This window comes from Chlorocebus sabaeus, chromosome X (genome assembly GCF_047675955.1).
Source record: "Chlorocebus sabaeus isolate Y175 chromosome X, mChlSab1.0.hap1, whole genome shotgun sequence".
In the NCBI taxonomy this organism is placed as follows: domain Eukaryota; kingdom Metazoa; phylum Chordata; class Mammalia; order Primates; family Cercopithecidae; genus Chlorocebus; species Chlorocebus sabaeus.
Genome location: NC_132933.1, coordinates 112,281,944 through 112,354,032, shown reverse-complemented (window position 1 = coordinate 112,354,032; position 72,089 = coordinate 112,281,944). Strand labels below are relative to the sequence as shown.

Here is a 72,089-nt window from a genome sequence, read left to right as displayed (position 1 = left end):
CTATCACTTCCCCACTCCCTCACTGTGCTTCCTGGATCACCTCCCAAATAATGACTTGCACTGAAATCCTTGTCTCAAGGTCTGCTTTGGGGGAAACCCAACTAAGATAGCGACAATACAGTCACACACTTCTCTGCATCTTTTTTTCAGCTGGCAGTATGGCTCACAGATCATTTCCTACCAGCACATACTGAAGGACTGTGTATTATTCCATAATCTGGGTGTGCCAGATAAACTTAGCCAGTCCTCTTCTGATGGGCATGTAGGTTGCTCTCAATTTTGTGCTCTTATGAACAAGGTGGTAATGGGCAGGCTTGTGCATGGATCTTGCTGCATATGGGCAAGTATATCAGAAGAATACCTTTCTAGAAGAATTGCTGGGTCAAAAGGTAAGGGAGGCCAGGTGCGGTGGCTCATGCCTGTAATCCTAGCACTTTAGGAGGCCAAAGCAGGAGGATTGCTTGAGCTCAGGAGCTTGAGACCAGACTGAGTAACATAGTGAGAGCCCATCTCTATTTTTTCAAAAAAGGTAAGGGAACAGTTTTGACCAGGACCAAGATGAAGGGCTCTGGAACTCAGTGTGGAGGTGACCAGAGTAGAACAGAGGACAAGCCTGGGTGAGTGGCTCAAGTCAGGAGACCCTTTTTGCAGTGAGGGGCTGGCATATCTGAAAATCCTCAGAGATTCTTTCCAGAGGTCCCTGGACATTTCTGGGGGTGTGGGGGGATATCTGTGTGCTCGGACTGACTATAGCAGAATGGCCTTCCCCCCCAGGTAGCTGTCTTCAAGAAGAGCACCTGATGGGCCCATCCACATGCTCGTATCCTATTGCTCTGTTTATGCCATAGATGGTTGTTTTTCAAGCAAAAGTCCCCAATTCTCAGATGAAAAACAACTTGTTTTGAGAGCACGCATTCCTGAGATCTTCAGGTTCTTCCTTTGGGCTGACTGTTGAGAAGAAATTAATTTTGAGGGTGGGAGGAATTGGTGAGGAGGTTGGGAACAGATCCATGGTGAGCGCAGGAGTGTTTTCTCTAATTTGGTTTCTCTACCCACTCACGAAAGCTTACAGTGTTTACCTGATCATCAGTCTGCTCAGAAAACAAATTTTAAAAGCATACTTTTTTGTTCTCAAGTTATTTTCTGCTCACTGGCTGTCTACTGGATCTTGCCTTAAGATGCACAGAAAGATGCCCCAGACCTCGCTCTGGAGAATTGAAATATCAGAGTGATGAGAAGACAAGGTCTAGAAGCAGCAATGGTGGCAACCCCCCAGAAAGTCAAGGTTATTGGCAGAGAGTAGGGAAGAGATCCTTCTTTCCCTGTCTTTCCTTTATTTTCCTCTTTCTCTTGCTTTCCCTTTTTATCTTCTTTGTTTTCCCTTGTCATTGGGGGTGGGGAGCAGAGGCAGAAACGCCACATGTGTCCTCAGTAAAACTTTCCAGAAGGAGAGGGATCTGTGAAGCTTCAAAAGAGAAGAATGAGCATTTTGTTGACTTGGTTTTCTGTGCAGGTGAGGTGTGGGTGCCACACCTACATACACATACCTCCACACACACACAAACACACACACACGCGCGCGCGTGCACACAGAGCCCCAATTTGAGATGAGCCCTGGTGGGATTCTCTGACGCCCACATCCCACCTGACTCAAACCCTAAGGTCCCCATGGGTGTTATGATTATGAGGGGTTGCTCTGGGGAGAGGACTGCCTTCCCTGTCCTAGGGGAGGCCCCAGGTCTCACCTGCCCTTGGGCTGTACGGGAACAATCCCACTCATAGAGGTGCGAGTTGTGGGATCTGGAGAGAGACTTGGGAAAAGGAGCTGGTCCTCCCAGGCACCCCAGCAGAAGCAGGAAGTTGAATTTTTCTTTCTTTTTCTTTTTTTTTTGTTTGAGTTGCTCTGTTGCCCAGGCTGGGGTGCAGTGACGCGATCTCAACTCACTGCATGAGCCACCACACCTGGCCAAAAAAGCCATTTTAAAGGAGACCAGAGTGTCTGTACCTTACTCTATAAGCGACCCTGCTCTAGGTTCAGCTGAAAACACTGCTGCTTCCAACACTATGGAAAACAGCATGGAGGATCCTCAAAACATTTAAAATAATGATCCAGCAATCCCATTTTTGGGTATATACTCTAAGGAATTGAAAGCAAGGTCTCAACAAGACATTTGCACACCCATATTCATGGCAACGGTATTCACAATAGTCAAGAGGCAGAGGCAACCAAAAGGTCCATCAGTAGATGAATAGATAAACAAAATGTGGTATATAGATAGAATGCAATCTTGTTGAGCCCTAAAAACAAAGGAAATCCGCAGTCCTGAGTGCAGTGGTGTTTACAACTAATTGATTACAACCAGTTAGTTTCCTTTGTTCCGTCTCCACTCCCACTGCTTCACTTGACTAGCTAAACATAAAAAATAAATAGAAACAAAGGAAATCCTATCATATGCAACAACATGGATGAACCCTGAGAACATTATGCTAGTGAAATAAGCCAGGCACAGAAACACAGATACTGCATGATTCCACTTATACAAGGGATCTAAAGAATTCAAATAACTCATAGAAACAGAAAGTGGAATGGTGGTTGCTAGAGGCTTGGGGGAAGGGAAATGGGTAGCTGTTGTTCAATGGGTAGACTTTCATTTTTGTAAGATGAAACAGTTCTGGAGATCTATTTCACAACAATATGAATATACTTAATACAACGTGAAGATGGCTAAGATAGACCGGGCACAGTGGCTCACGCCTGTAATCCCAGCACTTTGGGAGGCCAAGGCAGGCGGATCATGAGGTCAGGAGTAACACGGTGAAACCCTGTCTCTACTAAAAATACAAATAAAATTAGCCGGGCATGGTGGCATGCGCCTGTAGTCCCAGCTACTTGGGAAGCTGAGGCAGGAGAATCGCTTGAACCCGGGAGCCAGAGGTTGCAGTGAACCGAGATCGCGCTACTGCACTCCAGCCTGGGTGACAGAGCGAGACTCTGTCTCAAAAAGAAAGAAAGAAAGAAAGAAAGAAGAAAGAAAGAAAGAAAGAAAGAAAGAAAGAAAGAAAGAAAGAAAGAAAGAAAGAAAGAAAGAAAGAAAGAAAGAAGAAAGGAAGAAAGGAAGGAAGGAAGGAAGGAAGGAAGGAAGGAAGGAAGGAAGGAAGGAAGGAAGGAAGGAAGGAAGGAAGGAAGGAAGGAAGGAAGGAGAAAGAAAGAAAGAAGAAAGTGACTATGATAATAAATTGTATGTTTTTTATAATAATTTTAAGTTTTTAAAAATAATTTTAAAAATACTATTGCTTCTGAAATGCTCAACTTAACACGCTCTGACCTTCCATGATTTATTTGTGTGTGTGTGTTTTTTTAGACAGGGTCTCACTCTATCGCCCAGGCTGGAGTGCAGTGGCACAATCTCAGCGAACTGCAGGTGTGCACCACTATGCCCTGCTATTTTTTTATTTTTTGTATAGACAGGGTCTCACTATATTGCCCAGGCTGGTATTGAACACCTGGGCTCAAGCAATCTTCCCACTAGGGCCTTCCAAACTCCTGGTATTACAGGTGTGAGCTACCATGCCCAGCCCCATAATTATCTTGAAATTTCCCTAGTAGAACACAAGTCCTGGACCAGTGTATCTGACTCTACTGGGAAGTTGCTAAACCTTCCCGAGGCTATCTCCAAGCAAGATGTTTCTTTTTATCTTCTTTCCCCAACCATGCCTAGTTCAGAGATTTTTAAAATGCTTTTGGGTCTCCGGACCCTTTTGAGAATCTGAGAAAAGCTACCACACTCTCCCTACCTTCACACCCCAAATACACATATGCATTGACACAACTAATTTTCCTTATGAGTCAGAGGACTCCTTGATAGCACGGGGCATCTCCATGGTCCTCTGAGATCCTTACTTCCCTATGCACCACAGGGCTTCCCCTGATTGGCTCAAAGCTTTGTCAGTTACCTCTTTTCCCTCCCAGTGAAATCAAGGAAAGAGAGAACTTCGTAAAAGGCCGCATGTAGCACCTCATCAAACCCAGAATGGTGTTATATTATCTGTGTGGCAATTTACTCTAAAACATCTCTATATATGCAGAGTGGTGTGTGCGTGTGTGTGTGTGTGTGTGTGTGTGTGTGTGATTATACTTACCCTAGGGGTGGTTTGTTAGCATTTGAAAGACCCTAATAGGAATCTACACTCCAGAAGTAATTACTCAGTGCTTCAAATATCCATATCTAAATCTACACCAGAGGGTTCCTTAATTGGCATAGAGATCTTAGAAGTATTAGGATATATGGCTTAAGATTGTGGGCTCTGTGCCCTGGCAAGAATGAGGCTAGAGCCGCCACCTGGCACCTTCAGAGCAACACTTTAATCTGGAGTTCCATTTGGTCCTCTATCATCTCCCTATTTTCAGAGGACTGTGGTGCCTCATCCACCCAGAAGTTTGACTGACTGTCAAGAGAATACCATCGCATCTGCCTCAGAGTCAATCCTGCATGCAAAGTGTCTATCAGAGGGCCTGAGGACAGAGTGGGGACATTTCCTAGCCTACAGGAATACATTATATCATCATCCTTGTATCTGCTTCCTAATAATCATATGGCTGGTCAAATTCCATCTGAGGGTTGCTTTCATTCTAATTCACCACCTGGCAGTGAGTGGTAGGGAAGGACAGGTAGAGCCCCTACCTATGTTCCTGGCAATTACTGAGGTGGCAGGATTGGCTTGGGGTTGCCTATGGGTCATCCAAATCTGATGAGGCTTTGCTGTATTCAGGGAATAAACTGTTTCATCCAGACTCAGTTTCCCCCTCTCTCTCCTCCTGGGTCTGGCTCTCTTCCATTGCTGGCTTCATTATTGGACTCTCTGGTGATACTAAGAGGCAACATCTCCTCATATTTGCTCTGGTTCAAGTTTGGCATAGAAAGTAAAAAGTGTATTTTCCTGAAATCTCTTACAAAAGTCCCCAAAGCCTGACTTGGATTGTGTGACTGTCCCTGGTCCAATCACTGTTGCTGGAGAAAAGGTATTCTGATGGGTCACATGCCACTTCAGATAGGGGTGTCAGCTCCACCAAAACCACATGGCTTGAGAGTAGTTAGGGATGAGCAGTGGATTAAAGCTGGCCACAAAATCTTTGACACTAGTTCCATTGAGAGATAAGAATCCGTTTCCCTTCCCCGTTAATCAAGGCCAGCCCTGTGTCTTATTTTGGACAATAAAACATGGCAGACATGACACTGTACATTTCAAAGCTGCACCTTAAGAAATCTATGGATTTAATTTTCCCATGGTTAGAACACAGCATCATGGAACACTATGAGGAAGCCTAAGCAGCCATGTGGGGAGGCCCATGTGAGGGAGAATTCAGGTGCCCAGCCAACTTCCCCAGCTGATCTTCTAGCCAGCAGCATCCAGGATTATCTGTCAGCCATGTAGGTGGGGCCATCTTGAGCAGTCAAGAGCAACTGAACCTTCAGATGCCAGCAACACCAGCAGACACCACACGGAGCAGAAGGATCACCTAGCTGAGCCTGGTCAATTCACAGAACCGTAAGAAACAATGAATTGTGATTGTTTGAAGTCATCAAGTTGTGGGTTCATTTGTTCCATAGTTACAGATAGCTGATACAAGGTGGCTCCCTGCTATGGTTTGAATGTTTGCCTCCCCTCCAAAATTCATGTTGCACCTTAATTCCAATGCAATAGTATTAACAGGTGGGGCCTTTTAGGAGGTCATTAGTCCCTAGGGACTCTGCCCTCATGGATGGGATTAGTGCCTTATAAAAGAGCTTAAGGGGGTTCGGGCATGGTGGCTCACACCTGTAATCCCAGCACTTTGGGAGGCTGAGGTGGGTGGATCACGAGGTCAGGAGTTCAAGACCAGCCTGGCCAAGATGGTGAAACCGTGTCTCTACTACAAATACAAAAATTAGCCAGGTATGGTGGCGGGCGCCTGTAATCCCAGCTACTCAGGAGGTTGAGGCAGAGAATTGCTTGAACCCGGGAGGCGGAGGTTGCTGTGAGCCAAGATCACACCACAGTACTCCAGCCTGAGTGACAGAGCGAGACTCTGTCTCAAAAAAAAAAAAAAAAAAAAAAAGGGCTTGAGGGGGCGAGTTTGCCCCTTCTGTCCCTTCACCATGTGAGGACACAGGTGTCCCTCCCCTCCAGAGGATGCAGCAACAAGGTGCCATCCACAAAGCAGAAAGCAGCCCTCACCAGACACTGAACCTGCCGACACCTTAATCTTCAATTTCCCAGCCTCCAGAACTATGAGTAATAAATTTTTGCTATTTATAAATTATCCAGTCTGTGGTATTTTGTGATAGCAGCTCATTAAATGTGCTAGATAGGCAACAAACAAGAGTCCACCACAATCGCCTCCTCTGTGTAGTCAACTCTGCCTGGCAACTGATGGGCTCAAGAAGACATGGAATTTTCTGCAGCAGCATTCCAGTTTCCACTCATCAGTTTTGTCAGTATCCAGACAGTTGCTGTGGCAGCAGCGGCTGTACCCTGATTTGGAGCTCACAGCTCCGGCAGTGGGTTTTTAAGCACAGCTGTTTCTATTGATGGTTTCCTGGCTCCAGGCCTTCCTGCATGTAGCAAAGATAGCAGCTCCCCTAGCGGGTCAATCCTGCAGGTTCTGAGAGTCCTTGGAAACCCAGCCTAGAGTTTTCACAACAGCCCTCTGTAGTGGGTTACCATGGGGGTCTCTCCAAAGCTGTGTCCCTGTCCTAACCTCCAAAACCTGTGCATGTGGCCCTATTTGACAAAAGAGTCTTTGTAATGTAATTAAGTATCTTGAGATTAAAGCAGCTTGGATTACCCAGGTGGGTCCTAAATCCTTATAACAGGCAGAAGAGGAGAAAACACAGAAAGGAGGTTTTGTAAAGACGAGAGGCAAAAATTGAAGTGATGCTGCCACAAGGAAGGCCAATAGCCCCCAGAAGCCGAAAGAGGCAAGGAAGGATTCTCCCCTAGAGCCTCCAGATGGAGTGTGGCCTTGCTGACATTTTCATTTTGGACTGCTGGCCTCCAGAACTGTGAGGGAATCAAGTTGTTTTTAAGCCATCCAGGTAATGGTCATTTTCGGCCTCGGGGGAGTAATACACCTTCCAGTGATTCTGTAAGCAGTGACTTCCTTGTTTTAAATCCCCTTCTGCTTAAAAGTCTGGAGCAGTTTCCATTTCTCGCACTGAACCCTGAGTGGTACAACTCCCTTCCCATTCTGGAAATGCAAGACCAGGCAAGCCAGAATACATATTGTGAGTAGGAACCGGGGCCGAGGCTGAACAGACTCAGATTTGAGGCTCGTAAAGTGGTACCGTCCCTCGCTCTGCTGTCAGCCTCACAGGCAGATGCATTTCTCCCGGTTCAGCAGAAGCATTGGTCTTGATAGTCTTTTTACTGCTACTGTGGCAGCAACCGTTTATTTTCACTTTAAATCACTCTGCAGTCAGCACCCTGGCTCACTTCTGCCAAGAGTCCCACTGCCTCCTCAGTCCGAGAACACAGAGTCAGGCGGGGTCTCTATGATGCCTATCTCTCTTTTCTTTACCCCTTGGAGCCCGATAAAGAGCTGGAAAGCACCAGAACATGATTGAGTCTTTATTCCGATACCAGTGTGATCACTTCCTAGAGGGCAGTTTGTCATGGTCTTCATCCTTTTCCCAAACCAGGGCTCTATATGTTCAAGGAAATGCATGGGTATATGTGCCTGAGTGTCCATGAACTTATGTGTCCATGGGTGTCTTGAGCCCATGTGCCTGTTCCTGTGTGTGTGTGTGCCTTTCTGTGAGTTCGCCTTTGTGTCTGGTGTCTGGATGTGTGCATCTAGTGGCTGTGGAGAGAGAGTGGCGGGAGAGGAAGTGAAGTGGCTGTGGTTACTGTTAATACCATAAACTTGAGCTATTGTTTTCATAAATAGGAGGCTGGAGATCGCCTCTTGCTGCTCTTACCACTGTGCTGTTGAAATTATATTACCGTGGAAGAATCCTTTCTTCATTCTGCAAGCGTAACCGCTTAAACCAGGACGGAGAATTCTGCTCCGTGGAAACTCAGGTGGGATGGGCTTTATCCGTGGAATTTCTAAGCCAGGGCACTATAGTACCTCGTGGCCTTTGTCTTAGGGATCGAGATAGAAACCATAGAATTCTCTGCTACTAAAGTTGAGGTCACCTCAGTGCTTCCCGATAAATCCCCTGTGGTGCCCATGTTGATGGTTATGTGTTAAGGACACATTCTGCATCAGGAGCTATTCCAGGCACTGACTTTCCTGAGAGGAGCTGAGCCCCAGTTGGGACCTCCAGGGGCTCTTGATGATCTGATATGGTGCCATCAATGCAAAGAATGATATGAACCAGCATAGAGCTGGGCGACATTGAGTGCAAAGACATGAGGCCTTTATCCTAGACTTGGAGGAGGGAGTGTAATCGTGGGAAGCTTCCCGGAAGAAGTAGTGCTGATGGGATGCCTGAAGGAATAAGTAGGGATTAGCAGGAGCCCTTAGAGCTCCCCATGATCAAAGCAGGTGCCTCAGCTCAGCCCAGGATCAGGCAGCAGCCGCCTTGTATAGAGAGGAAATGGCAACTCTGCTCACTCGGGGCAGAATCATCCCATTGTGAGCCACATAGTGCCACTTGCAACATAAAAAAAGGGCTCTTGGCTGGGCGCAGTGGCTCACGCCTGTAATTCGAGCACTCTGGGAGGCCGACAGGTGGATCATCTGAGGTCAGGAGTTCGAGACTAGCCTGCCCAACATGGTGAAACCCTGTCTCTACCAAAAATACAAAAATTAGCTGCACGTGGTGGCATGCGCCTGTAATCCCAGCTACTCTACTCAGGAGGCTGAGACAGAATCATTTGAACCTGGGAGGTGGAAGTTGCAGTGAGCCGAGATCATGCCACTGCACTGTAGCCTAAGTGACAGAGCAAGACTCCATCTCAAAAAGAAAAAACAAAGAAAAGAAAGAAAGGTTCCTTCTCCCCCACTCCCTTCCCAGCCCAATCTGAAAATCACACACTGCCCTCCCAGACACTGCTGGCATAAAAAGTGACCAGGTTCTCCACCCTTACCACTCCTCCAGAGCCCACCCTGGGGTCAGCCACTGTGTCGGTGGCTCCTCTGGGCCTCTCCACATCTCTGCCCGCCATCCTCTGCAGGTTCCGCACCCCAGGAGGCTGATCTGTCCTCCAGCTTCAGGAGACCCAGGCAGAAGCCCTAAGTGCAGGAGGATTTGTCTCCCCAACCTCCTCCTGCTCAGGCCCCTGCGTTCTGCTGCTAAAGGCCACCACTCCTGTGGGGCTACCCTTCTCCTACCCTGTAATTACTCTCTCAGGATTTCAGAATCCACCCCTTCTCCTTATTCCTTCAGGGTTGGGGTGGTAGCGGCTTCCTGCCGTCGCTGGTCTCCCCTGGCTTCCCTCCCCATCCTGGGCTTTCTCCCACCGGCTCTCACCTCCGTAAATAGTCCCTTCATTAAACTCTCCTCATATCTCCTGGCTGGAAAGTGGCACCTTTGCCTGCCAGGACCCTGGCCAGCACTCTCACTTCCCAACAGAGGGCGCTGCCCTCTCCCAGGGTTTGGTCCCCTTCGATTTCCTGGAGGACAAGGTGATGGCCAAGGAGCCATGAAGCCACTAGTGGCTCAGGTCAGCTCTGGTCCCTCCCACCTTGAGCCCAGGTTGCAGGAAATGGGCTCTCACTTGGTCTTCATGACCAACACCCCCCACCCTTGGACATAGGCTCCTGAAGGGGATCCTGCTTTTGTGCTTCATTCCCTGGCTAGCTCCAAAGGGACAGGAGGGCCACCTGGATTCCCGCGTGCCTTCAGAATCCTGACTCTTAATTGCCCCCATCAGGCCTGGGGACCTGCTCCTGCTGTGGCCCACCCTCTCCCACCCTCAGTGGCACATCTCTCCAACAGCCAGGCCACATCCGGCCCCTGACACCTGCCCTGCTGATCACTCCAGTACTTGCTGCTACAGCAGCTGCTGGAAGCGGTCTGGAGCTTGGGGCCTGCCATGCTCACCTCCCCATCTGGATATCCCCCAGCCCTTATTCCAGCAGCTGCCTTGGCAGTAGGCTCATATCAAACCTCAGCCTTCCAACCCCTTCAGACTCCTGCCAGCCAGCCACAAGTGCTCCCAAAAGGGCAGTGTTAGCGGGAAGACCAGCCTCCACCATGCGGAGCATCGCCTGGGGCTGAGTGAGTGCCATGACCCTGGGCTCAGCCAGAGGACTGCACCAAAGGCAGCATTTCCAAGTGGATTCAGAGGAGAGAGGAAAGGAATAGAAGCCAAGGGGCAGGGTGGGGCTTAGGAAGGTGGGAGGAGGACAACCAGAGCACCTTCAACAACATCACCTCCTGCAGGAGAGCAGTGCACACTGTGGGCCAAGCGCTCAATACTTATTTGCATCAGGCATAATCACAACACAAATGATCCCTGCCTTTTAAGGGAGGAAACGGAGAAATGACAGCTTGAGTGGCTTGCCCACAGTGAGGAAATGCAGTCTGATTCCCAAGTGCACCCTCTAGGTCCTTGGCCTTCACGTGCTAACCAGGTCCTGCTACAGATTTCTCAGACCACTGACCAGATTTGCCATTTGCCTTGCTCCTGAGTTTCAACTAATGGACAAGCATGAACGGGTCCATCCCTCCTCCACCCTCAGCTCTGTCTCCCCTTAGTGGCACCTGCGCTCCAGCCCTGTCCTCCCTCCCTCCCTCCTTGCAGCTCAGAGCATCATGGTCACAGTCAGGGCCAGGGTCCCAGCAGCCTCTGTGCTGTCACCTCTTCCATCCATCATGGGGGTTCCCTTGCAGTGTCTGCGTTGAGAAACAAATGTTCTCCCCCTTTAGTAAATCATGGGAACCATCACACTCAGGGACAGCTGGTTAGAACACAAGCTACTACTTTCCTACAAGGTGAGGACATTGGAGGCACACAATGTATGCAGAGCTGCACACAGGCAGTGCCCAGCTTGCCAGCTCAGCGCAACCTGGCCTCCTTCCACGCGCCCCTCTGCCTCAGGCTCCAGGCCAGCTGGGCACGGTGTCTCTCTCCCCAGCCCTTGAGGAAACAAGGGCGTCTTTCTGGCTAGTTACCTGAGCAGGAAGCAGGCTTGGCAGATATAGCTCCCCCAGGCACCTCCCAATCACCTCCCAATCACCTCAGCTTGACCTCTTCTCTCGGGGTTCTCAAAATCAGAAATCTATGCCGAGCGTGGTGGCTCACACTTGTAATCTCAGCACTTTGGGAGGCCGAGGTGGGAGGATTGCTTGAGTCCAGAAGTTCGGAACCAGCCTGGCCAATACAATGGGACCCCGTCTCTTAAAAAAACCCTAAAACAATTAGCCAGACATGGTGGCACATGCCTGTAGTCCCAGCTATTTGTGAGGCTGAGGTGGGAGGATTGCTTGAACCTGGGAGGTTGAGGTTGCAGTGAGCCATGGTCACATCACTGTACTCCAGCCTGGATGACAGAGTGAGACCCTGTCTCAAAAAAAAAATCAGAATTCTCACTGACATGGCTCCTTCCTTGGAGTTGGGGACAGTAGTGGGTAAAGCAACATTGGCTGTAGACTAATCGTGTTATTGGACTTTTTTATAGACTCTGCCCTTTGAGGTGCTCTTTCTTCTCTCTGTCTTCAGGCTTCCAGATCCAGGGCCCCATCCTTCAAAGTCTGCTCTTTGGAATAAATCTCATGTCAGTCATTTACATGTCAGTATGAATTTGCAATAATTCTCTCCCCCAGGAGGATTTGCATTGAAATCTTTCTGGATGCAAATCATTCTGCAATGATAGATTTTTTTCCCCCTTAGAGGGATTTCAACTTGTAATCTCATAAGACAGAGAGGCATGGGGAGAGGTACGCTGCTCGCAGACTGTGAATCTCACAACTTCATCCACTTGTCCTGTTTCCAAATGGTCTAGCTTAGGTTGACTTCTTCTCTCTGTGTTGTCTTACTCTTTCCAGCTTTTGCTCCTGGAGTTTAGAGGGTTTGTTGACTCACCTTTCTGATTCATCTAAGAATCACAAGATTTCAGGTCTGGTGGGACTTTGGAGATCAAATAATCCAACCCCTTAGTTTCTCAGTGAAGAGACAGAAACCCAGAGAGAGAAAAGTGACGTGTCCAAGATCCCACAGCAAATTACAGCAGAGCCAAGGCCAGGCCCTGGGCTTCCTGGCTCCTAGCAATGTCCTTTGCACTTTGCCATGCGAGGACCCATAAATAACTTCCAAACAAATATGGGCAGTCTTTGCAGAGCAAAGCCCGGGCAGAATGACACAGGCCACTTTCATGTGGCTTGAGAAGATCATTCCTAGAAGCATTTGCTCTAGAAAAAAAGGCCCACAGAACCCTCCTTGTGCCTATAGGATCTGGAGAGTCCTGAACCAAGCTCACTGTTGTCACTGTCCAGGAAAACACCTCTCCTGAATTTTGCGACAGGGCCTTTAGTTTTGTTTTCCAAGCAGCCCCTCACCCTTCAAAAGCAGGACCACCCTTGACCATACGCATCAGCCAGCTTTCTTAGTGCTTCCTCACCAGACAGCACAAGGCCCCTCACCTATTTGAGATCAGCCTTGGCCTGAATTGGATCTGGACTTATCCCAGAATCACAGGCCAAAGGCAGAGGACCAGAATCAATATGTAGCTTAAAAAGGGATTAACAAGCCCTGGAATCAGACTGCCTGGGTTAAACGCTCACCTTTCCTACCTCCCAACTCCGTGTCTTTGGGCTGTTCACTTAAGTTTTCTGTGCCTCAGACCCCTCAGTTGTCAGATAGGGGTAACTGGCACCTGCCTCCAGATTGTTTTGACGTGAAATGGAGTCAATACATGGAAAGCACTTGGAACAGTACCTGCATATAGTAAGCACTCACTTAAACTTACCCATAATGGAGCCTGGCACAGTGGCTCATGCCTGTAATCCTGGTGACTCAGAAGTCTGAGGCAGGAGGATTGCTTGAGGCCAGGAGTTTGAGACCAGCCTGGGCAACACAGTGATAAGACTGCATCTCTCTCTCTTTTTTTTTTTTTGAGACAGAGTCTCACTCTGTCGCCCAGGCTCAAGTGCAGTGGTGCGATCTTGGCTCACAGCAACCTCTGCCTCCCAGGTTCAAGTGATTCTCCTGCCTCAGCCTCCCGAGTAGCTGGGATTACAGGTGCACACCATCACACCCACTAATTTTTGTATTTTTAGTAGAGATGGGGTTTCACCATGTTGACCAGGTTGATCTCAACTCCTGACCTCAGGTGATCCACCCACCTCGGCCTCCCAAAGTGCTGGGATTACAGGTGTGAGCCACCGAGCCCAGCCCAAATATCGTCTCTTAAAAAAATACAAAAATTAGCTGAGTGTGGTGGCGCAAACCTGTAGTTCCAACTACTTGGGAGGCTGAGGCAGGAGGATCACTCAAGCCCGGGAAGTTGAGGCTGTAGTGAGCCATGATGGCGCCACTGCACTTCAGCCTGGGTGAAGAGCAAGACCTTGCCTCAAAAAAAAAAAAAAAAAAAAAAAAATTACCCATGATGTCTTTGGTATCTCCCTTCAGAACCTCCCAGAAGTCTCTCCACCTCTCCCCTTGAAACTAAGTACTACAAGTCTTGGTTTAAAAAGGTTGATGTCAAGGGTGGAGGAACATTAAAAGGAATATGTGTAGAAATTTCTGAAATTTATCCAAAAAACAGATTTACTGGCTGTAGCCACTTCCCACTTCATCCTGACATCAGGTTGAACCAAATCAAGAAAACAAATAAGATAAACAATGTTGTGTGCGTGTGTGACACAGTTGTGGGAGTTTTTTCCCCCTTACTTGAAATTAGCATTATTCTAGATCAGGTTGTTATCTCATAATCTTTTATTTATTTTTGACATGTTCCTTGTTTCTCACATACAGTTTTGTTAGTGCTGAGAAATACAATAATGAGGAAAAGAAGGTAGGCTGCTCCGAGGGGGCCTATGCTACATAAATATTTTAAGTTTCAAACAAACTTGAGTTCTGTGCACGCGGCTCTCTTTAATCTCATGCTTTACACTGTGGAGCAGTAAATCTGCGCAGCTCTGAGCTGGCCACCAGCATGGCCCAGAAACATCATTCCCTCCCCTCCTGCATCATCTGGGTGTGGATTTTCAGTGGTGGTTGGGGAACCACAGTGCAGAAGCTGCTGTCCAAGCAGCTTGTAGAGCCCCAGTGGCCACAGTTTAGTGTTTATGGGTTCAGGGTAGACTGAACAGCCAGCTGTCTGCAGCAGGAAAGTCCCTTAGCCAAAAAATATATCCCCTACTGGACTGTGGTAAATGCCTGAAATTCCACCATTAGCAATGCATTCCTTTGGTTATGCCCCGCCCATTTGAGCCACAATTTTAAAGTGAAAATGCCCCTCAGGGGACTAACACGTGGAGACCCTGACACTTTCAATGAATAAGTGTTTCAGATCGGTTTCTGAGAGAGGAGGTGAGCCCTTGGCTGCCTCCCTGGTAGGAGTGTGGTTGCAGGCAGGGGGGAAGGAGTAGAGAAAGGAAGGAGTAGGGGCATGGAGGGCTGTGGGCAAACTTGGGCAGCTAAGCCATTATGACGCTTTTAAAACAAGGCCTCAATTCTCTGACACTCCTTCCAATTGGAGGTGGGGTCCATATCCTCTCTCTTGAATCTGGGTGGGCTTGTGACTGCTTCAACTAATAGAGGATGGCCGAAGTGCCTCAATGTAACCTCCAAGGCTGAATCATAAACGCCAGTGCAGCTTCCTCCTGGTTGGCTGGAGCCCTGGATTATCGTGTGAGAAGTCCAGCTACTCTGAGAATTATACGCTGCAAAGATCACTCTGGTAGATGACACTAGATTAGCCTAGCCTGCCAGCCATCCCTGCCTAGGTTCTAGATATGTAAGTTAAGCCTCCGGAACAAGCCATTCACTAGCCAAATACCACTGAGAGACCTCCCTCAATGCCTTTCGAAGCAGAAGAGTTGTGTAGTCAAACCCTGCCCAAATTCTTGACCTACAAAATTGTAAAATACAATGAAATTATTGTTATTTTTAACCACCTGGGATTAGAATAATTTGATATGCAGAAATAGTAACTGGATCAGCCGTGGCACCCAGAACTGGCTTGATAGAATCAGCTTCACAGACAACTGATATAGATGCTCCTGGGAACTGGGGATGGGGGAACTCAAGTCCCTGGGAGTAATCAAGCCCACACTTGGGGCTAACACCTTCTGGCCCACAACGGGCCATTTATCGGCTACCGCATAGAACCCTCTGGATATCCAGGGTTGGGAGTGGAAGATCTGGGAGAATTCTATTCATCTTCCTTTCCAGACAAGGGTACTGAGCTTCTGAGATGCAAGGCAATTTGCAGCCCACAGCCGCAGGACCAGGCATCTAGCTCTTGAGTTCTAGAGGGGAGATGCAAGGTTTTGTGCAAAAAGCTTAGTGTGGACTCAGAAACCAGAAAGGCCTGGGCTTAAGAGGGGGCTTCTGCTCTTGGCTTTGCTGGTTTTGATGAAGAGACTCAGTTTCTTCATCTGTGAAATAGGAACAACAGATCCCGTTCACAGGGTTAATGTGAGGGTTCCATGAGATGGCATACAGGACAGCCCTGGAACACACAGAGCCACCTTCGTCCCCATACTCTCCCTCCCATTCTGTGGCCCTTTCCACCTCACCTCACCACACAGGACTCCAGCCAGGAACCATCCTCTTGGGCTCCTTCTCACATCCTTCCTCACTTCCTGGACTTTGGTGGGGAGGCAGGATGACAATGCTTCTCTGGAACATCAAGAGTGAAGCTGAGTTGCCCCAGACCACACTCTTCTGAGCGCTCCCCTGGGCTCCAGAGCCTCCCCTTGCTCATTCCCTAGCCCACATCAGTTCTCTCAAAGTGCCCTCTTATCCAGAGAGTGCTGCGGAGTACAGGCCTCATCTTTACAGAATCAACAGTCTGTGTTTTGGGCTTAGGGCTTTCCATTCCTTCCCTGGGCAACCTCTGAAACAGAGCTGTCACGTGGGGCTAGGACAAGAAATAAAGGACAGCAAACACGAGTCCTCCAAACTGACTACAGCCAACCCCGGTGGTGGTTCCTTAAAATCCATCCTCCAGATGGCCAAGGACCACGCATAGGAGGAGGGCCCCTCTTGCATAAGGAATCTGAGGATTCCAGATCCCTGACTTGATGGAGGAGGTGGAGGGAGAAAAGAGGGGCCTGAACCATACATAGGGAAAGCTCTGTCTCTGCTGCCTGCAGGGTGCCTACCCTGTCCCAGACCCACCCCGGGGAGAGGGGAGTGTGGGGGCAGGAGGGCAGCCACACAAAGCAACCAGAGACATTTGATGGGCTGGGCTGGATTGGGTGGGGAAGAGTTGGGTGGGTCCCATCCCGAGGCCTGTCATCGGGAAATCTTTACACTCACAGATGGGCAAGTTCTGTTGCACATTGTTGCTGTTCTGGAAAAACAGAGGGTTCATTAGGGAGAGAGGGTGGAGTTGGGAGTTTAAAAAAGAAGACAGCGACCAGGCATGGTGGCTCACACCTGTAATCCCAACACTTAGGGAGGCTGAGGCAGGCAGATTACTTGAGGTCAGCAGTTCAAGACCAGCCTGGCCAACATGGTGAAACCCCATCTGTACTAAAAATACAAAAATTACCCAGGCGTGATGGTGTACGCCTGTAGTCCCAGCTACTCGGGAGGCTGAGGCAGAAGAATCACTTGAACCCGGGAGGTGGAAGTTGCAGTGAACTGAGATTGCACCATTGCACTCCAGCCTGGGGGACAGAGTGAGACCCTGTCTCTAAACAAATAAACAAATAAGCCAGAGATTTTGACGGATGCCAGCAGAACACCTTTCTTCTTCTGCGGAAGCGGAAGCGGTAGCCATGAGGCTGGTTTCCGCCCCTCCGAGTGTTTTCCATGCTTCCCTTTTCCTTGCTTCCCCAAATCCCTCCTTTCAACTCTGACCTCGTTTGGGCTCCCTCAGAAGCAGGCTCTGAGAGCTAAATTTGAGCAGAACTGGTTTATTTGGGAGGAAACGAAGTGGAGTGGAGGTGAGATGGGGAGAAGAAGGATGCCACACACGGGGCTCCTCAAGAAAGTCACTCCGCTGTGGGTCACTGGGGCTTAATCCCTCCTGGGGGCGAGGGAGTTGAGGTGACTATCTTCTAGCTCCTGTGTCATCTGTCTGGGGACTCCTCCGAGAGCGTGCAGGCCTCAAGCAAGCCCTCAGCGGTCACCCAAGCACACGTGGAAACAGTGAGCACGGGGGACATCTGTGCAGAGCCACGCCTGCGCCTGCTGCAAGTCCTCTTGCTTCGAACCTGTCTCTCGGTTCTTGATTCACACATGATCAGCTGAGCATTCACTTGGGACAACTGCAAGACCACAAACTGGGCAAAAGTAACCATAATGCCCCAGATGTCGTCTAAGCTGTGGAAAAGGAAAGGGAGCCGTCAATCTGCCTTGGAGAAGAGCGAAAACAGCCTTGGAGACAGCCAGATTGCTCCCTCCTCTGTGCAACTAACAGATAAGACTCCTCTCTCTGTTGGGTGTGGTGGCTCACACCTGTAATCCCAGCACTTTGGGAGGCTGAGGCAGGTAGATCATTTGCGGTCAGGAGTTCGAGACCAGTCTGGCCAACATGCTGAAACCCCATCTCTACTAAAAATACAAAAATTAGCTGGACGTGGTGGCGCTTGCTTGAACCTGGGAGGTGGAGGTTGCAGTGAGCCTATATTGCGCCACTGCATTCCAGCCTGGGCGACAGAGCAACACTCTATCTCAAAAAATAAAGAAAGAAATAAATATTCCTCTCTTCCCTGTGCCTGGCCTGGAGAGGAGATGGCCAGGCCACGAGCTGCCCCTTGCTGTCTTTTACTCTTCCCGCCTCCCCGCTCAGCCCCTGATTGTCTCAGGGAAGGAGAGTGGGCTTGGCTTTACCCCAGCCTTCTTTTTGGCAGGCCCCAGACCTCACCTAGCTTTGCTAAGCCTCCACATTTTGTTGAGTTGAGCCCGGCTGTCATTGTTGTGGCCAAGCCTTGCCACGAGAAGTGAGGTTTGTTTTTATTTTCCGTTGCCACGGCTCCTTCTCTCCCAGGAGCGGGAGGTGCTGGGGAAGCTGTAATTTGCTAAACAGGCATTAATCTTCGCATCAATCCCGAGAGGCGGGTAGCACTGCTCAGTCAAAACACACAGTGTGATTAGATGATGCTGACAGGATAATGTGCAGGGATTTGCACCTCTCGGGCCAAGTCCTGGCTTCCCCAGGGCAGAACTTGCTGACCTTGACCTTGCCCCTGGGCTGTGGCCCACAGAGAATGTTCTCTTTGCCGAAGGGCAGAAGAGCTGGGCAGACAGCATCGAGGGCTTCTCCACTGCTCTCCAGGCCACCTCAGTCTCTCTCCAGCCCTCCCATCTTCAACAGATCTAGAGAAAGTGGCACAGCCTGAGAGGAAGACAGACCTGGATTTGAATCTTGCTGTCACATGTTTGCATTCAACAAATATTCATGAGTGCCCTATTCTGTCCTGGTACTTTTAGGTTCTGGGGATATAGTTATAAATGTCAGGGTTTTGTGAGAGTCAATTCATAACATTACTTTCTCTCCTTCTCTGAGCAATCAAGAAATAGATGTGGAAGTCCAAAAGATGGAGCTCAAAATGAATGTCCTTTGTTGCAGAAAAGGCTATATTGGCAGATGTGGCTTGAGATCTGTCACAACAATTGTCTTGCTAACACTCACTCCAGAGTTGATCTAACTTATTCTGCTATAGGCAGGAGTGAAGACCACAGGGAGCTGAGACGTTGTGCTTTTCTGGACAGGCTTCCTCCCAAAGGGGACCTAGAAAAGGTTGAGTTTCTTGGGCCTGGATTCTTTTCCCCAACTCATCAATCAGATAAGTTACTTTCTTTGTTTGGGTCTGTCCAAAATAGCTCCTGAGAGGAGGATGTGAGTAGAAGTGGGGTGTTTGGGAGGGACCTCAGGAAACACAGGGAGAGCCTTAGGGGTAGGCAGTCAATTAAGGAAACGTATTGAGCAAGGTTCCACTGTGGGCAGCGGGAGCTCAATCCTGCAGGCACCTCTAGGAGACGCCAAGGACCTCGCACCTAGATTTATCCCATTCAAGGGGTGCAGGAGCCAGCTGGTTATCTCCCAACCCCTTTCAGCCCTTGATTGAGGACTGCTCCTGGCGGACAGTCACCCCTCCACTAGCCTAACCCAGGGAGGGCGGAGCAGGCTCCAGAGGCCAAAGAAAGCCCTCAGGCCAAGAGCCACAGAGCCTGGCATGCAATAGATGCTCAGGAAAGGATAATTCTCGCTCATTCCTCATTCTGCAGGCAGGTACAAGTGACCCCAGGATTTGCCCACCCTACCACCCTTAGGGGGTAAGGGTGGAGAGAGGTGATATTAATGTCAGTAGCGATGCTGACACTGGAGCTTCCCCAACCTCCAACCAATGGTGACAGCAAAGATGAGGACAGGAAGGAAAAAGGTGAGGTGATCGGAAGGAAAGAACCCCTGCTTGTGACTGAGGGGGAACTAGAGATACTAAATGACTCTCAGGGATGCCACACTCCAGATTTCACCTCTAGCTCCTAGGCCTTGAGGTGTCTGACCATGGCCCAAAATAGATCCTCCCTTGACATTGTAGACATCATAGATGGGCACACATGCATACACACAAGTATACACAAATGCAGACACATGAACATCCATGTTCACGCACAACACTCTCACACATGTATGCATATAAATACATCTGCACATGACACACACAAATTACCCACATCCACACATACACAGCATGCTGGCATGCATATGCACACTCACAACATCCTCACACAAACATGAACACACATGCTCTCCCACGCATGCTTTCATGCTTTCTTCTGTTGGCTCATGGGATCCAATCAGGTGCATAGTGCCTTAAAGGGCAGTCCTGGGGATGTGACCTCTTCAACAGGAATCAGGCCTTTGTTCATATGAGGGTTCATACCCTCCCTTCTACTCATGCCTCTTGCCCTCATCACCCACCCACCCCAAGCCAAGAACTAATCAGGAGATAGTCCCTCCATGATTTTGGCTATTTCTTCCACAATCATGAGCACAGCTTGGGATGTGATATGGTTTGGTTGTGTCCCCACCCGTATCTTGTCTTGATTTGTAGCTCCCATAATTCCCATGTGTTATGGAAGGGACCTGGTGGGAGATAATTGAATCATGGGAGCAGTTTCCCCCATATTGCTCTCATTGTAGTGAATAAATGTCATGAGATCTGTTGATGTTATAAGGGGTTGCCCTTTTCACTTGGCTGTCTCATTCTCTCTCTTGCCTGCCGCCATGTAAGATGTTCCTTTTGCCTTCCGCTATGATTGTGAGGCCTCACCAGCCACGTGGAACTGTGAATTTATTAAACCTTTTTTTCTTTATAAATTATCCCGTCTTGGGTATGTCTTTATTAGCAGTGTGAAAACAGACTAATACAGGATGCTTCCCAAGTGAGGGCCTGGAACATAACCTAGGGGCCCAGCAGTTGGGGCAGCCCTCTTCCCTGGCTCAGGTGCTCTCCCTGTGTGAGGGAAAGGTGAGAACAAGACTCACAGCCAGGCGTCTCCTGGGCAGGGCTGGTGCTCCAGGTTCCAGGCCAATTCTTACCAACCTGATCTACACTTCTCTTAGGAAAATAAGAGGTAAATGTGTCTGCCTGGGGCACTACCCCAAACCTGTTACTAGACGATGGTTGTGGCCTTAACACGGGCAAATGGTGTAGGGCCTCCGAACATAGCCTGCCTCATCCAATGGGCCGGTCAGCCTTGCTCAGAAAGGACCTGCAGCCCCTTGTTGCCAATTTGGCTTCAGTCAAGAAATGTGCATTCTGAGGGATGGCAATTCTGCTGACAGTCAAGGGCCAAAGGGAGAGGGACAGAACCTGGTCATAAAGAGAGAGGGAAGCAAAGGAACTGTGACTTTTAGGACCACAAATGCTGGTGTCCCATTATTTATTTATTTATTTATTTATTTATTTATTTATTTATTTATCAAGACAGAGTTTTGCTCTTTCATCCATGCTGGAGTAAAGTGGCACGATCGTGGCTCGCTGCAACCTCTGCCTCCTGGGTTCAAGCAATTCTCCTGCCTCAGCCTCCCAAGTACCTGGGATTACAGGCGCCCATCACCACGCCCAGCTAATATTTTGTATTTTTAGTAGAGACTGGGTTTCTACATGTTGGCCAGCCTAATCTCGAACTCCTGACCTCAGGTGATCCACCCACTTCGGCCTCTCCAAGTGTTAGGATTACAGGCGTGAGCCACCGTGCCCGGCCTGGTGTCCCATCTTAAATGAGTATAGAAGAGGTTGCTTTTTCCTGAATCCAACTGTTCTAGGTTTACTTCTATGGGATGGCTGCAGTGGGCAGAGAGTAGAGGTAGAATCTAGAATGTGCCAAATTGGGCACCTCCAAGATAATGTCCATCAGCTTGGCAAAAGAGGAAGGCGCCCAGCCTGTGCACTGATCCAGTGCTTGGATGCCTCCCAGGGCAGGGGGTTGCTCTAGTTGCTTGTATTAAACTCTACCCCCTGGGGACGCCTCCCTATCCATTCAAAGAAACTTACAATCTAAGGGCTGACCTCAAATTAAAAACAAGAAGATCAAAGCCCTTTAAGTTCCTTTCATTAGTCTCATCATCGAAAAACCTGTAAAGGATAGCTAAGCCTGGTGGCTCCCAGCTACTCAGGAGGCTGAGGTGGGAGGATCCTTGAGCCCAGAAGGTCAAGGCTGCAGTGAGCCATGATCATACCACTGCACTCCAGCCTAGGTGACAGAGTGAGACCCCAACTCAAAAAAAAAAAAAAAAGATACTCAAAGGCAGGGGTTCCCAACCCCAGGGCTACAGACCAGTGCTAGTCTGTGGCCTGTTAGGAATCGTGCTGCACAGCAGTAGGTGAGCGGCTGGTGAAAGAAGATTACCGCCTGAGCGGATCCTCTGAGATCAGCCTAGGCATTAGATTCTCATAGGAGGGTGAACCCTACTGTGAACCGCACATGCCAGGGATCTAGGTTGCACACTCTTCATGAGAATCTAATGCTTGATGATCTAAGGTGGAACAGTTTCACCCCGAAACTGTTCCCATACCCCCGCCCAACCCCATCTGTGGAAAAGCTGTCTTCCATGAAACTGGTCCTTGGTGCCCAAAAGGTTGGGGACCGCTGCCCAAAGGGAGTGGAAAGTGAGTTTAATTTTGCTGGTCAAATGCTAGGGTTGAAATCAAGGGCTGGCCGGGCACGGTGGCTCAAGCTTGTAATCCCAGCACTTTGGGAGGCCGAGACAGGCGGATCACGAGGTCAGGAGATCGAGACCATCCTGGCTAACACGGTGAAACCCCGTCTCTACTAAAAAGTACAAAAAACTAGCCGGGCGAGGTGGCGGGCGCCTGTAGTCCCAGCTACTCTGGAGGCTGAGGCAGGAGAATGGCGTAAACCCGGGAGGCGGAGCTTGCAGTGAGCTGAGATCCAGCCACTGCACTCCAGCCTGGGTGACAGAGCCAGACTCCGTCTCAAAAAAAAAAAAAAAAAAAAAAAAAAGAAAGAAATCAAGGGCTGAGGGAGTCGGGGGCTACCTACCTGGCTCCTGTACCCCTCAGATGGGGTAACTCTCGGTGCAAGGTGCCCACTGTCTAGTGCCGGGCAGAATCATGGACCACAGTCCACAGTGGGAGCCGGCTCAACAACATTTCCTTTGCTAACTGCCTCCCCATCCCTGGCAGACGGGCCATGGTGGGCCAGGAGGCTCTGCTTCTGCCGGTGGGAGCGAAGGGTTGACTGGGCCCTCATCCTCCAGCAGGCCAGCCTGGGCTTGTTTGCGTGGTGGCCAAAGACTCCAAAAGCAGCAAGTGGACAAACATCTATCCCTGTGTGAGCTCTTCGGAACCCTCTGCTTACCTCACATTTGCAGTTGGTCAAAGCAAGTCAACGACTAGGTCCAAGGTCAGCAGGGGAGGGCACGACCAAAGACTGGGGAAGAATTGGAGCCAATTTTGCAAACTTCACAGGCAGCGTGGGCTGGCATCACTCAACCTAGTGAGGAAGAGCTACTGACACTGTTTTCCTGGGGGAAATGCAGGCTGTAAGCCACGCCTCTAACCAGGCTGTGGGCTTATGCAGGAGGGGCCTGTGCTAGACTCATATCCCCTGCCCCAGATCAAGCATTGGGTGGGCTTGTCAAAGAGGCTTATGGAGGGTGTGGATGGATATTGAATGCGACGTGGTGTCCCAGCATGTCACTGCCGGCTGCAAGGTGAGCAGCAAAAGGACTGAAGCCCCATACTGACTCTCCAGAGCCCTCTGTGGCCTGCAGTCCTCAGTGGGTGTCCTTGTCCCAGACTGGGGACACCTAGGGCTTGTGCCGACAGATGATTACTTTCACCTCTCTCTTGAAAAATGGCCCATGTTTAAGGATTCATAAAACTCAGGGAATGCATCACTGAGCCTATAACGCCAGAAATTCCCATGTAGAGAACTACTTAAAAAGAAGATTCATCAAACTAATTACTTCTTCTCACACCCCTAGCCCCGCCCCCGCCCCTCTTTCTGCTTGACCTGCTCAGAAAAATGTACAGCCTCATCAGCTGGGCTGCTTTGAAGCCAAACTCCCCAGCCCGCTTATGGAGGATGGGCAATGAAGCACCCCAGACCTCAAGATTTCTCTGGCTTTCTGGGCAGACAAGATACTTTTCTCTGCTGATTCATCTCTTCCAGGGGCTGAGGCAAGGCCAGGGTACCTCAGGGTGGAGTGAAGGAGGGAGGGGATGGGACTATTACGATGCAGTCAGGTTCCCTGTCACCCATCTCTCTGAGGCAAACTCTACACATCCTTATGCAGTGCTCCACGCCATGTGTCCTCGGCCTGCCTCTGAGTTCACCTGCAGCAGCAGGGGACAGTTCTTGAGCTGGAGTTTGACACTCCTGGGAGCAACCCCAGCCAGTGAGGGATAGAAGCCCATGGATAAACACTTCAGCTTCACATCTGTAGTGGGTTGAATGGTGGCTTCCAAAAGATACGTCCACCTGGAAGCTGCGAACGTGATCTTATTTGGAAAAAGAGTCTTTGCAGACATAATCAAGTATCTCAAGAAGAAATCATCCTGGATTGCCCAAGGAGGTCCTAAAGCCAATAACAAGTGTCCTTCTAAGGAGAAAAGGAGGAAGGTGCAGTCGTAGATGGTGCAGAGCTGTGGTCCACCCGCTCCTGCTCCTGACTCACTGCTGTTTGTTCTTGCAGAAGGACAAGTCGGTCAGGAAGGCAAGCTGCAGTGATGGCTTATAAAGATACCGGGTCAGGCATGGTGGCTCACGCCTGTTATCCCAGCACTTTGGGAGGTCATGGATCACGTGAGGTCAGGGGTTTGAGACCAGCCTGGTCAACATGGTGAAACCCCGTCTCTACTAAAAATACAAAAATTAGCAGGGCGTGGTGGCGCAAGCCTATAATCCCAGCTACTCAGGAGGCTGAGACACAAGAATTGCTCGAACCCAGGAGACGGAAGTTGCAGTGAGCAGAGATGGCACCACTGCACTCCAACCTGGGTAACAGAGCGAGACTCTATCTCAAAAAAAAAAAATCTTAAATAAATAAATAAATAAATAAATACCAAGACGTTGAGAGTCACTACAAGAAAAACTCCTTGTGGTAAAGGTTCTAAGACATGGTGTATTAGTCCATTCTTGCACTGCTATAAAGAAATACCTGAGACTGAGTAATTTATAAAGAAAAGGGTTTTAATTGGCTTAGGTTCCTCAGGCTGTACTGGAAGCATGGCTGAGGAGGCCTCAGGAAATTTTTCTATCATGATGGAAGGCGAAGGGGAAGCAGGCACGTCTTACTTGGCCGGAGCAAGAGGAATAAAAAAAGGGGGAGGTGCCACACACTGTTAAACAGCCAGATCTCATGAGAACTCACTCGATATCATGAGGACAGCAAGGGGGTAATCTGCCCCCATGATCCACTCACCTCCCACCAGGCCCATCTTCCAACATTGCGGATTACAATTCAACATGAGATTTCGGGGGGGACACAGAGCCAAACTATATTACCTAGGGTCCCTTCCAGATGAGAATCCACAGCGACTCATTGATTTGCACAGTCTTTCGGAGATTGTTGAGCAAATTACTTCTATTAGTATTGAGCCAGGAGTTGAGGTTGAAGTCACCATTGCAGATGCTTAAGTAAACAATTTTGATAAAGTGATTGCCAGTTTTTTAAAAAAATATAAAAAAGAGGCTGGGCATGGTGGCTCACACCCGTAATCCCAGCACTTTGGGAGGCCAAGGCAGGCAGAACATCTGAGGTCAGGAATTCAAGACCAGCCTGGCCAACATGGTGAAACCCCATCTCTACTAAAATACAAAAATTAGTTGGGCATGATGGCAGGTGCCTGTAATCCCAGCTACTCGGGAGGCTGTGGCAAGAGAATCCCTTGAACCCGGGAGGAGGAGGTTGCAGTGAGCCCAGATCACACAACTGCACTCTAACCCTGGGCGACAAGAGCAAAACTCCGTCTCAAAAAAGTAAAAAATAAAAAAAGAGAGAGAGAAGAGAAGGGGAGAAGACACATAGGAGAAGGTCACGTGAAAATGGAAGCCAAGATTGGAGTGATGCATCTACCAGGAACACCAAGGATGGCTGACAATCGCCGGAAGCTGAGAGCTGGGCACGGAATGGATTCTTCCTCAGAGTCTCCGAAAGGAACCGACACTGCCGACACCTCCATGTCAGACTCCTGGACTCCAGAACTGTCCGGCAATACATTTCTGTTGTTGTAAAGTCCCCAGTCGGTGACACTTGGTTACAGCATTCCTCAGTGGGATGATTTGGAGGGATGTTAAAACAGTTCCTCAGGGGGTCCCCAATGGGATAGAGCCCCCAGTTGCCCACAGGGATAACCAGCTCGTTTACACAACCTTGATGAGCTTTTCTCCCTTCCCTGTCTCACTTCCCTACGGTCCTACTGGGGTTTCCTAAGATCACCTCAGGTATACCACCTGCAGCCAAGTTCTTGGGATTTTGTTTTGTTTTGTTTTGTTTTGAGACGGGGTCTCGCTCTGTTACCCAGGCTGGAGTGCAGTGGCACAGTCTCGGCTCTCTGCAACCTCAAACTCCTGGGCTCAAGCGATCCTCCCACCTCAGCCTCTTGAGTTGCTGGGACTACAGTTATCCACCACCATGCCCAGTTAATTTTTACTTTTTGTAGAGATGGGCATCTCCCTATGTTGCCCAGGCTGGTCTCAAACTCCTGGACTCAAGTGATTCTCCTGCCTCTTCCCCACAAAGTGTTGGGATTACACCACGCCCAGTCCCAAGTTATTGTCTGCTTTCAGGAGAACCCAAATTAAGGGCCCACTGTTCCATACCGCTTATTCCTTCATTAACCCATCCAATCACTATTTATAAAGGAGGCAGCACAGAGAGTGGCTGCGATAGTCCAAGTAATAGGCCCAAAGACATCCACATCCTAATTCTCAGAACCTGTGAGTGTTATTTTACATGGCAAGAGAGACTTTGCAGATGTAATTAAGCAAAAGATTTTGAGATGGAGAGATCCTCCTGCCTTATCCACATGGGCCCAATATTATTACAAGGATCCTTTTAAGAGGAAGGTAGGAGATCAGAGTAGCGGGAGATCACATGACCTCAGAAACAGTTTGAAGTAATGCAGCCACAAAGCAAGAAATACCAGCATATTTCTAGGAGCTGGAAGAAGTAAAGGATGAGGCCAGGCACAGTGGCTCACGCCTGTAATCCCAGCACTTTGGGAGGCCTTGGCAGGCAATCACCTGAGGTCAGGAGTTAAAGACCAGCCTGGCCAACATGGTGAAACCCATCTCTACTAAAAATACCAAAAAATTAGCCAGGCATGGTGGTGCATGCCTGTGGTCCCAGCTACTCGGGAGGCTGAGGCAGGAGGATCACTTGAGCCCAGGAGTTTGAGGCTGCAGTGACCCGTGATTGTGCCACTGCACTCCAGCCTGGACCACAGAGCAAGACCCTGTCTTCGTAAAAAAAAAAAGAAAGGAAGGAAGGAAGGAAGGAAGGAAGGAAGGAAGGAAGGAAGGAAGGGAGGGAGGGAAAGAAGGAGTTGCTATAGCAGTAGTACTGGTAATACTGCTAGTTAGTAACAATTGCTATGGTCATAACTCTGCCATCACCAGTGCCCCTGCCTTGAGCTTCCATGTGCTGGTGGATGCTTGGCCTCCCATCTCAGAAGCCCTCCTCATGGCCCCAAAGTCACTTAGAATGGCAGCCATGCTGACTGAAAAGTCTGGGCTCCCTAGAGTCCTAGAAACCCTGCCTCAGCCGTGTGTGTGGTATAGGGGGACATAGAAGGTCCAAGATGGACTTGTAAACTGCTCCCTCTCTCTTCTCCTCTCTTCTCTGGTCAGACACTCACCTCCTCCCTGCCCAAGGAGTCTCAGATGGGAAACCCTTGGAGAGTTGGGCTTGGAAACTACACAGCAATGCTTGCCTTTGGTAAACAAAATACAGTTGTAGTCTTAAGAGATATTTTGGGGCCAGGCGCAGTGGCTCATGCCTGTAATTTCAGCACGTTGGGAGGCCGAGGTGGGTGGGTCATTTGAGGTCAGGAGTTGGAGACCAACCTGGCCAACATGGCAAAATCCCCGTGTCTACTAAAAATACAAAAGATTAGCTGGGTGTGGTGACTCACGCCTATAATCCCAGCTACCTGGGAGACTGAGGCAGGAGAATCGCTTGAACCCAGGAGGTGGAGATTGCAGTGAGCAGAGATTACATCACTGCACTCCAGCCTGGGCGACAGAGCGAGACTCCGTCTCAAAAAAAAAAAAAAAAAAGATATCTTGGCCAAGAAGCAGTGTGGCAGTGTGGAGACAAAAGTGACTCCACCTTGGATGGCAATTCGCCATGTTGATTTTGACTGGCTCTAGTCCCATGAGTGCCTTTGATTCCTACTTTATTTACTGTCCCTATTGTAAGAACATGTCAACCTTGATGCTATCACACAAATTATAGGCTCTGACGCACACAGCAGTCTCGCCTGCTCTGGAGGGCTGCCTCTCATCGTTTTGCACAGAGCACTTATACCCTTTCCCTGTGGTGTACAACCTGGGTCTAGGGGGGGAACCGTGTGGAGATCTAGCTGTGTCCCCGCTGCCCGAGACCGTGCTTCTGTCTATTAGTTCCCACAGTAAAACATCCTTTACTGACAAACTGGATTTGTCTGCCTCGTTCTTTGGTTTCTTGGCTCCTTTGGTATTTGAGGGCCACTTTGTATATATGACCCTTTCACGAACAAGCAGGGATAAGACAACCACACCAATGTCTCCATAAAAGGATTCCAGAACTACAGGTGGGAGGGACTCCTTCTGTCTGGAATCAGGGAAGGCTCCGTGGAGGAAGTGGCATTCACACTGAGGGCATGCAGAGGACAGGATGGGGATTCTGGGAGGGTTTCACAGGAATGGAGGCTAAAGTGGGAATGGATTTGCAGAGCCCCAGGAGGAACTGTCCCAGGTGACCTCCAGGTGACCTTCCATGTGTCTGGTGGAATAGGGTGGGGAGGGGAGCCTTGTGAGCACTGCCCCCAATCCTGGCTCCCCACCCCCAAAGCCCTGACTATGCTTCATCATGGCAGCGAGGACCCTTCACAGGCCAGCAGCTCAACAGGCAAGTGGCAGGGCTGGGTGGCAGGAGGCAGACAGCACCCTGGAAAGGCAGCTCCTTTTCACCTGGAGCTGGTCTGGTTTGCAGGGGGCCAGCCATGGAGGTATTCAGGAAAGAGATGTACTGACTGGAGGAGGGAGAGGAGGGCTGAGAACGTGCCTGGGGCCCAGGTTCTTCTTCACTCTGGTGGAACAATCAATCTGCACAAGCTTCCTGGAGGGCAATTCAGCCATGAGTCAAAGGCTTCCAAACTGACCCCGCAATTGTAGAAAGTCATTGTAGTGAAATAACTAACACAGGTGAGTTCATCACAGTGTTGTTTGCATAACACTGAGCACCTGCCCTAAATGAACCATAGGAGGTACATTTAATAAGTTACAGTATTATAAGTTCTGTTATATATGCATACAACAGAACACTGGGCAGCCAGTCACAGATTCATGTGGATCGAATTTTATTTAGAAAAATATAAGTCATTGTTAAGTGAACGAAGCAGTTTCTGAATTAGTTCACATGGCATTCCTAATTTTGTTTAAATAAATATGTTGATATGTATATATCTGCATAGGTAAAAATCTGATCAGATGTATACCAACATGTGGCAAGGATGGTTAACTCTCAGTAGGTAGAACTTTCGATGGTTTCAGTTATCACTATGTTGCTTATCTGTGTTGTTGAGTTGGGGGTGGGTTTTTTTTTTTCCATTTAAAGAAATATAGTTGACTGGGCATAGTGGCTCACGCTGTAATCCCAGCACTTTGGGAGGCCAAGGCAGGTGAATTGTTTGAGCCCCGGAGTTCGAGATCACCTGGGCAAACATGGTGAAATCTTGTCACTACAAAAAATACAAAAAAATTAGCCAGGTGTGGTGGCACACGCCTGTGATCCCAGCTTACTCTCAAGGCTGAGGTGGGAGGATCACTTGAGCCTGGGAGGTGGAGGTTGCAGTGAGCCAAGATCACACCACTGCACTCCAGCCTGGGCAACAGAGCGAGAAAAGAAAAGAAATATAGTTAACATGTACTGCTTTTGTAATTTTAAAAGGCAAGCGTCAAGGCGGGAGGAGGAAGATCACTCAAGTCCAGGAGTTCGAGATGAGCCTGGACAACATAGGGTGACCCCATCTCTACAAAAATAAAAAATTAAAGGGTGGTGCTGTGGCGTGCACCTGTAATCCCAGCTATTTGGGAGGCTGAGCTGGGAAGATTGTTTGAGCCTGGAAGGTCGAGGCTGCAGTGAAATATGATCACATCACTGCACTCTAGCCTGGGCAATAGAGTGAGATCCTGTCTCGAAACATACGTACATACATACATACATACATTCATACATACATACACAAAAGGTGAGGTTTTCAGTGCGGTGGCTCACGTCTGTAGTCCCAGCACTTTGGGAGGCCAAGGTGGCGGATCATGAGGTCAGGAGATCGAGACCATCTTGGCTAACACGGTGAAACCCGATCTCTACTAAAAATACAAAAAATTAGCGGGCGTGGTGGCAGGCGCCTGTAGTCCCAGCTACTCGGGAGGCTGAGGCAGGAGAATGGCGTGAACCCAGGAGACGGAGCTTGCAGTGAGCAGAGATCGCGCCACTGCACTCCAGCCTGGGCGATGGAACAAGACTCCATCTCAAAAAAAAAAAAAGGCGAGGGTTTCTTTGCTCATATTTTCTCACCCATAATAGAATTTGGACTCTTTCATTTGGGCCTACATGAGGTTCCCTGGGAGAAACACTACCATATGGAATCCGGAGAGCACTGGCTTGACAGAGTGTCTGGTCAGGGCGGCCCACAGGAGCCATAAGACAGAATCCCAGTTGTAGTGAAGGAGAGTCATTGTAGTCACCATAGTCTGAGGGGCAAGGCCAGGCCAATAAACACAGAGGGAGGCCCAAGGGCAGAAGGTGGGGGCTGGAAGGAATCAAAATTGTTCAGGGAAGGGGTAGGGCAGGGTGCCTCGGGCTGTGATTGTCTTCACTGGGAGGCCAGAGGTCTCCATTATTGTGCCCAGGCGGCCTGGGGAGCTGGAACCTTAAAAGATCCACGCAGGCCTGGGCATAAAGAGATGCTCAGTGATATTTGAACTTGGCATCCTCTGTAACTCCAGAGTAAGAAAAAGAAGTTAACATCCAGAATCTTCCAGTGGATGGAAGCTGTTCAGAGCACAAACCCACGTTTGTGAAAAATGGGCTCAATTTGCTATTTGGAGAGCAATGAAATTGAAATCATTTCAGATTTTAAATGTCCAACATATTGGGACCCGCCCTCCGATAGATCCTCCACATTAGTTTGAAAGCTCCTCATGCCTCATTCCAGGAGGAGATTCGCTTCTTTGCTAAAAATATTCCTCTCCTTGGGTTGGAAAACAAGAGCCTCTGGGTTGGTAGGTGTCCCTGAGCCTGAGCCCTCGGTGTGCTACCAAGCAGCTTCTGCAGAGGGCTGGAGGTGGAGTATGTTTTTCTTCTTCTCTTAGGTAATGAATTTGATCTAATGGGACTGTCTAAATGCCCAGATACCATGATGATAGGCACCCCATAAACACAGAGATAAACAGGTAGAGAGATATATGGAGGCAAGAGTAATTTGCTTCTAAGTGCCTTTTCACTCGTATAAATAAAGCAAGAAAATAAAGTTGTTGGAGGCATTTGCAATACTAATGTAAGGAGGAAATTAAGCAGTAATTACAGCATTAAGGATGAATGAAAGGCCCACACGGTTTGTGTGCATGTGTGTGCAGCGAGCAGGGGTGGGAGGGGTGAGGGGAAAAGCACCAGGTTAATAGTCTCTCGTGGGTCCTGAGGCCAGTGTAAATGCAGCCGTCTCCCCAGACTCCACCCAGGAGGTCGGTCATCTGCAGACAGCCCCCTCATGGCCCATGACTTCTTGTGTTTCCCTTCCAGAAGGCCAAGGGCCATGCTTGGGTTGGGGAGTTGGGAGGTGGGATGGGGGACAGGCTGTTAATGTCCCAGGAGCACAGGAGCATGAGGAATTGGAGTTGGAGGATAAATAGCCCAACTTCCTGGCCGCTCAGTAGTACAATTCCAGGGTGTGTTCTACACAGTCCCTAAGAACGTCCTCAACAGGATTGCACCCCAGTTGCTCCTAAGGGTAATCCACTTATTAACAATCCTTTATTGACTTTCCCCACTTCCCTGTCTTAATTTCCCCACCCTCTCACTGGACTTCCTGGGACTGCCTTTCAAATAACAACTTGCACCTACATCCTTGTCTCAGGGCCTGTCTGTTTTGGGGACACTCAAACAAAGACGAGCAATTTTGCATCCGCTGACCAGTGACTTGGCCAGGAAGCACAGCCTGAAGCCAGCTCAAAAGGTCAGCTTCGTGGGTGTGCAGCCTGTGCAATAAATAGCACAGGCTCCCCTCTCAGAAGGGCCCTGTACTTGGCTTAATGCTCTACTGGCAACCATCTTGAAATTCTTGATAACGTTATCTTTGAACCTGTTTTTCCTCAGTAACATCTGACGGGACGATGGAGCACATGCGTGAGCAGCGCAGATACACTGGGTGGTGCGGCAGGCACAGCCGACAGCATGGCCAAGAGATTGCCCCGGGAGCCCAGGACACACATGCATGCCTTGGGGCAGTTCAGGGTGTCGGGCAGTTCATGGCCCAGATTAGCAGTGGCAATGGCTGCAGCAGAAGTGGCAGCTGTGGTACAGCAGAGAGGAGGGGCTCTGCATGGGGTGGGAAACCAGCTTGCCCCTCAATCCGTGGAGCCCATCCCTGTGGTGTCTGCACAAATATTAACTCTCCTGCCTGAGCACCAGGACAGAAATGGACAGAGCTCAGACAGTAAATTTTGTCAGTAAATTATTAAAAAATAAAAATATGCACATGGTTGTTGCATTAAAGCATATCGGAGAATTGTTAGAATTTTTCAGAGTTTAGAATCTCAGGTTTTGAAAGCCAGTACAATATTATATGAAAAATATCCAAAGGCTTAGAAATAAAAATTAAATTTAAAGATTGCCAACTTGGACAGAAAAGAACACAATTTTCCTAGGAAGCTTCAGATGAACTGATTATTAACAAAGACAACTTTGAAATTAATTTTTCCTTGTAATTGAATATGCAGTGACAGAATGCACAAACAGGCATTTTGAATTATATAGAAGTCACGAAGCCAGTTTTGATTTCTTCTGTGACCTCCACAAGTTACAGGAAATGTCAGAGAAAATATTCAAATGTCGTTATATAAATTTACATTTAAAATTAAATTCAGACTTGCACAAAGCTGATTTGTATAAAGAGTTAAATTTTTTAGAAAAATTGTTTCATGAGAATTACCAGCTCTAAATGTACTGAAATATATATTTTGAAATAAGTTACCAGAAATTTATCCCAATGTTGTCACAGACTATAAAAATTCTCTTAATGGCTCTAATAACAGTTGCATCAGCAGAAAGATCTTTTTCAAAATTAAAAATTATCAGTTATCTGCAATCTCGCATTTGCCAAGAGTGACTGATGTCGCTTTCAATTTATATCGATTGAAAATGAAGTTGCTAAAAGTATAAATTTTGATGACCTAGTAAATGAATTTTCAGAAAAGTGAGCCAGAAAAATATTATGATCAATCAAGATATCACATTAATAAAGTATTATTTATTGTATTACATAAAGTTATGACAACCAAAATATTATTGTTTCATAATTTATCAGTTTATGTTGTTATTTATGTATCACTATTACCCCTATTATGTTTTATAAGTAGTGAAACATTTTTAAAAGAAAAAGCTTTATATTTTAATGCCTGTAACAGCAGTTTTTCCTGCTTTTTAAACAAAGGTTCCCACATTTTCATTTTGCAATGAGCTCCACAAATGTAGGTGACCTTGCCTGCTATGTTTGCTCACCAAATTTTCCAGGACAAATAGGTTAGGTCTGTGGCCTTCAGGTCTGACCCTGTGACCTTCTTCTGGCTTCAATGTCCCCTCCATTCTTACTCTCATAGTTAACAATAGCAAGAAGTAAACTGTAAAGAGTGCAGAGAAAGGCATTCTTGGACCTGAGACCTTCCTTAACCTTTTTCTTCACAAACTAGGCTTTTACCCCACCTTATGGTGGATTCCCAGAAAACAGACTTTGAGATAAAGTTTGATTAGGGAGCGTCTTGGGAGATGTAGCTATAAGGGAATGAAGAAGGCAGAACTGAACCAAAGGAGAAGCTGACTTGCAGAGCGGTTGCAACTGAGACCTCAGACAATCCTATAGGGAGCTCTGGAGCTGAGATGGCTCTTCAGAGTGTACCAATTTGAGGCAGTAGGTCCTTGGCCTTTGTATTCCTGCAGCACCCAGCCAGTCATTGGCAGCAGCGAAAAAGCATGTCCTTGGGCAAGGAAGTTCACTGTAGCTGAGGACAGTTCCCGAATTGGGGACATGGCTATGAGCCCTCAGCAGCTGGGGGCTAGGTAGGTTGGCCCTGCTATCCAGTGGATGATTGGCCTCCTTGGCCCAGAAGAGGGATCTGGATAGGGCACAATAGTACCTGCTATAGTCCACCTTTGCACCACTTCAGCCACTTGCTTCTTATGATGAGTTTACCCCATTTGGGAAGAGCTTGTCCAAGATTCTGGAGGCTTGTTTTCTGGGAAACTTCAAAGAAAAGGGTTAATGGCAGAACTGTAGCCTCTCCTGCTGCTGCTGCTGTAGATTTTGAAGCCATAATAGATCCTCCTCCTCCTCCACCTTTTATAGATTCCCCTTAACTAGCACCCCTGATATCTAGTTGCCTTTCCTGGTGAGGTGATAAAGACCCGAAAGGGCTGAACTCTGGGTTACCATGGCCTTCCTGGGCTGCGACTGCTGAACTTGTCCATTTACCATTAACATCAGGCATAAGCGTACCAAGAGATCCGTCAGTGGATCATTTGGGAGCCATGTTCCTCACAGTCCCAACTGCGTGGCAGCAGCTCCGTCTCCTCCTAGTGATCAGAGATGGTGACTCCTCTCCTGGTTTGCTGGGTACTTGGCCTAAGGAGCCCGAAGAGACTAGGAAGCCACAGATTCTTAACGTTTAGTGAAAATCCTACTGTATGCCCTAATATGAGCATTCCTCTTCTGAGAACCAAGACCTGTGGATCCATTATGGGGGCCAGAAGCACAAATCTCCCAAGTGGATCAATGGGATTGATAGTAAGTGGGGCCACTCCTACTTCTACCTCTTAGTTCCTGAATCCATATATCACACCTATTGGGGCTATAGCACCATATAATCATTGTTGATGCAGAATAAGTACAATTCCCTGGAGGATAGCATCCCACCCTCAGATTCCCACAGAATCTTACCTCCACACTGGTGTATCAGCTACATCATTAACAAACCATTTCTTTTCTCTATCATGCCAACAGCTTCTGGGTGGTACAGCATGTGATAGACCAAATAGACATTGTCGTGTCTCATTTGCTGTAAAGAGGGTCCTTCTGTCTGAAGTGATATTATGTGAGATTCTAAATTAGTGGATCGAACTCTCTATAAGCCCTCACTCAGGCAGTAGAGCTAGCTGAGCCTCAGTGGGCAGGAAAGATAAACCTGTATTGCAACTATGTACTGAACACAGTCAAAATGAATCATTGCCCTTTCCAGAGTGGAGATCAACTTGCTACCAAGTGGATGATTGATGTACTTGAGGAATAGTGCCATATTTGGGGTTTAGCACTGATCTCTGTTAATGACAGGTTGGACATTCAACAGTGCCAATAGTTAGATCAGCTTCAGTGAGAGAGAGAGCCCGTGCTACTGGGTCCATGAATAACCCCTGTCACTGCCCTCATGGCTACTTCATTCATGCACCTATTATGGCATTGTGCCATCACTGAGGTGGTGAATGATAGATGATGGCTGATGTCAACTGGCAAAGTCATTTTTTCCACTTAATTGTTTAGTGCCTCTTCTAAAATAGATGCTCTCTGGTGAATATTTATGTGTGATACAAAGATGTTCACACTTTGTTTCCACCTTCATAGGTTCCCCCACATGCTTCTTCTCCAGAACTCCTTGTCTCTGATCTTCTCATCTTTCTCCTTCCAGGATCCTGACCAACCAGCCTGGTCATTTGTCACTGCCCGTGAGTCTGTGTATTTTCTTACTTCAGACCACTTCTCTTTCTGCACAAGGTATATGACCAGGTGCGTCACCCAGATCTATGCTGTATTAGTCTGTTCTCACGCTGCTAATAAAGACATACCCCACACTGGGTAATTTAGAAAGGAAAGAAATTTAATGAACTCACAGTTCCACATGACTGGGGAGGCCTCACAATCATGGCAGAAGGTGAAGGAGGAACAAAGGCACATCTTACATGGAGACAGACAAGAGAGCTTGTGCAAGGGAACTCCTCCTTTGATGGTTATAAAACCATCAGGTCTTGTGAGACTTATTCACTATCATGAGAACAGCACAGGAAAAACCCACCCTCATGATTCAATTACCTCCCACTGGCTCCCTCCCACGACACATGGGGATTATTACAATTCAAGGTGAGATTTGGGTGGGGACACAGAGCCAAATCCTATTACATGCCCACTGAGAGGATATTTCCTCACTTCTGTCTTTCAGGGCCATCATTGAGTAGAGTATAGCACAGCAGTTGTCTATTTTTGGCATGCACCAGCATACCAAGTTGACCCATCTGTGAATTAAGCTATTTTCCTTACACATCAACTGGTCATAAAGAACTTCCCAAACGTGGCTAGATGAGGTCAGCTAGGGAAAGATGCTGGTGCCACAGTGGTGGATGGCATGGGCATCTATAGTACCTGTTCGTGTAGCTTACTTGTGCCCTCTGATCCTACATGTACAAAATCCAGGAGTACCATTCTCATCATACAAGGGATTGCTGCTGGGCCTGTTTGAATTTATGATTTGGTAAGTCTTACAGTCCCAGCTCATGACGGGCAGTTCTGATCACATGGCCACTTGATATTCTATATTTAGATGCTCCATCTCTGCCAGGGCTCGGTAACATGCAGGGAGTTGCTTTCTGAAATGGCATGTTCTTATTCCAGAACCCTAGGTGTCTACATTTTGATTCTTCTATTGGAGCTTGCCATAAACTCCATCCAACACCTTTTCCCACAACACTTATCTTGAGTACCAGGCCACATAGTCCAAGCCACAGGGTTGCTTGCATTGCAGCCTGGACATGCTGCAGAGCTCTTTCCCACTTGGGGCTCCACTCAAAACTGGCAGCCTTCTGTTTCACCTAGTCAATGGGTACTCACTCCCAAGTGCAGAACATGCTGCCTAGGCTGAGTGCAGTGGCTCACACCTCCAATCCCAGCACTTTGGGAGGCTGAGGTGGAAGGATCCAGCCTAGGCAAGAAAGTGAAACCTCGTCTCTACAAAAAATCAAAAAATTAGCCAAGTGTGGTAGCATGCACCTGTGGTCCCAGCTGCCCAGAAGGCTGAAGTGGGAGGATTGCTTGAACCCAGGAGGTCAAGGCTGCAGTGAGCCATGATCACACCACTGCACTCCAGCCTGGGTGACAGAGCAAGACCCTGTCACAATAAAAATAAAATTAGAAAAAAAAATGCTGCCTTAAGACTCTGAGGAGGCTTACCAAACATGGTGCTCCTTTCTTGGTGGTGGGATGTGTGAAATGCAATAAGCTGTTGTCCTTTACTTTACATGCAGGGGATAGCCCAGCATGCCCTAGTCCACTGGGTCCCCCAAACCTTCACTGATCTGATAGGTCCCTAATTTTCATAGGATCTATCTCCCACTCTCTGGAGCTCATGTGTTTTATCAAGACTTCAAAATATTTTCCACTTCTTGCTCATCTAGTTTGATTAATGTGATGTCATCAACATAGTGCATCCATGTGGTGTTTTGCAGAATGCTTAGACAGTCCTGAGCCCTTCGGATTATACTATAAGAGAGGTTGGCAAAGATAACATAGCTCTGGAGCAAGACCATCCATGTCTACCGCTGTCCATCCCACATGAATGAAGGCCATTACAGATAGAAAACAATGCATTTGCCAGATCCATGGACATATACCAAATACCACGGACATATACCATCCATGGACACATACCATAGACATATAATGATATGCTGGAACAAAGATACCATGTCAGGCAAAGCAGCTGCAATTGGGATTACTTCTTGAGTAAGTGGTTCACTCATATCTACCTTGATCCATCCAGTTGTTTTAGGGGCCAGCTGGTGAATTAAATGAGGATATGTTGGAGACATAAACCCTGCATTCTCTTTTTTTTTTGAGACAGAGTCTCACTCTGTCGCCCAGGTTGGAGTGCAGTGGTACGATCTCGACTCATTGCAATCTCCGCCTCCCAGATTCAAGCGATTATCCTGCCTCAGCCTCCCGAGTAGGTGGGATAACAGGTGCACACCACCACGCCTGGCTAATTTTTTTGTACTTTTAGTAGAGACGGGGTTTCACCATGTTAGCCAGGATGGTCTTGATCTCCTGACCTCGTGATCTGCCCACCTCGGTCACCCAAAGTGCTGGGACTACAGGTGTGAGCCACTGCGCCTGGCCAAACTCTGCATTCTTTATGTCATTGAGTATGGCCCTAATCTCTGCTACCCTTCCAGGGTATGATATTGTTGATGATTTACTATCTTGGTTTGGTGTACAAACCAAGAGGCTGCAGTGAGCCGAGATTGTGCCACTGCACTCCAGCCTGGGCGACAGAGTGAGACCCTGTCTCACAAAAAGAAAGAAAGAAAGAAAGGAAGAAAGAAAGAAAGAAAGAAAGAAAGAAAGAAAGAAAGAAAGAAAGAAAGAAAGAAAGAAAGAAAGAAAGAAAGAAAGAAAAGAAAAGAAAAAGAAAGAAGTAACTCGCTGTTTAGGTCACCCTTTGTTGGCATCCCTCCCTGCCCTGTCACACGTCCCCAGGCAGCCACTGTGCTTCTTGGGATCTTTTCCCAAGTGAACCACTTGTACCCACACCCTCATCTCAGGGTCAGCTTCTAGGGGAGTCCACACTGAGACAACAGTGCAGTAATAAAGCGAACTGAGAAGCCATCCTATGTTTTCTTGACCTTTGGGCACTTCCAGCCTCCAGACATCCAGACAGTGGAGAGTCTAGTCTGTTTGCACATCTCTGCAGAGAAGATTCCAGCAGCCTCTGTGGGAATCCAGTCTAATGTCCAATTCTCACTGTCGGACCTTTGCTTTTTTTGTTGTTTTCCATCCTTAATCCCTCCTGCTGGAATTTAAAACCACTTCCTCACTTGATGATTTTTTCTCTCTCTCTTTTTTTCCTAGAGCTGGAGAATAGCTGGCCACCAACTTCAGGGAAAGACCCCCTTATATATTTTTATATATTTGAGTATGGGTGTTCGTGTTTACGTCTCCAGGCTGAATAATCCCCGTTCTTTTTAAGACTGCCCATCAGTGCTGTTTTCTAGGCGTTCAATCAGCTTTGCGGCTGTAAGCTGTCACCCCCAGCTGCTCATTGTAGCCCAGCCTGCGGGCTCCTGGAGACCACCAGATGCAGGTTTAACCCGGAGAAGTTCGTAGGAGGGAGGTTCCCCAGCGGTTGTAAATCACCCTCTCCCTTGCCTCCTCCCCGAAGCTGGAGAACAAGCCCCAGCTTGCTGTGAAGGCCATAAAACTTCTCTTCTTTAAAGGGGTCCTTTGTTGGGTATGTTCACTGTAGCAGGCGTGCAAGTCCACCAAGGGCCCATAAAACTTCGCCAGGCTTTGTGTGGGTGACCCCACAGGCCCGTGCAGCAGCAATCCCACCCTTATGCCCACAGTGGAACTGTTGCCGGGTTCACCCAGAAACTGACTGGCCTCAATTTGCCTTGTGATTTGTTTGTTAGCTTTACAAATGGCTTTTGAGGCCAGACAACCCCTCCTAACCCTGAATACTGCATCAGTGGGAGTTCAGGGACTGCCCGGGAACTGCTGGAGGACGGGGAAGGGGGTTGGGTCACTACGGAGATTTTAAAACAATTCACTTCGGGGAAACGCTGTCGCTGCCCTGAACGGTGAGCCAGGATTGGGATACAGCTGGGCTCTCCTTAGGGGGTTTCGTCTCTTGCCCTTGCCAGCCTCGGCCAGGGCCCTGATCCCTGAGAGGCCTCAGATGCCCTTGCCTGCTCCTGGATGCCGAATCCACTCCAGCAATTCTACCGGCCTTGGGAAAGTGAAGTCCAAGCAAAGCCAGTCAGCGAGAGGTTAATATTATACTTATTTCATACATAGCTCAGTGGTTAACAGCACAGGCTTCAAACCACCCAAATGTCCATCAACAGAATAGAGGCAGCCAGATGAACGAATCACACATACATTCTACTGAAAGAAGGAAGCCAGGCATATGAGAGTCAATACTATCCACTTCTATTTATATGAAGCTTAAAAAGAGACAACATTTAATCCATGATAGTAAAAGTCACAATAGTGGTTACCTCTGGGTGGCAAAAGGGGGATGGGTATTGACTGGAAAGGAGCATGAGAGAACTTTCTAGGGGGTGTTAGAAACGTTCCATATCTTGAATTGAGTGGTGGTCACCTAGGTTTTTTTATATATAAAAAGTAATTCAGGCCAGGTGCGGTGGCTCATGCCTGTAATCCCAGCACTTTGGGAAGCCGAGACAGGTGGATCACTTGAAATCAGGAGTTCAAGACCAGCCTGGCCAACATGGTGAAACCCTGTCACTACTAAAAATACAAAAAATTAGCCTGACATGGTGGCACACGCCTGTCGTCCCAGTTACTCAGGAGGCTAAGGTGGGAGAATTGTTTGAACCTGGGAGGCAGAGGTTGCAGTGAGCCACTGCACTCTAGCCTGGGCAACAGAGCAAGACTCCGTCTCAAAAAAAAAAAAAAAAAGAATGAATTAGTGGATTAGGAATTATGTTCTAAATAGACAGCTCTCAAAAGAAGATATACAAACAGCCAACAAACATATGAAAAAATTCACAACATCACTAATTATCAGGGAAATGCAAATTAAAACCACAATGAGATACCACCTTACTCCTGCTAGAATGGCCATAATTTTTAAAAATAAAAAAAAAAAATAGATGTTGATGTGGTTGTAATGGAAAGGGAACACTTCTACACTGCTGGTGGGAATGTAACCTAGTACAACCACTATGGAAAACAGTGTGGAGATTTCTTTTTTGTAATTATTATTTTTTTTTTGAGAAGGAGTCTCGTTCTGTTGCCCAGGCTGGAGTGCAGTGACGCGATCTTGGCTCACTGCAAACTCCACCTCCCAGGTTCAGGCCATTCTCCTGCCTCAGCCTCCCAAGTAGCTGGGACTACAGGTGCCCACCACCATGCCTGGCTAATTTTTTGTATTTTTGGTAGAGATGGGGTTTCACTGTGTTAGCCAGGATGGTCTCAATCTCCTGACCTCGTGATCCAATTGCTTCGGCCTTCCAAAGTGCTGGGATTACAGGCATGAGGCACTGCGCCTGGCTGGAGATTTCTTAAAGAACTAAAAGCAGAACTACTATTTGATCCATCTATACCAGTACTGGGTATCTACCCAAAGGAAAAGAAATCATTATGTGAAAAAGACACATGCACACGCATGTTTATGGCAGCACAGTTCGCAATTGCAAAAATATGGAACCAGCCTAAATGCCCATCAACCAGCAAATGGATAAGAAAATGTGGTATATATACACCATGGAATACTACTCAGCCATAAAAAGGAACAAAATAATGGCTTTTGCAGCGAGTTGGATGCAGCTGGAGGCCATTCTAAGTGAAGTAACACAAAAATGGAAAACCAAATATCATATGTTCTCACTTATAAGTGGGAGCTAAGCTACGAGGATGCAAAGGCATAGGATGATATAATGGACTTTGGGGATTCAGGGGGAAGGATGGGACGGGGGTGGGGATAAAAGACTACATACTAGTTACAGTGTACACTGCTCAGGTGATGGTTGCACCAGAATCTCAGAAATCACCACTAAAGAAATTATCCATGTAAACAAAAACCACCTGTACCCCCAAAAACTACTGAAACAAAACTAAATAAATTAATAAATAGTAAAATATTTTCCTAAAAAAAGAATTATGTTCTAATATTACCTAATGTTAGAAATATCTAATATTAGAAATATGTTCTAATATTATCAATGTTAGATAAAATAGACCAGGCACAGTGGCTCACACCTCTAATCCCAGCACTTTGGGAGGCCAAGGTGGGTGGATCACTTGAGGTCAGGAGTTCGAGACCAGCCTGGCCAATGTGGTGAAACCCCATGTCTACTAAAAATACAAAAATTAGCTGGGTGTGGTGGCGCGTACCTGTAGTCCCAGCTACTCGGGAGGCGGAGGCAGGAGAATCACTTGAATCAGGGAGGTGGAGGCTACAGTGAGCTGATTGTACCACTGCACTCCAGCCTGGGCGAAAGAGTGAGATTCCATCTCAAAAAAAAAAAAAAAAAAAGGTTTGGTAGAATTCAGTTTCTTGCAGTTGTAGGATTGTAGTGCCCATTTTCTTTCTGGCAGTCAGTCAGGGGTCACTCTCAGCTTCTCGAGGCCTCTTTCAGGTAGGTCCAGCACCTTCAAAGCCATTAACAGAATCTTCTTGACATCAAATATCTCTCAACTGTTGAATCCCTTGCTTTAGGAAGAGCCCAACCTCTTTTAAGGATTCGCCTGATTAAGTCAGCACCACCCAGGATAACCAACCTTTTCTTTTCTTTTCTTTTCTTTTTTCTCTTCTCTTTTCTTTTCCTTCCTTCCTTCCTTCCTTCCTTCCTTCCTTCCTTCCTTCCTTCCTTCCTTCTTTCTTTTTCTTGATGGGGTCTCACTGTTGCCCAGGCTGGAGGGCGGTGGCATGATCAGAGTTCACTGCAGCCTCTGCCTCCCAGGCTCAAGCAATCCTCCCACCTCAGCCCCCCAAGTAGCTGGGACTACGGGTGCGCACCAAAAGGCCCAGCTAATTTTTGTATTTTTTGTAGAGACAGGCTTTTGCCACATTACCCAGGCTGGTCTGGAACTCTTGGGCTCAAGCAATTTGCCCACCTCAGATTCCTAAAGTGCTGGGAGTACAGGTGTGCACCATGGAGCCTGGCCATAATCTCCCTTTCTTAAAGTCAACTTGTCCAGGTGCGGTGGCTGACACCTGTAATCACTTTGGGAGGCCGAGGTGGGAGGATCACCTGATGTCAGGAGCTCGAGACCAATGTGGCCAACATGGTAAAACCCCCATCTCTACTACTAGTAAAAAATTACCCGGTTATGGTGGCTTGTGCCTGTAATTCCAGCTACTCAGGAGGCTGAGGCAGGAGAATATCTTGAACCCAGGAAATGGGGATTGCAGTGACCCGAGATTGCACCACTGCACTCCAGCCTGGGTGACAGAAAGAGACTCTGTCTCAAAAAAAAAAAAAAAAAAAAAAAAAGTCAACCTGGTATTAGGGCATAACCTAATCACAGGAGTGATGTGCCATCATAGCCATGAGTCCCACCCATACCCAAGCGGAGGGGAATCTCTAGAGCGTGTGCTTCTGGGGGTGGGAATCTGGGGGCCATCTCAGAATTCCACCTACCACACAATGTATGCTGACCCCATGCTAGAAATGCTATTCACTGAGACTGTAGCATTCTCCCAGCTATACAAGGGCTTCCCGAACCACTCATTTTGAGAGCTTCATGCTCATTCTTGGTTATGAAAAATATGTACATTATTATATAATCTGCTTAAAGGGGTGCCTTTGGGCTGCTGCGTTGTAGCTATGTTACTGACATTGTAGAATATGCCTGTTTCAGCTCATCACAGCAAAGATTTGTCATATAAGCTGGGTCCTATCTGTTTATTGCAAATTTTGATAGCCCGATTTGTGGGGAGGTGGGGCTTTCCAGTAAAAACCGAAAAACCTGCTAGGCAAATCCTAAAAGAGCTGTAACACTAGCCTGATTCTTTTTAAAGAATCACTCACCAAAGAGAAAATAGTCACCAAAAAAACAAACACTGTATGATTCCACTTATATAAGATATGTAGAGTAGCCAAATTCATAGAAACAAAATGTAGAATGTTGTTTGTCAGGAGTTGGTTGGAGGAGTGGGGAGTTGGTGTTTAAGGGATACAGAGTTTCAGATTTGCAAGATGAAAAAGTTTAAGAGATCCCATTCCATGACAATGTAAATATACTTAACACTACTAAATTATACACTTAACAATGGTTCAGGTAGTAAATACTATGTTATGTGGGTTTTTTTCAGCACAGTTAAAAATAAAAAGGGGCTGGACATGGTGACTCACACCTATAATCTCAACACTTTGGGAGGCTGAGCAGGTGGATTGCTTGAGCCCAGGAATTTGAAACCAGCCTGGGCAACATGATGAAACCCTGTCTCTATTAAAAATACAAAAAAAGTAGCCAGGTGTGCCAGTGCACGCCTGTGGTCCCAACTACTCAGGAGGCTAAGGTGGGAGGATTGCTTGAGCCTGGGAGGCAGAAGCTGCAGTGAGCTGAGATCGAACCACTGCACCCCCGCCAGGGTGACAGAGCAAGACCCTGTCTCAAAAAAGGTGGAGGTGGGGAAGGGGGGAGGAAAAAAAAGGAAAAGAAACATTCATCAAAGCTTTATGTGATGTGAAGTATGAAAGAGCTCTTCAGAGCAGCCTCAGGATCAGGAAAAGTTAGTAGAGTTGTAGCAGATGTGGTGGGTTTGCTCTCTTGACATCCATCCCCCACCCATCTTTCTCTACACCTTCCTCTACTGCAGAACCTGGAGAGCTAAAATCTGCACTTACTCCAAGACTCTCTTGGAGCTAGGGTTCTGGTTGTGAATTCAAGTCTACCCAACTAGATGCTCTTTCAGATGATTTGGAAGGTGGGGCAAGGCGGAGGCCATGTCCCATTGACAAGTATGATTGTAGGGCCAGTGAGTTTCTGCAGTAATCTTCCAGTGTCCAACACTAGCCTAATGAGGGTCAACTGGCAGTTGCAGCAACAGCATGAGTGTCTTCCTGATCCCTGGGTCCCCGCTAAAGCAGAGTGCTCTTGAAGTCACCAGTCCCCATAGAGCCTTCTAATTCCCACCTTCCTGATTGAGGTAGAGGTAGAGTCGCTCCCCTAGCAGGCAAGTAGTCTGTGCTGTCACTCTGATAGTCATTCTTGGGGGGCCAGCTCAAAGCCTCATCTTCCCTTCTATACACCAATTTTGCAAATACTTAGTTGCAATAGACTGAATGTTTTTGTCCCCCAAAATTCTGATGTTGAAATCTTAGCCCCCAAGATGATTGTATTAGGAGGTAGGGCCTTTGAGAGGTAACTAGGTCATGAGGGTGAAACCCTCATGAATGGGATTTGTGCCCCTATAAAAGGGACCCCAGAGGGCTACTTTGCCCTTTCTGCCATGTGAGGACAAAGTGAGAAGACACCATCTATGAACCAGGAAGTGGGCTCTCACCAGACACTGATTCTGCTGGAGCCTTGATCTTGGACTTCCCAGCCTCTGGAAGTATGAGAAATCAATTTCCATTGTTTATAAGGTGTCTTGTTTATGGTGCTTTGTTATAGCAGCCTGAACAGACTAAAACATGATCACCAGAATTAAATCCCTTTCTGCTTAAAATAACTGGAGTGATTTCTTTTTCCTGTAACTGGACCCTGAGTGTTGGTCATACATGATGAGACTCTATTTGCAATTTGATCATTCAATATTGCAGGGTTTGGGGGGCATCTGATAAAGATCGGCATTGCTGACTTTTTCCAGGGCTGTGCTGCCCCCCTTAAGTGGATCTTCACCCCCTACCCCTGAGCTGGACCTTACCATCGTTGGGCAATGATCTCTTTCCCTCCTTTCTCTTCCATGACTATTTGAAAACTATTTCCCTCTGCTCAAGCTCCCTACCTCATTGCAGCAGACCCTAGGGCTGTCTGCTCAAGATATACCTCCACCTCTTTTCAGCTAACAGAACCCAATTTTGTTTGGGTATTAGGCAAAAATCTTTTAACTTCAGGTAATACTCTCTGTGATGGGATTGTGACCCAGTTCTGGCTAATAAGGGGAAGTCTCCTGGGAGTCTCCTGAAGATAATTTTTCTTCCTTTATAATAAAAAGGAAAAATAAAAAGCAGTGAGGAGAAGTTTTCTCACCACCTGACTGTCCGTGACTTCCTATCCTAAACAGGCACTTGATGCCTGGAGCTGCAGCAGCCATCTTGACACCACGAGGTGACAAGCGTAGGGAGAAATAGCTAAGGACGGCACAGCAGAGTGGCTGACAGAGCTGAGGCCTCAGTGCAACCAATGAACTGTGGACAAGCCCTGGAACTGTCTACCTCCAGACTTCTTGCTAACTAAGCAGTAGAGATTTAAGCCACTGTTAGTTGGGTGTTTGGTTACCTGAAGTCAAAATCCCTCCTAAATAATACATCTAACCCATTCCTGATAACTCTCCAGATGCCCTTGCTTTTGACTCTACAAATGGAGTCCCTTTCCTGTCCTCCACCCCACCAACACACAAGCTTTCTCCCTTCCCTCTTGTCTCATCGCAAGCCTCTGATCTGCGGTTAATCTCCTGTGCTGTGGACACCACCTCCTCCGTGATGTAGGGACCTCAGCCCAGCAGTCAGATCCTTTCTCTCCCACATCTTCCATCTCAGATTCTCCAGCAGCATTTTCTCAACTGTGGTCTTGAGTCAGCACCCCAGACTATGCGTACAGGATTGAATGAACATGTCACCTCCTCATCACCGGATAACTGCTGCTAAAGGGCCCCTTTTGAGTGCCCTGGATGAGCCTGTAGGAGATGAAAGAAGCAAGAGGCTAAGGGCTTTGAACTGTCCTCTGTCTCCAGAGTAAGCGGTTGCCGGGACCATGTGTGTTCACTATGGGTGCTCAGGCCACAATCAACGCCTGCCTTCCACTGCCAGGGTTATATCCCTTCTGCTTTTTCTCCTCATTTTTATTGAGGGCATATTTTCTTTATCTTTAAAGCTTTTATAGCTTTGTCTGTCGGCCTCATTTTAGTGCATTCTGTTGTTATGATTTATGCTGCTTTTACTGGCTCTTTACCCTCAGCACATAAACATGTTTAAGTTTTCCACATCTTAAAAAAAAAATAAAATAAAATAAAAAACCCTTCCTTGACCCTGTGTTCTCATCTAGTTTCTGCATTCTCTCCCTCTCTCCCCTGCTCTCTCTCTCTCTCTCTCTCTCTGCCCTCTTCATTGTCAGTTCTTTAGAAGTCATCTGAACTCGCAATATTTTCTTCCATCCCACTCATTCCTTAACTCTGCTGGCCAACTCGGCTCTCCAAAAGCCAGAGATTCAGCCCAGCTTTGCTTAGCACAATGGGGGGTTGTATTGGCAGGATGCTGGGAATCTCTCAGGGCTGTGGGAAGAGAAGACAGGAAGAGATGCAGCTGGGCCACCAGGATCCCCCGAGACTTTTTTCTTGTGGCCCCCACACTCTCTCTTCTCTGAGCTTCTCTGTTTGGAGTGATGGCATTCTTTCCTCCATGTGACTCCTAGCTTCTCCAGAGCGTCTATCTTGTGGCTCCCACCCCTAGGGAAGGTTCAACTTGCTCGCCTTCATTAGTCCCAGTTTGAAAATCCCAGGGAAGGGTTCTGATTGGCCCAGTGTGGGTCAGGTGTCTTCTCACGGATCAATCAGCCATGGCCACAGGAGTGAAAGTCACACAGCTGAGGCAAAACCACAGCTGACTTCCTCCCTACCAGCAGTGCTTCACTGAAACTACTCTCATCTTGGGGGCACCCCACCCACACGGCTCAGGCCTGACCTCTTCGTGTGCGCCTGTGGCTTCCGATTGCTGCTATCTGCGTGAAGCCGTGGAGCGCTACTGCTTGTGTGTACAACAGAGCAGCAAGGCCAGCTTCAACTGATGATTCTCAGGTGTATAAATACCGCAGCTTCCTCAGTCCCCAAGATGGGCTAATGTGGTGGGCACAGAGATGAGCCCCCCAGGTTCCCCTCCAAGGAGAGATTTCGTTGCCCCAGTAGAGCAGACAGCCTCCATCCAGCTGCTAAGTGCAGATGAAGTTTGCACCTCGCCCAGAGGCACTTCCTCCCCCCGGGGTAACCCACAGCCAATGACTGGTCATTTCATCCCACTCCAAGACAGCACTGGCAGGCCAGACGTACTTCAGCGTTCCCCACAATCCCCACAATCGCTCCAGGCTTCATCAGGCCAGCTTTGCAATTCAACCCTTCCCTCTGCCCAACCCCACTTCCTCCTCCTCCTTCCACAGACGTTCCTAATGACGATCTTGCCTGCCAAACTCCATTTCAGTTTCTGCCTGTTGAGAACCTAGCCTGTGACAGAACTGAGCTCTGTGTTCCACACTGTCTCTCAGAGGTCCCCCTTGGGACTGAGCGCCAGTTGCCTGCAGTGGGAACTGACTTGGTGACACTCCCTTTATTGCTGGCTTCTCTCTCCTGTCCCACATCCCCATTCCCAAACCCATATTCTCTGAATCTCCTAAAATCTAAATCTGTTTGCTCTCAAGCCTTTCTCTTGAGATCTGCTTCTGGGACAACCCAGACTGAGACACCAGTACTTTCTTGCTGTTAAATCCAGATGACCCAAACTTCATCTACACTGTGTACCACTGTGTTTTTTGAAACACTTTCTTCCCGCAACTCCCTGAGACACTTTTCTGCTTCCCCTCCGGCCATTCCTTCTTCCCCTGCCCACTCCCAGAGTTGACAGCCTGGCTTTCTCTTGCAGCCAACACAGCTGAGAGGACCTCAGTCACTCCTCTGGAGCTGACTGCCACTACACAGGAATGACCCACATTGTCCATTTCCCACCCAGATCTCTCTCTCTATCTCTGTGCTGAACTCTGGACTCATATATCCAACTGTCTCCCACCATCTCTACGTGGATGTCCCACAGACACTTCAAATCATCATGGCAGGACTGAGCTCCTCACCATTTTCCTAAGCCGCTTTTCCTGCTATACTCCTTTCTGTATTCTTCTCCTACGTTCCCCATCTCAGCAAATGGCATCACTGTCCCCAAAGTCAGCTATTCTGGGAGTCACCCAGCCTCCTACAAGTAAGTCTCCCTGCTCCCAGAATGTGCCATCCACTAGCCACGAAACCTTGAATAACTCATGAAACCTCTCTTAGCCTCAGTTTCTGCATCTGAAAAATGGGTTGTTAACAATAGTACAAGACTGGGCGCGGGGCTCATGCCTGTAACTCCAGCACTTTGAGAGGCCAAGGCGGGTGGATCACCTGAGGTTAGGAGTTCAATATCAGCCTGGCCGACATGGTGAAATCCTGTCTCTACTAAAATACAAAAATTAGCTGGGCATAGTGGCGAGCACCTGTAATCCCAGCTACTCAGGAGGCTGAGGCAGGAGAATCATTTGAACCTGAGAGGTGGAGGTTGCAGTGAGCTAAGATTGTGCCACTGCACTCTAGCTTGGGCAACAGAGCAAGACTCCTTCTCGAAAACATAAAAAATAATAGTACATACTCGGTAGAGTTGCTGTGAGGTTTAAAAGATACTAAAGGCATAAAATTCTAAGAAAATGATATGGCACACAGTGTCTTAGTCCCTTTTGTGCTGCTATAAAAGATTGTCACAGACTGGGTAATTTATAAGGAACAGACATTGATTTATTGCAGTTCTGGAGGCTGGGACATCTGAGATCAAGGTGCTGGCAGGTTCAGTCTCTGGTCCAAGATGGTGCCACGTTGCTGTGTCTTCCAGAGAGGAGGAATACTGTGTCTTCACATGGCAGAAAATGGAAAGACAAAAAAGAATGAACTCTGTGGAACTCTGTGTCCTCACGTGGCAGAAGAGCAGAAGAGAGTGAACCCACTCCCACTAACCCTTTTTATAGTGGCATTAATTCATTCACGAGGGCAGAACCCTCATGACCTAAATATTTCCCCAAAGGCCCCACCTCCCAACACTGTTGCATAGGGATTAAATTTCTAACACGTGAATTTTGGGGGACACATTCAGACCACAACAGTAAGCATTCAATGATTGGTAGTTTTTCATTATTGTTTCTGCTTTTGTTTATCTTTATCCTTTCTAAGGCTCTTCTCACTTTCTGTCTTGTACCATAGGTACTTACATGCCATCTTTAAATGCTCAATTGGTCTGCAAACTTCTTTCTTTTTCTCTTCTTTCTTTTCTTTTCTTTCTTTTTTTTTTTTTTTTTAGTTTGAGACAGGGTCTTGCTCTGCTGTTCAGGTCGGAGTGCAATGGTGTGATCACGGTTCACTGTAGCCTCGACCTCCCAGGTTCAAGCAATCCTCCTGACTCAGCCTCCTGAGTAGATGGAACCACAAAAACACACTGCCGCATCTGGCTATTTTTTTTTTTTTTAATTTTGTAATAGAGACAGGGTCTCCTTGTGTTGCCCAGGCTGGTCTTGAACTCCTGAGCTCAATTGATCGTCCTCCCTCAGCTTCCCAAAGTGCCGAGATTACAGGTGCAAGCCACCATGCCCAGCCATGTCTGCAAGATTCTTGAAGGAAGAAGGTACCTTATCTATCTATCTACCTATCTATTTATCTACCCATTCATCTATCATCTATCTATCTATCTAGATGTCTATCTATCTAAGGCCACTGTTGCCTTTGACTCCTACTTCCTGGTGGCCATACTCACCCTTAGATCAGGTTGCATTGGAGTAACTGGGGGATTTATATATATTATATATTTATCCAGCTAAGGGGAAGTTCAGTTGAGGATATATTTAAGTCGTGTTTAGTGGAATATTTTGTGTGTGCTGTTTTGTTGTTGTCGTTGTTGTTGTTGTTGTTTTGAGGTAGAGTCTAGCTCTGGCACCCAGAGTAGAGTGCAATGGCGCCATCTGGGCTCACTGCAACCTCCGACTCCTATGTTCAAGCAATTCTCCTGCCTCAGCCTCCCTAGTAGCTGGGATTACAGGCTTGTGCCACCACGCCCGGCTAATTTTTATATTGTTAGTAGAGACAGGGTTCCAACATGTTGGCCAGGCTGGTGTCGAACTCCCCACCTCAGGTGATCTGCCTGTCTCAGACTCCCAAAGTGCTGGGATTACAAGTGTGAGCTACCGTGCCTGGGATTTTGTGTGTACTTTTAAGACATTACTAGCCATCCCAGTGTCAGAATGGCTTCTAGGAAACTCTCACCACCCACTGGATTGACTCTCCAGTTGGTTCAGGCCCAGAGGTTAGATCTCAGTGTAAATCCATCTTGTGGTGTCCAGAACCAGAAGTACAGTGGAAGAGAAACAAGGTTTGAAAAGCATGGAGTCAGAAACTACTCTGTGGAAAATTCAGACATGAAAATTTGTAAGCAGAGGATTCAGTTGCCATCCAAGCCTAGACAAAACGGAAATTCTCCCCGTCTGGAATATATTCGGTGATGCAATGTACACAATTATGAACGTACCATACATTTTTCTTTTCTGATGGAATGTATGTGAAATAGAATGGATCAGAATTCCTGGTTTATAGGGCACAAACCTACATCAGTATAAAAAACAGAAAGCAGGTCTGTGTGTGAAGTCCCATGTTTTATCCAGCCCAGTGAATTGGACTGCATCTTGGAGTACCTGATGTCCCTTGTCCTGATGAAGTCTGGCAGTTCCAGATGAAACGGCAGGCCAAATTGCCACTGACACAGCAAAATGCCCTAAAAAAACATATTTATCAACGAGTCAATTTTTATCCCATAAGAGTAATTCGATTACATAATTACGTAGCCCTGCACAATGTAGAGGAAATTTAAGAAGGCATTTGAATTGCCCTTATATGCCCGAATTTCAGATTAACTATATAATATATATATAAAATGTATTAAATGTGTGTGTACATATATACATACACACACACACACACACATTTTTAGAATCATTGATCCCACCGAAAATCGATCAACCAGTATGCAGCTGAAAATGGCAAGATTAAAAACTACTATAGAGGTGTGTTAGGCAGTTAATTAATAAAAACATTCTGTTACATTGTCTGAATTCTGTGAGGTTTAGGGTACTTGTCAACTCTTCAAAATTCAGAATTTCTTGTGATTTCTTTTCATACTAAAGTGTATACCTGGAATCCTATATACTGTTACTTAAAGTGGAACCCCAAAATTGTATAAGTTTCTGGCCCCACTTTACCTGGGTCCTTGTCAAGTGTCACCCCGACATGTGTGGTACACACCACACAGCACACACATTTCCAACAGGGGTTCACGCTGGAAGGTGTATCTCTTGATGGAGGGAAGAAAGGGCCAAGGGCCTTGATGGAGGTAAAAAAGGCTATGGTTCTATCATGTAATAGAGCTGGGACTTGGAATCCACAGAGGTGAAACGGTGGGGCAAATCCAATCACTTGGCTTCCACTTTGGGGACTGAGGCACAAGAATGGCAAATAGAAAAAGAGGAGGGGGGTTAGCAGCATCCATAGACTCTTTAAAAAAAAAAAAAAGAAAAGAAAAGAAAAAGAGGAAGGGGAGAAAAAGACCCTTCTAAGTAGGTTGCAGTTCTGTATTGGGCCACAAGATGGCAGTAAAAGAGTGTGCTCTACTTTCAGTCAAAAACTCATTAACAGCTAATCAAAGCAAAGCGGGTTTTTCCTGTTTCCTGCCGGTGCCTTCTCCCCTTTTCCAAGCCTCAGTGCATTTACTATTGTTCCATTCTTTTTGGTTAAAGTCATCACAAATCTGCGTTTTTGTTTGTTAACTCAGCTGTAGCCTGCAGTTCGTCTTCTAGACAACTTTCCTTGCTTCTTACAGTTAAGGATTATGTTCTTATTAACTATTATTAGAAGAATTTTCTGACTCAGAAGTTTCAGGACTTAAAGCTATAGTCTTAGTTCAATAATTGCCTGATTATGTGCTGCTCTGCTTGGAGCTTTCATTACCCGGCTTCTATTTCGCGTGTGTTTCTCCATACCCCCTCCCTCAGAGCTCTGTACACAGCTTTATCTGAAAAACCAGCCTCCACCCTATCTGTCCGGGAGAGATATGGTTCCATCTGGTTTTGCTGGGGCCCTGCGAAGGCTGAATTACTCCTATGTTAACCATAACAAAAAAGGGCAACTTGCCTAAGAAAAACAATGACAGAAATAGAAGAGTCAGCCTTGCTGGATCCCATCCTTCATTTTCCAAGCTGGTTTTGGACACTATTGTCCCCTTCTCTCCCACCCGCCCCCGAAGATTTTGACGGCCCTGTAGTCCAACATTATTCACTCAGAACACATCTCCCAGAAAGCATGGGGCAGCCACCACAACTGATCACCTTCCTAACCTCTTTTGAGAGTGTTGCCGTCACTGAGGGCCCTTGACCTGAACATGTACTTGGCATATGAGCAGGGCCTCTTGCTGGGAAATCATGCCAAAAATGAGAGGCAAAGGACACAAGAGCAACCATGCTGCTTTGCTGAGTGTACAAGCACAGGAGCTCCTGCCTCTCCAGCAGCTGAGACGACCATGTTTGTTTTGATGAGTCGTGTTTGCCATCTTGGATTGATGACACTGCTGGCTGAGGTTAGAGAGCCATCTGCATAAGAGGACATAGCAAAGCTCACTGGCCCACACTCACAGCAGATCTTGGCTGCATCCTTAGTAAGCCTCCCATGATCCTTGACTGCTCCAGGATTGACACATCCAGTGAGACAATGGGCACTTTTGCAAAGAGGAGCAGAATTAGAAAGCTCACAGTCTGTTTCCTTTGCAAAGTGCCTTCCTGGTTCCAGATCCTGATTATTCTGGTTTGTCTTTGTATAAATGTCCTGCTCTGAACAACAGCTTGGATCCTCTGGTTGGGCAGAATGGGAGAATCAGTGCTGGACAAGGAGTTAGGGGACCCAGATTCAGATGCTAGCTGTGTCCCTTCTTTTGGAATGAAGGACTTCTTCCCTTAGCTTCAAAGAATGCCACCAGAAGACACCCTTCCCCCATCCCCATCAGGCCCTTAGCTATGGCCATGGCCACATCTTTTCCCAGGATAGCCCATGTCTGATGACTGATTGACAAGGGGGAATTAAGGCTCAGCCCTCTTATCCCATCTTGGGATGGCTCCAAGGGTCATTCAATCTTTCAACCTCCTGATGGAGCGAGCTAAGACTTCCCTAAAGACTGCATCATAGCTCAAGTTCTCCTTCTGCCCACTCTTGCTTTCTTCTCTTCCCTTCCTCAGTCATGGATCCCACAGGCGCTCCCTAATAAACCTCCCACACACTAAAGTCCACCTCAGAGTCCTGCTTCCTGGAAAGCCCAGTGTGCAACAGGGACCCTGAGAAAGTTCAGTACCTTTTCTGAACTGTCAGGAGGTTGTCCAAGAGCCACAGAGCTGTGTTTTGTGCTACCCCTCTTTGTGGTCATTTTCTCTCAGCTGCTCACTATAGATTCCACCAGCTCTTGGCAACCAGACCCACAAAGGAACCCAAAAAGACCCGGGAACCCAGTCACAAAGATGTATGCATGCCGGAAGTGGCTGCTCACCATGGCAGGCTAGCAGGTGGTGCTGGGACACGGTCTGTAGCTCTCGACTGCAATCCAAAGAGCATGGCTGTATTTGGTTTTCAAGCCCATTTGCTGCTTAATTCTAAGGAATAATTTCCTCACTCAGTTCCTTCAACCTGGAGACAGGCCTGGGAGGTTGCCCACTGGCCTGCTTTATCCCAACATTGACCTTTTCTACCTCTCTTCCTATAGAGCAGCGCTGCCCAATAGACATAGAATTCAAGCCACATATGTAATCTCCAATACTAATAGCCATATACGCAAAAATAAAAAGAAACAGGTGAAATTGACCAAAACAATATACTTTACTTAACCCAATGTGTCCAAAATAGGATCATTTCAATATGTGATCAGCATGAAAATAAAGTATTTTTAATTCTTTTTGTTCATACTGTCTTTAACATCTGGTGTGTCTGACATAGTACATCTCAGATTGAACTAGTCACATTGCACATTCTATTGGACTAATCACAATACAGTTTAGGTGACGGTATTGGACAGAGCTGGCATAGATTATACATCAAGAGAGCTGCAGAACCGGGCACATGAGAATCTAGGATTTTGTAGCAGAGTGCTTTGGTTTCTAAGGCTGATGAGTTTGAAGCCTCAACTCATACGTTTTTGCTGACCCTTGTATCTCATTTTTCCATAAATTAAGGATGGGCCAGGTGCAGTGACTCAACCCTGTAATCCCAGCCCTTTGGGAGGCCAAGGCAGGCAGGTCACTTGAGCCCAGGAGTTCGAGACCAACCTGGGCAACCTGGCAAAACTCCGTCTCTACAAAAAATTCAAATATTAGCCAAGTGTGGTGGTGCATGCCTATAGTCCCAGCTGCTAGGAAGGCTGAGGTGGGAGGATCGCTTTGAGCCCAAGAGGTTAAGGCTGCAGAGTTGCGATTGTGCTACTGCACTCCAGCCTGGGCAACAGAGCAAGACCCTATTTCAAAAAAAAAAAAAAAAAAGGATAGTATAAGGATAATATTCTACCTGCCTCATAATATAGGTGTGAAGATATACCTAAGAAGATAATGCCCCTAAAGCAACAATGACATCATAGGTTTTCCAAAAACAATGGCTTTCATACTGACTTCCCGCAACCCCAAGGCCTACCAGCAGCTAGCAACATTAGCCAGCACTGAGGCTTGTAATGTTTGAAAGCAATACCAAAGACACGTTTATTTAGAGTTGTATTTGTGTGCCTCTTGCAAAGTCGTGACCAATTTTCTAATCCCGACCAGGAAAGGAAGCGTTTGGAGCGAGGTATAATGCTACGTGTTCTTTTAGAATGTAAAACATTTAATTAGATGCCAAGAATTGAAAATCTTGATTCAGAGCCCGAAATGGCTAATAAGGTTTTATTGTTGCTATTACTTAGAGTTTTTATAGAACTTTAGGCTTGCAAAGTGCTTTTCAATCACTTGAGAGAATCTAAGTTTGTTAACAGCGAGATGAAAAAATGTTCCATTCATCAGGAGAGACAACATACATAATATTTTAAGTATTTAAGAATTACGACCCTGCTGTGAGAACAACTAAAATTACTTCTACATGGATACAAGAGATTCTAGTTATAGACATAGGACATTAATGCAGATACCAGTGTTATTACCCTGCTGAGTCTGCAAGGGCGAACTTTTGCAAGTCAGGAAATAGGAAAGTTTCTAAAACAAACATTAGCTGGCTCTAGTTACATATACAGAGCTTTTTGCCCACATGTGATTTTTGAACATTTTTCTAAAGGGGCCCTTAAGGTTTTATAGGTGATCATATTAAAAAGTCATACATAGTTCCAAAATGGCATAATTTGTGGCTCTGGGTCACTGAAATCTCCCAGGATTCTGCTGTTGGGCCTTCTGCAATGGAAGACAAATTTGTACCAGTTCCTCTTTACATATTATCAGTGGGGCAGCGTTGGCTGGAAAGCATGTGAAAAGCCAATTTCTCCTTCCCCTGCATACCCAAGGCGAATTCAGGGCCTCTAGCCTGTTGGATGTATCAATTAGCTTCTGCTATGACTCAGTTCAGAGTATACAACAGTGAGTGTTGGTGGACCTGGATGGTTGGTTAGGTGGCTCTCCTGATCTCGGCTGAACTTGCTCACATGTTTGGGCGGCAGCTGGTTGATGGCTAATCAAGCTTCAACTCAGCTTTGCCCTAAATGTTTCTCATCATCCAGCAGGCTAGCCAGGATATACTCTCATGGAGATGGAGCCGGGTATGGTGGCGCACGCCTGTAGTCCCACCTACTCCAGAGGCTGAGGCAGGAGGATCCTTGAGGCCAGGATGTTGAGGCTGCAGTGAGCTGTGATTGTGCCACTGCACTCCAGCCCTGGAAGACAGAGCAAGATCCTGTCTCTTTAAATCAATAGATAAAAAATTTAAAAATATCGTGGAGATGGCAGAGGCCTAAGAGAAAGCAAGCTCCAATGTATGAGCCACTTTGAGCCTCTGGGTCATGCCTGCTGATAGCCCATTGGCCAAAGCAAAACACGTGCCTGAGACAATGTCCAAAGCTGGGTTAGATCAACGCATCTGCTGTGGGAAGGCACTGCAGAGTCACATGACAAAGGGCACAGATGAAAGGAGGGGTGAGACTCATGGTCATCCACACATACTGCCATGGGTCGGGATAAATTAGAATCATTTTCACCAGGCACAGTGGCTCACGCCTGTAATCCCAGCATTTTGGAAGAAGAGAGTGGGTAGATTGTTTGAGTCCAGGAGTTCAAGATCAGCCTGGGCAACACAGCAAAACCCCCGTCTCTAAAAGAATTACAAAAACTAGCCAGTTATGGTGTTGCGTACCTGTAGTCCCAGCTGCTGGGGAGGCTGAAGCAGGAGGATCACTGCTCTCAGGATGTCAAGGGTGTAGTGAGCCATGATTGTGCGACTGCACTTTAGGGTGACAGAGTGAGACCCCGTCTCCAAAAATAAAAAGAATCCTTTTCTTGAAAAGGAAAGATGCATTATCGACATGTGCATCCATTTTGACTGACAGAAAAGGTTCACTGGTAACACCAAGCTAATGCCAAGCCACTACTCTCTGCCCTCACCTCTCAAAACAGTTAATAGGCCAAAGATCAAGGGAAATTTTTCCCCAGCTTTATCAAAGTATGATTGACAAATAAACCTTGTATTTATTTAAGATGTACAACATGTTTTTGTTGTTGTTGTTGTTGTTGTTTATTTTTTTTTGAGACGGAGTCTCGCTATGTCGCCCAGGCTGCAGTGCAGTAGCACGATCTCGGCTCACTGTTGTAAGCTTCACCTCCCAGGAGCACACCATTCTCCTGCCTCAGCCTCAGTCTCCCGAGTAGCTGGGACTACAGGCGCCCGCCACCATGCCCAGCTAATTTTTTGTATTTTTAGTAGAGATGGGGCTTCACCATATCAGCCAGGATGGTCTCGATCTCCTGACCTTGTGATCCACCCATCTCGGCCTCCCAAAGTGCTGGGATTACAGGCTTGAGCCACCGCACCAGGCCAACATGATGTTTTGATGTAAGTATACATTGTGAAATGATCTCCCTAATCAAGCTCTATTCATTACCTCACATATTTATCCTTTTTTGTGAAAACACTTAAAAGATCTCTATTAGTGGCCGAGCACAGTGGCTCATACTTGTAATCCCAGCACTTTGGGAGGCTGAGGCGGGCAGATCTCCTGAGGTCAGAAGTTCAAGACCATTCTGGCTAACATGGTGAAACCCTGTCTCTACTAAAAATACAAAAAATTAGCCGGGCGTGGTGGCACGTGCCTGTAATCCAAGCTACTCAGGAGGCTGAGGCAGGAGAATCGCTTGAACCTGGGAGGTGGAGGTAGCAGTGAGCCAAGATCACACCACTGCACTCAGCCTGAGCAACAGAGCAAGACTCCATCTCAAAAAACAAAACAAAACAAAACAAATTGTAGACAGGGGTCTCACTGTGTTGCCCAGGCTGGTCTCAAACTCCTGGCCTCAAACCATCCACTTGCCTCAGCCTCCCAAAGTGCTAGGATTATAGGTGTGAGCCACCATGACTAACCAAGAATGCTTTTCAAGTGAGCCCCTTCCTAAACAACACTAGCCCACAGCCACCTCCTGCCTGCCTCCTTGGAGTGGCCTCCACTTAACGCCCTAAGCACCCTGCAGAATTCAGCCTCAGAAAGCAGGAGGTCAGGAGTTGCAGGCCTCAGTAGCCACACCTTGGCTGTGTTTGGGCGGCTGCCACGCATGCTGGGGAGAGATTCTGCTCTCTGTCATTCGGCCGCGCATCAGCGGGCCCCGCAACAGGCCCGCACTCAGGCCCGTCTGTCAGGGTGGCACCTGGCCCTCTCGCAGAAGCAGATGGCTTCCATTGATCTTTCCTTGCTAGTCTTTTCTGCATTAACACTCCAAACCAGCCCAGCTTAATCCTGGAACTTAATGGAATCCTCACATGTTCTAGTTTCCTGTATGTTTTCCTGTATGTTTACAAAACAATTGTAGCCAAATTGTTTTTCTTTCTTCTTTTTTTCTAAAGTTTTTACTTTTCTGCAATAGTAGGATTATAAATGGATTTGTATATACAGAGGGAAAAATCAACAGCTTGTATTTTCGAGGACAAAATGTAACCTCACAGCAAAGCAAAGACAATTATGAAAAAATCATTTGTTTTTCCATTTCATGGGTCGTGACATACAGCTCACCTCACATCCCTAGACCAAACCGACCTTCACCTCCCTGGAGGCAGGAGGCTCGGCCTAACAAAACCTTTCAGGGTGAGAGAGAAATAGGAAGGCCTATCCTTTCCTTTGCAGTGGCCCAGAGATCAATATGGATTGAAAAGTTTTGTTTTTATAGAAAAGGCATGGGACCGGGAGCGGTGGCTCATGCCTGTAATCCCAGCACTTTGGGAGGCTAAGGTGGGAGGATCACCTGAGGTCAAGTGTTCAAGACCAGCCCCACCAACATGGAGAAACCCCGTCTCTACTAAAAATACAAAAAAATAGCCAGGCGTGGTGGCACGAGCCTGTAATACCAGCTACTCGGGAGGCTGAGACAGGAGAATCGCTTGAACCCAGGAGGCGGAGGTTTCGGTGAGCCGAGATTGCGCCATTGCACTCCAGCCTGGGCAACAAGAGTGAAACTGTCTCAAAAAGAGAAAAAGAAAAAGAAAAGGCATGATGTTACATGCCTTCAGATGTTACAGATGTTCCAAAGGCAAAACAGCACGGCCACCCTGAGGTTGCAGCTTGGGAAGAGACAAGTAGCTCTGGTGACCTGGCCCGGGGAGAGCAGGGCACCTCCCCCGGTGCCTGGGCCGGCTGATCTCTGCCTGCAACCCAGCTTCGTGCAGGTTTAGCTTTGGCTAGCGAGGCTGCCCAGCAGCACCTAGCAATGTGCAAATCACAGCCTTGGTTGGGCACTCCTTCTGCTGTGTGCCTGAGATGCCAGCGTTAGAGTAAATAAAAGGGGAGGAAGGGCTGGGCACGGTGACTCATGCCTGTAATCCCAGCACTTTGGGAGGCAGAGGGAGGCAGATCACCTGAGGTCAGGACCAGCCTGGCCAACATGGTGAAACCCCGTCTTTAATAAAAATACAAAAATTAGCTGGGTGTGGTGATGCACGCCTGTAATCCCAGCTGCTCAGGAGGCTGAGGCAGGAAAATCACTTGAACCCAGGAGGCGGAGGTTGCAGTGAGCTGAGATCGCACCACTGCACTCCAGCCTCGGGCAACAGAATGAGACTTCGTCTCAGAAAAAAAAAAGGGAGGTTGGTGGGGAAGACCTAGGAGCAAATACTTCAGTATGCACAGACTGGCTCTGGCCAATAGAAATATACTGCAAGTCACAGGTGTGATTCAAAATTTTCTAGTAGCCTTTTTTTTTTTTTTTTTTTTTTTTTTTTGGATACAGGGTCTTCCTCTGTCACCCAGGCTGGAGTGTGCAGTGATCAAGGCTCACTGCAGCCTCGACCCCCAAGCCTCAAGCAACCCTCCCACCTCAGCCTCCCAAGTAGCTGGAACTACAGGCTCATGCCACTGTGGCTGACTAGTTTTAATATTTTTTGTAGACACAGGGTTTCACTATGTTGCCCAGGCTGGTCTTGAACTCCTGGGCTCAAGTGATCCTCCTCACCTAGGCCTCCCAAAGTGTTGGAATTACAGGCGTGAGCCACCATGCCTGGCATATTTTTCTAAAGTAAAAAGGAACAGGTGAAAATAATTTTAATAACATATTTTATTTAACTCAGTACATCCAAAATATTATCATTTCAACACGTAATCCATATGAACTGTTATTAATGAAACATCTTACATTCTGGTTTTTGTACTGTCTTTGAAATTCAGTGTGTATTTTATATTTACAGTACATCTCAATTTGGAAGAGCTGAAAGCTTGATAACCACACGTGGCTAGTGGCCGCTCTATTGGATAGCACGTGCCTGGGGTTTTTCTGGAAGGGGACTCAAGAAAGTTTTAACAGGGGTTGCCTCTCAGGAAGAAAACTAAGAAACTAGGGGAGAAGAGATGACAAGGTTACTTTTAACCATAAAGGCTTTTATATCGCTTGAATTATGTGCCAAGTGTATGGGTTGCGTATCAAAAAACACACACACACCCCGATTTTTTCCGAATGATATGTTCGGTGTTGGCAAGGAATAGGAAAACAGGCATGGTCCTACACTCTTGGCAAGAATATGTGCCAATCCCATCATTCTGGAGGGGAAATTGGCACAATTCTATGTCTAGAAATGTAGTCTAAAGAAAGGAATCAGCTGGGCACAGTGGCTCACGCCTGTAATTCCAGCACTTTGGGAGGCCAATGTGAGCAGATCACTTGAGCCCAGTTTGAGATCAGCCTGGGCAATATAGCGAGACCTCGTCTCTAAAAAAGAAAAGAAAAGAGAAGAGAATGACTCGACAAGAGAGGCCAGTATGTTATGAAAAAGGATGCTCACCTCAGCATCTTAGTTCCTACTGGAACATTGAAAACATCCTAAGTGTCATAAACCGATGTGCAGTGAAACTGCACCCTCTGGAGGGGGTGCCTTCTAAAGACAGGCGATCAGAGATTGAAATCACCAATAGTCAAAACTGCCTTTGAAAATACACAGGACAGCGACATAGCAGAGACTCAACACTAAATTCTACACAGCAAGGTCACTGTTTCTCAGAGTGAGTCCCAGATGCAGTAATTTGCTCACATGTAGGGGCCATACTGTGTGAGAAATATGTACCCTAGACACTAGTATCACTTGGCAAGATTGGAGAGAGACATTTGAATTGACAGCAAGGGAGGAAATAGAAGATCTGTGGCTTCCATCTCATGTTCATTCCTTGAGTGAACTGGTGGGCAAAATCACCCCTATTATTTCAACTGTTTTCTCTTGCTCTGCAAAGTGTATGCAGTGCAAATGACATATTTTAAAGGGTCAGATGATGTGACTCTGCTGCATATTGACCTGTGACTATGAAGAAAACAGATGGAAAGGTATGCCCCCAAACATTATGTGTTTTAACAAATTATTTTTTCTTTTGTCTTTTTGTTTTCACGTGCATACATTTATCTGTATTTTTACATTTTTCTCCAATGAACAGCCTGAGAGTGTATTTTGTCTTACTTCTGGAATATAAAAATAATTGTTTTAAGTCAGTGCTTACCCACCACAACGTAGCCCACCAAGGCCAGAAGAGTTACAGGTTCCTCTGGATCCCCCCAGGGCCTCCTAAAAAAGGAAAATGGTGTGTTCTCTCCTGTAAGCCCAGGGTACATTCTATTTACCATCACAGCCAAAGGGACTTGGGAGGCATCAAAGATGGTGCTGGTGCTTTCAGAAACTGCAGTCCTGCTGTGGCCCCCTGAAGACAGCAGCTCCCCTGCCCTAACCCGATGCCACTACCCCCTGGGGTTCAAAAAATATGAGAAACATCTCCCACAGGGATAGCTTCCCATTCTGGGGACCCAGCTACCTCATCCCTTCCCCTGGGGGCTTCTGTCACCATCCCATCGATTGCCATGCCACACACGGAGCTAGCACAGCTGAACTACAGCTGAACTACGCAGCAGGATAGACTTCAGTAAACAAAGGACACCTTTCAGAGGAACAAGCAGAGCCTCAAAACACTCAGTTAGGTGCAGGTTGAAAGCGTGAAACAATCTCTTGCAGCAACTAGCTGCCATTTCCAGTCAGCAAGCTCTCTGAACATGCTAATGAGCATCACTCCAGGTACCCGCGGCTCACCTGAAGCATATAGCATCTCACTGAATGTGCAGAGCGAGCCTCCAGCGGGTCGTCGTCACTTTTTTTTTTTTTTTTTTTTGGACGAGGTCTCACTGTCACCCAGGCTGGAGTGCAGTGGTGCGATCTCGGCTCACTGCAACCTCCACCTCTCGGGTTCAAGCGATTCTCATGTGTCAGCCTCCCGAGTAGATGGGACTACAGGCGTGCACCATCACGACTGGCTAATTTTTATATTTTTAGTAGACACAGGACTTCACCATGTTGGCCAGGATGGTCTTGAACTCCTGACCTCCAAGTGATCCATGTGCCTTAGCCTCCCAAAGTGCTGGGATTACAGGCATGAGCCACTGTGCCTGGCTCCCTTGTCTCTCTCTCTTTTTCTTTCTTTCCTTTCTCTCTTTCTTTCTTTCTTTCTTTCTTTCTTTCTTTCTTTCTCTTTCTTTCTTTCTTTCTCTTTCTTTCTTTCTTTTTTCTTTCTTTCTTTCTTTCTTTCTCTTTCTTTCCTTTCTTTTTCTTTCCTCCTTTCTTCCTTTCTGTCTCTCTTTCTTTCTCTCTCTTTCTCTTTCTTTCTTTCTTTCTTTCTTTCTTTCTTTCTTTCTTTCTTTCTTTCTTTCTTTCTTCTCTCTCTCTCTCTCTCTCTCTCTCTTCTTTCTTTCTTTTTCTTTCTTTATTCTTTCTTTCTTTTTTTTGTGACAAGATCTCACTCTGTCACCCAAGCTGGAGTGCAATGGCCCAATTATGGCTTACTGCTGCCTCCACCTTCTGGCTCAAGGGATCCCCCCACTTTAGCCCCCTGGTAGCTGGGACTATAGACCTCAGCATCTCAAACAGCTGGGATTACAGGTGTGTGCCACCATACCCAGCTAATTTTTTAAAAAATATATTTTGTAGAGATGGGGGTCTCACTATGTTTCCCAGGCTGGTCTCAAATTCCTGGGCTCAAGTGATCCTCCCACCTCAGCCTCCCAAAGTGTTGGTATTACAGGGTGAGCCACTGCACCCAGCTGAGATGCCCCTTTTCACTTCTCAGGTTTGTGTGTGTGTGTGTGTGTGTGTGTGTGTGTGTGTATTTTGAGGTGGAGTCTCACTCTGTCACCCAGGTTGCAGTGCAGCGGCACAATCACAGCTCACTGCCGCCTTGACTTCCTAGACTCAAGTGATCCTCCCACTTCAGGCCCCCAGTAGTTGGGACTATAGGCATGCACCACCACACCCAGGTAATTTTTGCATTTTTTGTATAGACAGAGTTTTACCATGTTGCCTAGGCTACACTTCGTGGCTTTTTATGCCCCCTCTTCACCTCCCACCAGCCACACAGGGCAGGAGTTAGTGGGCCACTCATTCTTGTAGCCTATCCAGAGGTGAGTGACACGGAAGACAACCCACACAGGCAAGCAGCAGGCCAAATCATACCCCTCACCCTTCCTTAGGGGAGGGCTGTTCATTTGTTCTTTCTTTCTTTTTCTCTTTCTTTCTTTCTCCCTCTCTCTCTCTCTCTCTCTCTCTCTCTCTCTTTCTTTCTTTCGATAGAGTTTCACTCTTGTTACCCAGGCTAGAGTGCAATGGTGTGATCTTGGCTCACTGCAACCTCCACCTCCCGGGGTCAAGCAATTCTCCTGCCTCAGCCTTCCAAGTAGCTGGGACTATGGGCATGTGCCACCACGCCCAACTAATTTTTGTATTTTTAGTAGACACTGGATTTCACCATGTTGGTCAGGCTGGTCTCAAACTCCTGCCCTCAGGTGATCCACCCACCTCAGCCTCCCAAAGTGCTGGGATTACAGGTGTGAGCCACTGCACCCGGCCCTGAGGCCTGTTATTTCATATGGCGAGAGTAGGATTCTGGGATCCACATGCACACAGCAGTGGCTTGGGAACAGCGGTCTTGCTGGCTGCAGATTGGACAGAAATGAGCGGGTTCGGGGAAGGGCATTGATGTAGGAGCTGAGGGACAAAGGAAACAGGAGAAGAGGCAGAAACAGGTTAGTGATGGACAGGGATGGCAGCAGCCTTTGTCAGAATCCCACTTGTCCAGCCAAGTGTATTAGTCTGCAGGAACAAAGGACCACACACTGTCTGGCTTCACCATCAGAAGTGTATTATCTTGGTTCTGGAGGCTGGGAGTCAAGCTCGAGGTGTCAGCAGGGTTGGTTCCTTCTGGGAGCTATGAGTAGAATCTGTTCCATGCCTCTTCCCTAGTTTCTGGTGGTTTGCTGGCAGTCTTGGGGGTTCCTTACCTTGCAGAAGCATCACCCCCATCTCTACCTTCACCTTCTCACGGTGTTCTCCCTATATGCATGCCTGTGTCCAAATTTCTCCCTCTTATAAGGACACCAGTCACATTCGGAGGTACTAGGGATTAGGGTGCTAACATAGTAGGTTGGTGCAAAATTAATTGTGGTTTTTGCCATTACTTTCAGTGGCAAATACCACAATTACTTTTGCACCTTTGCACCAACCTAATATATTTTGGCGGGATATATTAACACCTACTGATTTCAAACTTAGAGTGTGGGTGTCCCTGGCTTTTGTCTACACCACATGCCTGGCTATCTTCTTCTGGTAACAGCACTCCTCTTCCGTTAGAATGAATCCTCCAGGCTGGGCACAGTGACTCACCCCTGTAATCCCAACAGAGGGAGGTAAGGGCGGGAGGATACTTTACACCCAGGAGTTCAAGGCTTGCCTGGGCAACATAGTGAGACCCTGTTCTTCAACAAAAAGGAAAAACAAAAACAAAAAACAAATTTAGAATGAATCTTTTATTTCCATACTGCTGCCAATAACATGACCCCATCTTCCCATTATATGGATGGGCATGTGACCCAAGCTGGCCAATCAAAGTATCTCTCAGTCTCTCTAGGTTCTGTAATTACTTAAATACTTCTAATGTGTGGATGGGGAAAGAGACTAGGCCTGTTTCTGAAAATTGACCCAGGCTCAGTCTGCTCCCAGTGTTTGCTCTTAGGGAAGTCCTCTACAATGACATGCCTGGATTGTTAGAAGTCCAGGGTTACTATGGCTGGGGAAGCAGTCTAGCGTTGAAGCTTGAACCCCAACCTCCTCATTAACCAACTGATTCGGTTTTGCATGTTGCAGTTTTCTCATCTATAAAATGTAATAACAACAATGATATTTCTCTCAGTGCATTCCTACAAGGATCATATATGTGAGAATATGTAGGAATATTCTATACACATATTTATCATTTTTAGAAAGGTACACATTTAGGAATAGGGGAGACAAAGAGTAAGAATTTGTCCATATCAGGCCAGGTGCAGTGGCTCATGCCTGTAATTCCAGCACTTTGGGAGGCCAAGGCAGGTGGATCACCTGTGGTCAGGAGTTCAAGACTAGCCTGGCCAACATGGTGAAACTCTGTCTCTACTAAATATACAAAAATTAACCGGGTGTGGTGGCGCACACCTGTAATTCCACCTACTTAGGAGACTGAGGCAGGAGAATCATTTGAACCCAGGAGGCCAAAGTTGCAGTGAGCTGAGATCACACCACTGCACTCCAGCCTGGGTGACAGAGTGCGAGTCTGTCTCAAAAAAAAAAAAAAAAAAAAAAAAAAAGAATTTGTCTGTATCTAAGCAGTCCTGGCTTTGAGATCTTGCATCATGCCTTGCTGCCACCCTGCTCCCCTCCATCTTGCAGTTAGGCAGGTTCATATGATTGATCCTGCCCACTGGTTTGTGATCTGAAATGACATGTGTCACTTCCCAGCTCAGAGTCAGTGTGGGACTGCACAAGGGCATGAATGCGGGGGTTGGAGGGTTAGGCTCGTTAGGGGACGCCAAGGCTCGTTAGGGGACGCCAATTGGCAGTCTACCAAAATGGTCAGAAATTCATTCATTCATTCATTTATTCATACATTCATTGGCTCATCAAAAATTTTTTGAGCACCTTTATCAGCCCAGCACTGTGCTAGGCTCTGGAAATACAAAGATGAATAAGCAAGGTCATGGCCCTCAAGGGGCTCCACATGTCATAGGGGAGTAGATGCAAGCAAATAATGGTAATGTAATATTATTTTGGGCCTGAGTACAGGGGACTTAGTTGATGGTATGTGACAAGGTGGGGCTCCCTAGGCCCCTCCATTTCCGGGAGTCTGGGTGGAAACACTGGGGAGGGGAGATTCTCAGTGTGGTGAGGACTGAGTGTGGCAGGGACTCCCCAGCAGCTGAGGGCCTCTCTTCCTCTTGTGCTCTCGCTGGGGCTGGTGGTCCAGGGGTCTTACTCCTTGCAGGCCATGTGGACCATGAGGTCCACCACCCTGTTGCTACAGCCAAATTTATTGTCATACTAGGAAATGAGCTTGACAAACTGGTCGTCAAGGGCAATGCCAGCCCCAGCAGCAAAGGCAGAAGAGTGAGTATCCCTGTTAAAGTCAGAGGAGACAACGTGGTGCTCAGTGTAGCCCAGGATGCCCTTGAGGGGGTCCTCTGACGCCTGCTTCTCCACCTTCTTGATGTCATCACATTTGGCAGGTTTCTCCAGACTACATGTCAGGTCCATGACTGACACATTGGTGCTAGGGACAGGGAAGGACATGCCAGTGAGTTTCCCATTCAGCTAGGGGCTGACCTTGCCCACAGCCTCGACAGTGCCAGTAGATGCAGGGACGACGTTCTGAAGAGTCCCGTGGCCGTCATGCCACAGTTTCCCAAAGGGGCCATCCATGGTCTTCTGAGTGGCAGTGATGGCTTGGACGGTGGTCATGAGTCCTTCCATGATACCAAAGTTGTCATGAATGACCTCGGCCAGCGGGGTGAAGCAGTTGGTGGTGCAGGAAGCATTGCTGACCTTCTCAGGGCTGTTTCCATACTTTTCAGGGTTCTTGCCCATCACAAATCAGCAGAAGGGGCAGAAATGGTGACTCTTTTGTCTCCCCGCTCTAAGTAAGCCCCAGTCTTCTCCATGGTAGTGAAGACACTGGTGGACTCCACAACATAATCAGCGCCAGCATCACCCCATTTGACTTTGGTGGGATCTCGCTCCTGGGAAGATGGTGATGGGATTTCTATTGATGACAAACTTCCCATTCTCAGCCTTGATGGTGCTGTGGAACTTGCCGTGGGTGGAATCATACTAGAACATGTAGACCATATAGTTGAGGTCAGTGAAGGGGTCATCAATGGCAACAATATCCACTATGCCAGAGTTAAAAGCAGCTCTAGTGACCAGGCACCCAATACAGCCAAACCCATTTACTCTGGCCTTCGCTTTCACCATGGTGTCTCAGGGATGTGGCTGGCACTGCAGGAGAATATGCAGCTGTCTGCTGAGTAGGAGGAGCAGACAGCTGGTAATGTAATATGTTAGTTCCTATGAAAGAGGGGAGCACTGTCTGGAGGAGTCTAGAGAGTCTTCCTAGAGGGGGAATATATGAGCTTGCTCTTGAAGGGCAAGTAAATGATTGCCAAGAAGAAAGGGAACAGAAGAACTTCTCAGGCAGAAGAAACCACACCTATGAGGACACCAAATATTACAGAGGGAGTGGAGAGAGGTTTGCAGTGGCTGGAGTATAGGGTGTGTAGAGTGTGAATGTCATGCCAAAGTGTTGTGATTTGATGCTGAAGCCTAGGGAACCAAAGATGGCTTTTCAACAGAGAAGTAGGATGAGAAGTCTTTCTAGGAGAATGACTGTTGAGAGGTTGGAAGATGAAGTGGCTGGGGAAATATTGGAGGCAGACCAAGTAGAAGGCCACTACACAAGTCCTGGACGTGACAATGAGGCTCCAACCAAGGCACAGGGGTGAGGATTGGGGCAAGAGGCCAGATTCAAACAGAATTTCTGGGGTATAACGGATGAGATATTGGAATGGGAGCCTGAGGATGACTAATTCTGGATGACTGGCCTGAGACCTTTAGACAGGGCCTAGAGTGGAGAACCCCAGTCTATTAGGCCTCTTTAGCTTGATGGAAATATTTGTTTGTTCTAATTATCTGCTACTGAAATAGCTTTTTTAAAAAATTTATTTATTTATTTATTTATTTTTTGAGACAGAGTCTCACTCTGTTGCCCAGGCTAGAGTGCAGTGGTATGATCTTGGTTCACTGCAACCTCTACCTCCCGGGTTCAAGTGATTTTCCTGCCTCAGCCTCCCTAGTAGCTGGGATTACAGGCACCTGCCAACATGCCCGGCTAACTTTTGTATTTTTAGTAGAGACGGGGTTTCACTATTTTGGCCAGCCTTGTCTTGAACTCCTGACCCCAAGCGATCTGCCCGCCTCGGCTTCCCAGAGTGCTGGGATTACAGGCATAAGCCACTGCACCAGGCCCCTAAATGACTTTCTGATCTATAGTTTGGTTTACTTAGGAGATATACCCTCAGGAAGAATATCTTTTGCAGATCAAAGGCTCATGTCCAGGAGACAGAAAGTAATGTCTAATAACAAACACAAACTTCTCTTACCTCCTGCTCTGCTAAGGAATTTGGTCCTAATTTCATGTTTTGGCCAATGTCCTTGCTTCTGGAATAGATGGGTGCATTTTCTCCTCTGTATATAAGATGTATTTTAAGGGTAGAGCTGACATAATTTGCTGACAGATTGAATGTAGAGTGTGAGGAAAAGAGTGAAGGTGAGGATAACACCAGGCTTTGGGTTTGAGTAACTCAAGAAGTCGAACTACCATTTATTAAGATGGGAAGGCTAGGGTAGGAAGGAGTTTAGTCTTGGATGTGTTATATGTGAGATGTTTTTAGACATCCAGGTGGAGAGATGGAGAAAGTAGTTCAATAGGCCGGGCGCGGTGGCTCATGCCTGTAATCACAGCACTTTGGGAGGTCGAGGCAGGTGGATCACAAGGTCAGGAGATCAAGACCATCCTGGCCAACATGGTGAAACCCCGTTTCTACTAAAAAACATAAAAAATTAGCCAGGCATGGTGGTGCGTGTGTGTAGTCCCAGCTACTCGGGAGGCTGAGACAGGGGAATCACTTGAACTCAGGAGGTGGAGATTACAGTGAGCCAAGATTGCGCCACTGCACTCCAGACTGGTGACAGAGCGAGACTCCATCTCAAAAACAAAACAAAACAAAACAAAAAAACAAGAAAGTAGTTCAATATTTTAATGTAAAGTTCTAAGACATCACCCAGAATGCAGCAAAGAAAGAGAGATGAAAATATAGGCAAGGTGCAGTGGCTCATGCCTGTAATCCCAACACTTTGGGAGGCTGAGGAGGGAAGATCACTGGAGCCAGCAGTTTGAGACCAGCCTGGGCAATATATGGATACCCTATCTCTATGAAAAATTTAAAAATCAGCCAGCATGGTGGTGTGCAGTAGGTCCAGCTACTCCAGAGGCTGAGGAGGGAGGATTGCTTGAGCTTAGGAGGTCAAGGCGGTAGTGAGCTATGATCATGCCACTGCACTCCAGCCTGGGTGACAAAATGAGACCCCATTTCTAAAAAAAAAAAAAAAAGAGAGAGAGAAAATATAAAGGAAGAGTTGATAGATATGGAGGATAAAATAGTCTAATCAATGCTTGCTTGGAGTCTCAGAAGAAAAAAAAAAGAGAAGAAAGGTAATATTTGAGGGGATATAATGGCTGAGAAGTTTCCAAAATTAATGAAAGACATGAATCCTCAGATCCAAGGAGTTCAACAAATTAAAATAGGATTAAAAAAAATTCATATTGAGACACAAAGAGTGAAATTGTAGAACCAAAGAAAAAAACAGAGAAGGTTCTAAAGCAGCCTGGGGGGAGGAGTGGAGAAAATTACCTATAAAAGATGAATCAGAATGTCAGCATAACTCCCAACAGCAACAGTGGAAACCAGGAGACATCCAAATGTCCTTTTTTAAAACTGTAATTTAAATACCACACAACTCATTTATTCAAAGTTATGATTAAGTGGTTTTTAGTATATTCACAAAGTTGTAGAAGCATCACCACTAACTAATTCCAGAACATTTTTATTGCTCCAAAAAGGAAACTCCTTACCCATTAGTAGTCACTTCCCCATTTCCCTCTTCCCCCAGCCTCTGGCAAACACTAATCTACTTTCTTTATAGGTTTGCCTATTTTGAACATTTCATATAAATGAATGATATGATATGTGGTCCTTCATGATTGGCTTTCTTCACTAGGCACATTTTTAAAGTTCATCCATGCTGTAGCATGCATCAGTACTGCATTCCTTTTTATGGCAAAATAATATGCCATTATGTGGATATACTGTGTTAAATTTATCCATTGGTCAATTGATGGACATTTGGGTTGTTTCCATCTTTTGGCTATTATAAATAATGCTGCTATAAACTTTTACATACAAGCTTTATGTGGACATATGTTTTCATTTTTCTTGGGTATATATCTAGGAGTGGAATTTCTGGGTCATATGGCAACTCTCTGTTTAACATCTTGAGGAACTACCAAACTGTTTTCCAGAGCAGCTGTACTATTTTATATCATACCATTTTGTATTATTGGTGGGAACCAGTAATGAATGAGAATTCCAATTTCTCCACAGCCTTGTCAGCACTTACTCTCATCTGTCTTTTTTATTATAGCTACCTTAGTGGGCATGAAGTGGTATCTCATGGTGGCTTTGACTTGCATTTATCTGATGGCTAATGATGCTGAGCATCTTTTCATGTGCTTATTGACCATTTGTATATCTTCTATGGAGATATGTCTATCCAAATTCTTTCTCCATTTTTAATTGGGTTGTCTTTTTATTACTGAGTTATAAGAATCATTTATACATTCTTGATTCCAGATCCTTATCCAATATGTTTTTCAAATATTTTCTCCCATTCTATGGGTTCTCTTTTCTCTTTTTGCTTTTTTTTTTTTTTTTTTTAAAGACAATCTCATTCTGTCATATAGGCTGGAGTACAGGAGTGCAGTGGTATAATCATAGCTCATTGCAGCCTCAACCTCCCTGGCTCAAGCAATCATCCCGTCTCAGACTCCCAAATAGCTGGGACTATAGGTGTGCACCACCATGCTTGGCTAATTTTTCTTTCTTTTTTCTTTCTCGCTCTCTCTCTCTCTTTTTTTTTTTTTTTTTTGTGGAAATGAGGTCTCACTATGTTGCCCAGCCTGGTCTGGAACTCCCGGATGCAAGCAATCCTCCTGCTTCAGCCTCCCAAAGTGCTGGGATTATAGGTGTGAGCCACTGCACCCAGCCCAAATGCTATTTTTAAAGTGCTGAGAGAAAATAACCATCAACCTGGAATTTTACACTGCAGTAAACTGTATTTCAAAAAGAAGGGTAAAAAACAACGGAAATTTTGATTGTTAGTTGAGGTTTTACCAGCAGCTAACTCCCAGTTAAGGAACTCTTTAAGGGATGTACTTCTGGAAGAAGGGAGGAAAGTCTGAGATGCAAGAAAGAACATTTCAGGCCGGGCGCGGTGGCTTATGCCTGTAATCCTAGCACTTTGGGAGGCCAAGGCGGGTGGATCACCTGAGGTCAGGAGTTCAAGACCAGCCTGGCCAACATGGTGAAACTCCATCTCTACTAAAAATACAAAAATTAGCCAAGAGTGGTGGCAGGTGCCTGTAATCCCAGCTACTTGGGAGGCTGAGGCAGGAGAATCACTTGAACCCGGGGGGGCAGAGGTTGCAGTGAGCTGAGATTGTGACACTGCACTCTAGCCTGCCTGGGTGTAAGAGAAAAACTCCATCAAAAAAAAAAAAGAAAAAGAAAGAAAAAAAGAAAGAAAGAGAAAGAAAGAAAGAAAGAAAGATAGATAGATAGATTTCAGCTGCAGCATTTATTTATCACGCTAAAAGAGCCACCCACATT

The 72,089-nt window shown here is 47.0% G+C and overlaps 1 non-coding gene and 1 pseudogene across 1 annotated transcript; both read right to left on the bottom strand.

Moving 5' to 3' along the window:
* Positions 1-43,513: 43,513 nt before the first annotated feature.
* On the bottom strand, positions 43,514-43,575 carry LOC119622051 (U7 small nuclear RNA). The gene has a single exon (XR_005238646.1). It is a non-coding gene; the product is annotated as a U7 small nuclear RNA (small nuclear RNA).
* Positions 43,576-65,879: 22,304 nt separating this feature from the next.
* Positions 65,880-71,343, bottom strand: LOC103231814 (glyceraldehyde-3-phosphate dehydrogenase pseudogene; annotated as a pseudogene).
* Between the last annotated feature and the right edge of the window lie 746 nt (positions 71,344-72,089).